Here is a 72,089-nt window from a genome sequence, read left to right on the forward strand (position 1 = left end):
TCCGGTTAATACAATTCTAGCATGAATAATAAACATTTATCATGATTATAAGGAAATAAATAATAACTTTATTATTGCCTCTAGGGCATATTTCCTTCATAAATATGTTTGCAATGACAATTAGAGATTATAGTTTCTCATGCCATGCATAAGTAGCTGGGAGTTGATAATGATTTATCTTGGATATCAACATTGCGTTTAAATTATTGTGATGTAGTATGATGATATGGTATCCTTCTCTCAATGTTCGAGTGGCTTGACTTGATACATGTTCATGCATATAGTTGAATCAAAACCAACATAGCCTCTATGATATTTATGTTCGTGGTGTTCATATCCTACTCATGCTAGTGTCCAATGTTACTTATGCATAATGCATGGTCATGATCGTTGTTGCTCTCTAGCTGGACGCTTCTCAATCTAATTGCTAGCCTTCGCCTGTACTAAGTGGGGATTCTGCTTGTACATCAAAAACCTTGAACCGAAAGTTATTCCAGATGAGTCCGCCATACCTACCTATATACGGTATTACCCTGTCGTCCTAAGTAAATTTGCTTGTGCCACATTTAAAAATTTCTAAAAAATTATCCATTTTGTGTGCCTGGATCGTTCATGGAATGACAGGAAGTGGTCACTATCTTCCATGCTAAGCGGGTTATTCTCAGGTCGAGTGTTTATTCACTCGCCATCGCACGAGAAAACAGCGGTAATAGGGATGCCCAGTTGTTGGAGATATGCCCTAGAGGCAATCATGTATGATGATATTTCCTATGTGTTTATGAATAAAGATAGTCCTTGGACATTATCAATGATGTGTATCAGCAAGTACGTGATTTGTTTGTGGGACTATGCATTGTATGATGACTGTCCTAAAAGGCCCCTAGTCGAAAGGGTTGTGTGGACGCGCGGCCAACTAGACTAGCATATGACACGGTCGATGGCTTGGTCTCACTAGCCATGGAGCATTGGATGCTAACCGGATAATATGGACTTGGAAAGATCTGGTCGGATTCGACGTAGTCGAATCCGAGTCAAGATAAGGTCCGAGTCGGACAGACCCAACTATGAGACACACGATATGTCATCTGTGAGTCTCTAGTACAACATATGTTCTATGTCCTAAGACCTGAGCTGACGCATGTACTCGGGATGGTGACAGACTTGCTTTGGGCCGACCAAACGCTACTCCGTAACTGGGTAGTTATAAAGGTAGGTTTTGGGTTTGTCCAGAACCATGCTGCCAGACGTGGTCGAGCAAGATGGGATTTGCCCCTCCGATCAGGAGAGATATACTCTGGGCCCCTCGTGTGATCCGACCAGGATAAGCATGGCCATGCGACAAGGATTATGAGATAATCCGGATAGTGGTCGGCATCACTGGAACGAGAAAGAGGTCGGGCTAGCACAAGAATGACAGACTCGCCTTGAGCTCGACAACATATATCGTGTGGCAAAAGGAATGGAAGTGTGATGTACAGGTTCGCTAACCAGCTTCATAGTCTGCTTGGTGTTCGGCATGCCTTGCTAGAGGCTGCTACCAACCGTGCAGTTCGGAGGTGATCCGAACTGCGACCAAGCCGACTTGAACCTAAGGGGTCGTGCGCTTAAGGGAAGGAACCTACAAGGTCGTATCCGAGGACACTGGTCGGATGTGATCCGAACTGTATTCGGATTGTGGCCGAGTAGACTTATGGGCTTTAGGGTCCGTGCGAAGCCCAAGTGTTGAGCCCGCGACAGACGCCTATATGTAGTGGAGGTGCCGCACACTCACGCAGCTGATCGCTTCGGTGCTGTCACTAGGGTTTGCATGTGTTGCGAATAGACACCTCCACTCGCCGCCGGTTGTGTGATCGGACCTAGCAGTCTGCCCAAGGTTGGAAAAAGCGGTAGGCGTAAGCGGGGCGGTTGGCCTTTGCCTAGTGCCTAGGCGGTGCCTAAGCACCCTAGGCGCGGCATAGGCGGTAATATAGTTTTTACTCGAAGTGTATTTGTGACTTTTATATGGGTGTTGATATTAATTTAGGGCATATGAATAAGGTAATTACTGGCTACTCCCACTGGAATATAACCTGCTTGGCATATATGTGCAGTATGTGGCATGATTTCTTGCTTGGGTAGGAAATTCCTTGCTTCCCATGCCTAGACCTCCATTTATGCCCTAGGCGAGGCGTTTGGCCATTGCCTAGCGCCTAGGCGTGCCTAAGCGCCTCCTAGGCACTGCCTTTTCCAACAGAGAGTCCGCCGCACGACGTTCCTCCTGCACGCGCGGATACCGTTAGAGGCGGTGCACTTGCGCCGCTCTGGCGAACCTGTACGTGGGAACCGACCACAGGTTGTACGAGGGAGATCGGACGAGGAGGAGATGATCCACGCAGACGCACTGCCCCAACTCTTCTTCCGCTGCACAACACTGCGCGTCTAGTGGTAACGAACTGTGATCCATCTCCCGTAGCATGTTCTTGGTTGTTCTGCGCGTAGGAAATTTTAATTTGCAGTCGACGCACCCTACCGTAGATCCCAACACCAGTCCCAAATTGCAAAATACAAAAATAGTTAATCGCTCGAATAATCAAACAAAAACTCTCAATGGAGTAAACCTTACTTTTATTGCTTGGAAACCGCCACTAGCCTGTTTAGCATGGGAGATGTTGATAACTAATATCGTGAAGTAAATGAGAAGGGTGCATGTCTCAAAATATCATTTACCTCTGCTTTAAAAATTGAGCTCTGGCACCTCTGCAAATCACTGCTTCCCTCTGTGAAGGGATTATCTATTTACTTTTATGTTGTGTCATCACCTTCTAAAACAAGCGCCAGAAACTAAGAAGAGCACAGTTGTCATGATTTATGCATTGTGTGTAGCTAATGTTGGGTGCATCACGACTGGATCTTTTCTACCATGAATTACAATGTTTGGTCACTGCTTGAACTTTGGAGGTGCTCTGCATTTATGTTTTGCAGTCTCAGAAAGGGCTAGCGAGATACCACTATTGCCATATTATATCATGGTTGTTTTGAAAACATGTTGCCGTTTGAGATATCTTATTATTGCTCGCTAGCTGGTTATGTCATTGATATGAGTTATTATAATCTTTAAGAGTTATTGTCGATATGGTTAGTTATAATGTTGGCTGAAAAACCGGGTGTTGTTTAAGCTTATTTATATAAACAAGAGCAAAAGAGTTCGTAAAAGTTTTTCTTTTTCACTTTCAGTTTATCAACTGAATTGCTTGAGGACAAGCAAAGGTTTAAGCTTGGGGGAGTTGATACGTCTCCAACGTATCTACTTTTTCTAACGCTTTTCCTCTTGTTTTGGACTCTAGTTTGCATGATTTGAATGAAACTAACCCCGGATTGCCGCTGTTTTCAGCAGAACTACCATAATGTTGTTTTTGTGCAGAAATAAAAGTTTTCGAAATGGAACAAAACTTTGCGAGGAATTTTTATATAATATATAAGAATTTCTGGAGCCAAGACCTACCGGAGAGGGGCCCCTGGGTGGGCACAACCAACCAGGGCGCGCCCCCCTCTCCTGGCACGCCCAGGTGGGTTGTCCCCACCTGGTGGCCCCGCAGACCCTGAAACCAACGCTATAAAATCCTATTTTTGGAGAAAAAAACAGGGAGAAAGAATTACCGCAATCTATGAGATGGAGCCGCCGCCAAGCCCTGTTCTTCCTCGGGAGGGCGGATCTGGAGTCCATTTGGGGCTCCGGAGAGGGGGATCTTCGTTCTTCGTCATCACCAACCCTTCTCCATCGCCAATTCCATGATTCTCCCCACCGGGAGTGAGTAATTCCTTCGTAGGCTCGCTGGTCGGTGAGGATTTGGATGAGATTCATCATGTAATCGAGTTAGTTTTGTTAGGACTTGATCCCTAGTATCCATTATGTTCTTAGATTGATGTTGCTATGACTTTGCCATGCTTAATGCTTGTCACTTTGGGTCCGGATGCCATGATTTCAGATCTGAAACGTTTATGTTATCATTATTATATCCATGTTTTAGATCCGATCTTGCAAGTTATAGTCACCTACTACGTGTTATGATCCGGTAACCCCGGAGTGACAATAACCGGGACTTCTTTCGATGATTACCGTAGTTTGAGGAGTTCATGTATTCACTATGTGTTAATGCTTTGTTCCAGTTCTCTATTAAAAGGAGACCTTAATATCCCATAGTTTCCAATATGGACCCCGCTGTCACGGGAGGGTAGGACAAAAGATGTCATGCAAGTTTTTTTAATAAAGCATGTATGACTATTTACGGAATACATGCCTACATTATATCGATGAACTGGAGCTAGTGCTGTGTTGCCCTAGATTATAACTGTCACATGATGAATATCATCCAACAAGTCACCGATCCAATGCCTACGAATTTATCTTATATTGTTTCTGCTAAGTTACTACTCATGTCATCGCTGTTACGCTTGCTACAAAACTACTGCTATCACTGTTACTGTTACTATTGCTGCTGTCACTATTATCAAAACTATCAAACTATTGTGCTACTGATTACTTGCTGCAGATAATTAATCTCCAGGTGTGGTTGAATTGACAACTCAGCTGGTAATACCTTCAAATATTCTTTGGCTCCCCTTGTGTCGAATCTATAAATTTGGGTTGAATACTCTATCCTCGAAAACTGTTGCGATCCCCTATACTTGTGGGTTATCAGCGGGCTGCAACATTACCTCCCAACAACGTTGGCGGTGACGCATGGTGCCATGTTGCGGGGATGGCGAGATATACAATCTCTGTTGAAAAAGGCAGTGCCTAGGAGGTGCTTAGGCACACCTAGGCGCTAGGCAATGGCCAAACGCCTCGCCTAGGGCATAAATGGAGGTCTAGACAGGGCAAGCAAAGAAATTTTCCATGCAACCCAGAAATCATGTCATACTCCACTGATATGCCAAATGTATCATATTCCAATGGCAGTAGTCCATAATTAACTAATTTATATGCCCTAAATTAATATCAAGACATATAATAATCACAAATACACCCGATAGTAAAAACTATATTACCTCCTAGGCCGCGCCTAGGGCACTTAATCACCGCCTAGGCACTAGGCGAAGGCCAACCGCCTCGCTTACGCCTACCGTCTTTTCCAACCTTGTATACAATGTCGCCCTTGTACATAAACGGGGATCTACCGAGAAAGATAAGGGGATAGAGATGACGGGTATGGGACGTGAATGCCCGAAATATTTCTGAAAGTGGTCCACGTGGTACGTGGTGCCCACGGAGGGTGCGACCAATGCGAGAGTATGATCAATCGATAAATTTGGATATTTTTTTGCGGGTGTGTCTAGGGCACATCTAGATATGCTCTAATTATTGCACATCTAAGTGAGTGAATCAAGCATAAAGAGAAAAAGAAAAAAGAAAAAGAAAATATTCACACGAATCTTAATGTAAGACCAATGACATATGACTTAGATATGCAATACTTATGACACATCTAGATGTGCTTTAACAAAACTGATTTTTTTTTCTTTCAAAACTAATCTTTTAAGTGTGTGGCTTGAACCAAATATCCACATAATTTAGTTAATTTTGTGTTTAGATGTGGCAATCTAAAGCAAAGGCTAAAATGAAAGTCATTATCTTCCATCATGAAAAAGAATGCAACACGCGAGCATTTTTTAGCGGGGAAACACGGGAGCATTACACTAGCATATACAACATTTTTGCACTAATAGATCCTCGAACAGTCGAACAGATTGTCACCCGGCATTGATTTCATTTAATTTTTACAGCGTTCCACCGGAGAAAACATTCTTTTTTTTTAGAAGTCCACTGGAAAAATCATTGGATGACGAGCAAACATCAAATTGATCTAGACTGGTGAGCGGCGAAAAATAGTTATCCGAAACGACCAAACAGCGTCGCTTCATTCGCAAGAAATCGACGCCCATCCAATTTCAACGACTGTGATTTCAAATCCGAAATCCACCAGACACGTGCGCAGGCCCACGTTTAAACTGTACCGCCCGCACTCGCGCTTTGCTCTGCCACCCTCCCTTCCCGTCTTCCACTTTACGCGCCTCTCTCTCCTTCCTCTCTCTCTCTGGCCAATTCCCCATTCCCACCACCCCACCCCACCCCACCGTCGCCACCCGCAAATCCCCTTCGGATCGCGAGGAGCCGGCGGCGAGCGGCGGGAAACACCCCCGATTCCCCTCCTGACTGCCTCCGCGCGCCCTGGTGAGCTCCCTCTGCCATCCCGCCGCCGCAGCCTCTTCTCGGCCCGTTCTCTTCGGTGCTCGGCCGTGGGAGCGAGGTTTTTTTTGGTAGCGCCTAGTGATTTCCTTTCGCCGATTTTGGTTGCTGTGTCGTGCATTGATGGAGGTTACGACTGAGATCGCGAGGTGTCGAGGTGCGATTTTTTCGTTGTTGCGTGCGATGCTCGCTCGGTGCGTTCGTGCTGTTTGGTGGCGGGTTGACGAGGCCAATGCGGTTGCTGTTTTTGGCGATCTCGCCGTGCGTGCGTGCGTACAGGTACAGCGTGCGTGCGTGCGACGCTAAGGCTGCTGCTAGTTGGTGGTTGGTTGGTCGGTCGTTCCTTCGCAGGAATTGGGTCTGTATCGAAGATTTACTGATTTAGTGTGTAAATTGTTCATAGCTAGTTCTAATTCAGTGCGATTTATAATGTTGCGAATTTAAGTTATCTCACAGTTTTCACCTAAAAAGTTATCCCACGTTGGAAACAGTGATCATGATTCATGTTATGTGCCTGTGGAAGTAGTTTTTTTGGAAATTTTGATCGTCATATGGAACTTTGTGGGGATTGTACAGTTTCTGCGAGCTTTTTTTGTGTGTAGATTATGAATAATCATCTCCCCTGACCCCAGATTATCTTTCCAATTCTTGTTACGTGAATCTCCAGTTTGAGTGCGCGCTGCTTGTTGGTGTCATGGTGTGGGTGTGGTGTGACTTGCTGAATTCTGTGTACTTGTTTTGGTGATGACTTCTGTGTGCTGTGTGCACATAAGATACTGTGTGTTCACCATATTTCTCTTCACTTTCAGTGATTAGTTTCATGTTACATTTACTTTGCCTTGTTTATTACGATCTGCAGTATGATGCATACATGTACAGGATATGACGATTTTCCATCTCGAGTGAGTGCACAGTTTGGTTTACAGATACTTAGATGCCCTCATTTCTATCAATACAATGCAACCAGCCATTGCATTTTCCTCTTATTATGTGATTGCATTTGCGCAAAGTATTAACTCCAGACTCCAATGTACTTACTGACCTGTTATCCTGTCAAAACTGTCTGACCCCCTATGTAAGTCCAGAACAAACGGCTAACTGGGTCGTTGAATTCTTTGTACTTTGAGAAAGGTACCATATGGCATCTAAGCTTTACTTGTTTATTGTTTTCAATGCAGATTGGCAGAAACTGCTATTGATCAGTACAAGATGCCTGTAAGCTTTAAATATTGGGATGACTGCTTGGATCCAGATGATATTCGATTAATGTGGGCAGATCCTCATGTAAGTAAAGAGTGGATTGATGCTGGGGAAGAACAGGGACAGAAAGTTCACCTATCACGGGATCCTGATGGCGAGGCATATCTGACACAAACTGAAATTATGGTGGGTGATCAGCCTAACTGTGTAAACCTTTGTTATCGTTAGCTGTTGGATACTTGTACTGTTTGCTAGATCACTATATATCTGTTTTTTGAAGCTGCATTTCTGCATGTCTAAGATAACCTCTTTGAAAAACAAAATGTCTGACATATCCAGTCTATCCATTGTTTGCTTTATTCATTTTGATAATCATTTCACATCTGAGATCTAGAATGTGGCACTAAAAGCAGGCTATCAGTAGTCGCTAGCGAATTTTTTGCTGAACTTTAACCAAGGTAAATGCTATCGCTGCTGTGAGATAAGTGGTCAAACATGGTGGTTTCTTGCTATATTCAAGGAAGTGGTTAAATGACTGTTTAGAAGTTTATTAATGCAGTGCTGAAGTTTGCCGAGCTATGAAAAATAATAACAAAGCTGGCGTCTATTGGTTTTGATAATTATTATGTTTGTTGTTTGTATAATGCTGGGTTTCAAGTGTTCTTACATACACTCGTGATTCTTTCAGGCAGTTGCTGCAATTACTGTTCAGAGGCATTTCAAATCACAGCTAGACCCGGTATTGATTCTATTTCTCTATGTTTTATCATCATTTGCACTTGTGACAGTAATCGGAAAAGTGAGTGGTGCAGTACAACTGTATGCTAACATATGTTTCATGACGCATTATCTTTTGTAGACGAGTAAAAATTATGTGGGTATGAGACATGACAATTGTAGTGATAGAGTTCAGCTATCTTGCTGTTGGTAACTATCCTGGTGGACTTTGCTAAGCATGCTACTTATTTTGTGCAGTATATGATAGGTGCCCTTGCAGAAATTGCGAGTGGAAGGAGGCTCTTTGTGGATGACTATGATCGCAAGACTAAGGAGACTAAGATGGGCATAATGCAGGTGACACCAGAAGTTGCTCAATGGCTTGGCAGGTACTCAACAGTCAACAGGCCTGGTCAACTTAATTTATGTATCTTCCATTCTCATCTACATTCTTTAACCGAACTTCTTGTTTTCATCACTTCTGATAAGGGAACTGGGTTACAAGAATTATGACATTGAACTTGAAGACAATATTGATTTGCTCTACTGGCCTTTTATAAATGTCTACTTTGGCGCTGCTTATGCAAAGTGGCTCTTCTCATGTGATGAAAAGTATGTATTTCTCCGGTAGATTATGTTTCACTTTTAAATTTAATATACTTTATCATCTTGTATCTTTCTACTCCTAAACGCAATTATTTGGCAAAATGCTGCAGAGAAAGAACTGAAGAATTTGTCGTTAGAGCTTACAAGGGAGGCAGAAAGAAAGCTACTCACAAGTCATCTGCCCCCATTTTCGAACGTTATCTTTATGTGAAAGAGACCTTGCTCTCTATGAGGTTTTATTCTTCAAAATCTCTCTTCGTATTCTACTTCCAACATTGTTATGTTGTTCAGTGCTCAGTGTATTGCCTTGGTTAAATTTGTTTCTCTTATAGTTTGTGGTCTATTAAGGTCTTTTCTTTAAGGTTTTGAGCTTAAATATGTAAGCCTAGTAAGACCTCAAGTTTGGGGAAAATTGTTGAGCTCCTCGAAATAACAGAACCATAAGCGACAACTTTACTTGTTTGACATGATACAAGTTTACAGTAGCTTTAATCTTAAGTTTCACCTCTATAAATTGGGACCGGAGAATTATGAGGGTGTAAGCGGGCACGGACACCCAGCTAAGCTGCTGGGCCGTGCCATGAAAAAGCTTACCAATTGCGATGCGGACTGACTACTTTGATTCCCATGGTTTCAAATTTGAACTAAAACCACGACGAGTAATTTGGAACGGAGGGAGTATCTTGCAAGAAACCGATGGTGCAGTCACCACCTCCAGCCTGCCTTGTCATTGCAGGCGGCGTCCCAGTCCTTCAGCATACTCCTCTCTGTACCCACTATAGCAGGATAATGCGGACTTCTGTAGCCGCTGCAGTAGTGCAGTGTTCCAGTTAAATTGGTACTACCTCCGTCCGGATTTATTTGCCCCCTTCATATTTTGTGCTCAATTTTGACTGTAGATTTGACTGAGAAAATATATGTTGTATGCCACAAAACTTATATTGTATCAAACTAATGAAATAACCAGTTTTTTTTGTTTCACAACAATCCAAAGGATGTTCCTTGATGATTGTATCATTAAGGCACATACAATGCAAGCGCGTGAAGAAGTGTTTAATGAAAGAAACAGTTTTCTTGCCACTTATGACTGATAAGGTGCTAATGTTGTAGTATGTGCTTGTATGTGAGAAGGTGACTCTTGCATGCGTGCTAAATGATGTGGTTTTTCATCTCTCTTTAAGCACCGATATAAAAGCACTTAGCAGTGCACTGTACATGCCCTAAGTAAACTATATGAACTGCATGGTCAACTCCTTGCAACCCATTGAATGTCCATTATTTTAGAAATGTAGAAACTGTTCAATGAATTAAAATTCAGAAGTTATGATTTTGCGCAAAAGCTATTTGTTTGTTTTACCTTACATCCAGGATCGAACTTGTTGATGAACTGTTTCTCACTTTTTTGTTAGCAGACAACCAGACAGTTTCAATGAGCTCGCTCCTGATCTCCTAGAAAATTCCTCAACTGCAGGTTACATTTTGCTCTGTTGATTTTGTTTTTTTCTTTAGTTTTTTATATTCAAGGAGTGTAAAATATAGGAAAGACTTAAAATAAAGCATGTACTCCAACAGCTGATCCCTATTTTGATTCCGGAGAAACTTCTTACTACATTCGACATGTCATCCGGTTATCATTTTTGTGTTAGGAACACAGCTGGTATATTGGGATTCCAAAGTGTCAGAGGAAGATATGGGTGGAATGTGGAGTCAGCCTGACGTGTTGAAGGAGTGGACAAATTCTGGCGAGCGGCGTGGAAATGTCAGATTTTCGCATGATGCCAAGAAGAGACCGTATCTTTCTCGAGTTGAGGTCAAGGTATGGCTGGTTCTTAATAATTGTGCAGTTACTTCACATTTCCTTTCACTAGTAGGGTGCCCTCTTTGCCGTGCTAAAACTTGACAAACATATGTTTGTACGTAAAGCTACAGTAAACATCACATCTGCATATTCTTCAGATAACCATTAGTTCACACCTTACTTGATACAACCGCCCCGACTCTATATCATATCATCAGTATAGTTTTTTTAATGGTTTTATGTCAGTTTCTAAACGTGATTCTGAATTTAATCTCAGGCTGTTGCTGAAATAATCATATCTCGCCATTTCAGCTCAAGAGGAGTAAAGCCGGTAAGTTTTGGGTTGATAGTCAGTGCATTCTATTCGAACTTGCTTAAACATGTTGCTCTTGTATCTGGTCATCAACTGAGACCTCTCTTATAGCAAATCTGTAATGCATTGAAATACCAATACCTGTGCATCCTGTAGAACCATTTAGCTCCTAAACCTCTGTTTTGTTGCATGCATTTGTATTGCATTTCGAAGGCCTACGTAAGTATGTATAGTACTGTAGCATGAGTGATCATCACATACTATGCTCATCATATTTTGGCTCTCAATTCATGCAACAGTATATTAGCCAATGCATTTCTTGTGCTGTTAGTTATCATAAACATTTCCCTTGTTTCTCTCTCTCTGTAAATATTTGAAAGTAATGTCTGCTAATCGCATTAGCATCCATTTCCTTGTAAAATTAGTGACTAGAGATATTTCCAATTGAAATTCCAGCGGTACTGACTATGTAGATGCCTGTAGGGCTATCCCAGTAACAACAAATATATTATCTGAATTTCTTATAGCTCCTGCATCCTAACATTTGTTGAACCGTCTATTCTGTTTCAAATCTGCATAGGAAGCCCTAGCTGCTCTTGCAGAGGTGAGCAGTATGCGCTTTGTCCATGGAGTACGTTCTCGGACAGGATTGATGGGAATAGATTACCCTACTGCTGCATGGCTTTCCAGGTGAGCGTGACATTGTGTCTAGCCATTTACCTGTACACTTTATCCAAACAATTATTGGTGAGGTGACTGTGGAGTCTGAGTAGGACCTCAACATTTTGAACGATATTGTTCGCCCTGACAATCCTGAAACTCTTTGCTTTACCAGTTATCCTTGCTTTACTTATTATTTTGTCCTTACACATGATAGCTGAACCTGAACTACAGATTTGGCGTATACTGTTTCATACATACTCCCTCGGTCCCAAAATTAGTGTCTCAAGTTTAGTACAACTTTGTACTAAAGTTAGTACAAAGTTGAGACACTTATTTTGGGACGGAGGGAGTACATATTTGGCGATCCAAGTACAAAATATAAGACTAAGAGCAAGTATTGACAATTAAAATGGATTGGAGGGAGTACATGAATTCTTTTGATCTGCTACTTTCGGTTACTTCAGAAGCCAGACAATCATACTTCAGAGCAAGTATTGATCTAATAAACTGGAATCTAACTGCATTGAGTTGGTTGCATACTCTATCAGAAAAGGCTGCATTGGCACTTCTCTTGTTCAACTTTTCTATTGCAGTTTCCATATAGTTGTCCTCACTTGCAGTTTGCATTTTGAGTATGTAGAGATTGTGGCTATACGGCATACACAGTGAGCTCGGTGGATGATCTCTACAATCCATTTGCATCCATGTACTTTGGAGCAGCTTACTTGGGATGGTTGTCACGATATGAAGGAAGGTCTGTCTAAAAGGATTAAGCACAATATATTTCATCTTACTGCATAATAAACGACAAACTGACACATTTTCCTCTGTTCAGGGAGAGGAGCCATGAATTCATTGTTCAAGCTTATCTTGGGGGACCAGACAAAGTTAACCTTCAGGAAACTGGACCATATTGGAAGAAATTTCTGGAGGCTTTAGTACACTATGAAGATCCGAAGAAGTATGTTCTCTTGCTGTATAACTTGGAATGAGATTCAGAATTATGAAGTGGGTTTCGTTTTCCTGTCAAAACTTGGCTATCCAAGTAATCACCACAGTCTGCTAACATTTTCAAACATGTACCCTCACAAACAAGAGATTCTAACATACTATGTAACATCTGTTTGTAAATGCAGGCAATACCAGGACTTCAAAATTGACGTTATCTTAAATGGATTTGGTTTATCATGACTTGCAGTCGCTAATTAAACCGTCTATCTACCTTTTCAGGGACCAGACGAGCTGCTGTATTTTGTAAAATCGTGATGTCTTCATACGGTTTTGTTTACTGAAGGTATTAGTCCTTTCCAAGTCTTTTTGTCTAATATAAACTTTGCCACTCCTTCAAATTTTTGTCAGCAAGAGATGTTCATGGTTCTATTTGCTGTCTACTCTTGCTCAAAGTTCAAACACTTGCTGTTAGTATGAACGATCTCTAAGTACTTCGATATTTTTTCTGGTATTGCGTGCAAATTCATTATTTAAACATGCAAAATGTCTGGCTTGCATATTTTTGCCTAGTCCCTGTTACCAGCAGTGTAGTTTTTCCCGAAAGAAAGACAGCAGGGCTGTTTCTCAGTGCTGTCAACTAAGTGTATTCACTTTACAGTTTATTATGTATGGTAGTGCGTTCAGAACGTCCACTTTTCTAGACAACAATCTGCTTCCTTGTTGGGTGGTTGTAGAACAAGTGTGCATCATGAGAGGCAGATGGTCCTACCCCATCCCCTACCAATTCAGGGTGCATGTACCAGCCAACCAGTACCCTGTAGCATACCCTTTACTCCTGAACTGTTAGCCCTGTGCCCCTTAACAGCTGCTGGGAACTGACAGATAAGCAGCAGTTGAATTGCATCATTGCACTTCATTTATGGGTCCTCATTTTCTACCAGGTTGATCGAAGAGTGTGAACCAATAGTGAATGAGACGACTAGCCATTTTTTCCTGTATATGCATAAGATTCCAGCAAGACTAGTACTACACTGTATCCAGGCATATAACTTCTCTTCTTTTTTTTGGCGTTTAATGCAGACCGCAGGCTGTAAGTAGCAAAGCTTCGTTTTCACCATCTTGTAACTGAAGGAAACTCGGATTTAAATAATCCACGTAGCAGTAAACACTTCATTTGTAATTTTTGCTGGCCTTTTGGTTGGTCTGGTTTTTTCAAACGAACTTTTGTGATTCTCTGTAGCCTGTACATTATATTTGAAAAGAAGTCACTGTTTAGTAAAGCTCTTGCTCGAGCATCATTTTTGTATGACGGGGTTATCAGTGATCTGCCGAATTTAAGATTTTCTCCCCGAGGATCCGACACTGACGAGCGATGCACTTGCATCTACTACTTGAGATACAGGGGATTGATAGAGCTTTACTAAATTGTTATAGGACATGTGTCAAGCTTGATTGATAGAGCCATGCCCGCCCTGCTTCTGCTCACATCCATTTTGCCTTCCATAGTGAAGTACGCACTGTTGCTATACAGAAATTGTTTTCTTTCTCCCAAAATGACAGGCGAAGTACGCATCTTTCCACCAGAAGGAATTGTTATAGGACATGAACTTCCTTTTGGTATCGTATATTAAAGCTTCACGGTATAGTGACCGCAAGGGGTGAGGGTGTCCACGATTAGGGCGTTTTCCGATCATAGACATGTTATCATGTTATTAGGGCTTTCCGATTTCCAAAGCGGAGTTGACAGTGTCAACTTGAACCATCGTAACTGGTACAATCTTGACTAGCTAGGGCCGGGCCGTGATGCGTTTAGCTCCATCGGACAACTCCTACCGGTTTATGACAAAAAGAGTACCTGCGAGCTTGCTGGACAAACTCATCGGATTCTTCCCGTAACAGGCCTTGCCGCCAATGCGAATCAATCTGGGTCGGTCCTAGCCGTTAGCCTGTATGCATGATTCGTTGGTTCTTGGTGCTTATCAACGATACTCTACAAATGTAGACTACGCAGTCACGTGACTAGCAACCCACAGCATTACCATTTACTACCAAGCACGAGCATCCAAAGCGAATCAGATGAGAATACTACGATTCTCGGGTGGCAGAAGAAGAATTTCAGATTGGTATCTACGATGCCCTTGGTATGTTTTGGTGACTCATCAGCGTACTACTGGTGATGATGGTCTCGGAGTCGGAGGACGGGCTAAGAGCAACTCCAATGCGATTACCCATTTCATCCGTGCGCGTTCGTTTGGGTCAGCGTAGACGGAAAAGTTGGTTCAATGAGCTGACCCAAACGGATGCGTATTCGCTTTTCGTTCACTGTCGGTCCATTCACGGCCTATTTTGAAGCTTTATTTGTGTCGGCGCGGACACGAGGCGGACGTGCGCGACGCGCGCCAACTACTCCCTCTGGCCTGCCAGTCGGTGGCAGCCTCCACCATTTCCCTTCACTTTTTCCAAGACCCTCTCGCCCGCGCGTGCTCCTGCCGCTCGCCATGGATGACGACCTCGATGCCGCCGCCTCGTCCGACATCACAACTGCCCCCTCTAGCAAAGGCAAGCCTCGCGCCCCCGCAAGACCGAGGCGCAATATGCCGCCCTCATGTCGCGTGGGGGGGGGGGGAGGGGGGGAGAGAAGGTCGTGGAGGAGGTTGGGGACGGCGAGAAGCCACGGCCGCGGGGGAAGAACAACTCCAAGAAGGAGGACAAGTGGGATGTGGCGTCGAACGCCTTGATCGCAACCATGAAGGACATGATGATCAAAAAGGACTCAAGGGAGGAGAAGCGCCGGCAAGACAAGAAAGAACAAACGAACGCCTTCATGAAGATCCAAATGAGGAGGCTTGAGGTGAAGGCGGAGAAGCAAACGAGGATGCTTGAGATGGAGGCGGAGAAGCAAGCCAGGATGCTAGAGATCGAGGCCGTCAATGCCAAGGCCAAGGAGAAAGAAGTGGCTCTCGCTAGCATGATGACGAGGGTGGAGATCATGAAGGTGGATCTCAACACCGTGTCGCCAAGGAAGCGGCCGTGGTTCAAGAAGATGCAGGCCGACATGATCAAGTTTGACGACGAGTGACCATGGCAGCGAGCGTCATCCTTTTTTACGCCGGCAAGTATGCTGACATGACCACAACCGCGATGGCATGATCGAACTCCCGCCCCTTTTTGTGTGCTGGCATTTGTGCCGGCCGCTGGCAAGTGCGCCAGCTGAGATGTGTGGTGTTTTTCTGAAGCTGATATTATATGTCGGCACTGACATGATGCCGACATGAACTTCGACGACATGGCCGCTGACATGATCTATGACCACGGATCTTTTTCCAAATTTACATGCGAACATGAAATGGGTGGCGGTCGTTAGACGCACTGCCGACCCAAATCTTAAAAAGGACGAACGTTGAGCGAACAGCCGACCTAAACGGACAAAAAAAACATCTATCAGCGTGTTGAAGTTGCTCTAAAGCGCTGGACCTTTTTGAAAGAAGGAAAGCCTAATCATGTAGCCGTTCGCTCCAAGCAATGCTTTCCTAGCTAGCTAGTACCTCAACCCGATCCAGTTCAGTTCAGTGCTCGATGGCAGACCAAGAGAATGTCGAGCGACCACTCTCGGCTGGATCTATTTTAATCTGACAAAAGTATATATATCTTATTAGTGGGATGCCACATGCCTGCGTCCTCCCTGCATCCGGCGACTTGTCGAGTACTACTAGTAATATTTTACCTTTTTTTTAGAATCTGTACTATCCTTTTTTTTAGAATCTGTAATATTTTACTGCCTGGCTAGCAGCACCGCGAGAAGGGAGAAATGCCCTCGGGAGTGTGCTCCTTGACCGCGAGCGAGCTGACGATGCCATGCCGACAGCCTCTCACACGCTTTAAAAAAGTGACTCGCGCAGCGCGCGCCGTGTTGTTGATGGGGAAGGGAAGGGAAATGGCTGGTGTGCGCTCGCTCTTGCTGCTGGAAATTTCAGTAGCAGCGGCGCGCGCTGCGGCGTACTGGCGTCGGCCAGGGTGCAGTGGATATGGGCGTACAACTGTGAAGTGTGGCCATGCCAATCGCCAAAGAGAGAGTAGCTAGCGACCGGACCGGACCGGATCGGGGCGGGGGTAGCGGTGGTGGTAGGGACGACGTGGCTGGCTGTCACGCTTTGCTCCACGACAAGGGAGGCCCATGACGACGTCCTTGCCGCCCCGCGTGGCTCCACTGCCAACCGTACTGCCCACCGTTTTGTTCCCTCCCACGCCCGATCGAGATCCATCAATCCATGCATTGCCAGCAGGATTTTTATTAGGAGTATATTTTTTTTTGAGAAAACAAGAGTAAAATTCATCTCCCGCATTCCATGGGAGAAGCGTGCAAAAAACAAAAGTCACCGAATTCACGAACTGCAATTTTCGGGTTGACGAAGTTGTTCCGGTCACCGGAGACGTTTTCATACGTGTGTCGCCCACACGGCGACATCTGCCTCGCCGTGTGTAGCCACGTCACCATAGGATGGACCACATGAGTGACACTCTGCATATACGGTCACGGTCACGGGACACGTTTCTCCCACTGGCGTTGTCTGCCTAGCCGTCTGTAGCCACGTCAGTGTAGGATGGACCGCGACGGTGATACTTTGCGTCTCCAAAGGGTTTTCCGCAAAGAGAGTCCAGTTGGTGGGCCTTCTTTAATGCAGGTGGATTGTTTCAGGGGCCGCATTTGCAAGAACGCCGCCACGTGTGCATGCCATTTTGCAAATAAAAAAGCCTTGCCCCTACCTCGGTTCCATCGACGATGCTTCAAAACCACCCGATGAGGAAAGAAAGGAAGAGAAAGAAAAGAAAGTAAAGAGGAGGAGGCGATTGTGACGGCGATCACCTAGGGTTTTCGCTTCGACACAAAGAGACCTCGATGACGGGGCCTATGCCGGAGATTTCGCCGTCGAGTTGAAGCATGGCACCACGGTTGCGACAAAAGGGCGAGACACCTCCTTTTATGGTGAGTTTTCGTTCCCTGACGCCCATGATATTCATTCTTATCCATGTTCCTGTCGCCCGCCGTTTAGATGTCATGATGTTCATTCTTATTCATGTTCCTGTCGCCCGTCGTTTAGATGTCGTGATGTTCATTCTTATTCATGTTCCTGTCGACCAAAGAGTAAAAATTCATCTCCCACATTCTACGGGAGAAGTGTGCATAAAAAGTCATTGAATTCACGAACTGCAATTTTCGGTTGACGAAGTTGTTCCGTGTGTGCGCATACGGTTACCAGAGACGTTTTCATATGTATGTCGCCCACACGGCGGCGGCTGCCTCCCTGTATGTAGCCACGTCAGCGTAGGATGGACGGCATGGGTGATATTGTGCACATACATTCACCGGAGACGTTTTCGTACTTCGGTTGGTGGGCCTTCTTTAATGCAGATGGATTGTTTTAGGGGCTGTATTGCAAAGACGCCGCCACGTGCGTACACCATTTTGCCAAAAAAACCTTGCCCCCACCTCGGTTCCATCGACAATGCTTCAAAACTACCCGATGAGGAAAGAAAGGAAGAGAAAGGAAAGAAAGGGAAGAAAGTAAAGAGGAGGAAGCTATTGCGATGATGATCACCTAGGGATTTGTTGCTTCGACACAAGGAGGCCTCAGTGGCGGCGCATATGCCATAGATTTCATCGTCGAGTCGAGGCATGGCACCCCCCCCCCCCCCCCGCCCTTGATGTTCATCGTTGTTCATGATTGCTCGTGTGGCTTAGATGTCGTCAATGCGATGCTCCATGCTCCGTTCATGTGGTTTGCTTGGGTTGTGGAAAGAAGGGTTTTTTTTGGGGGGGGGGGTCATGCTTGGGCTATGATTAAAGTAGAGGATTTTGGATGCTAGGATAGGTAAATAAGTGGTTCTAAGGTTATATGATATAGCTTAGATGTGAATCATATAAACTCAATTGCCCATCTTCAATTAACTGGATTTACGTGTGTCAAAGCTAGATCTGATAGATCCCATGGCAGGGCATCTTAGTCACGCGACTTGGCCCAATATGATGGTAATATGGCAAGGTTTTACCCAAGTTTAGGCTCTCACAGAGGAGATAATACCCTACTCTTGCTCTTGTATATTATGTTGGGGTGTATGGAAAGTACAGGTACAGTACAAAGCGATTATATTTGTCCTATAGAAGATCCCAACCCCCGGCTTATATAGTATACCAGGGGCCTAGGGTTATAAATCCTAGTCGGCTAAGTCGATGGAGGTAGAGTCCTCCACGACTTTGGCATCTGCGGATTGTGCTCCAAGTCTCGCGGAGTCTTCGTAGAATTTGCTAAGGCCCGCGCAATATGACCCAGGACAGAACCGACCTAGGGGTCCTCAACTCGGCCCACCAGGACCGGGAACCGCCATGGTGAGGGACCCCTTTTGATTGGGAAATGTCAATGTGCTAACTAAATGTGTGAAAAATATTGTTCTAACTAAACTTAACTTTGATGAACTGTCTTTGCACATGCTAACTTATCTTGTTAAGTGAACCTGACCATGCTAATTGATTTTTACAATTTTGCAATGCAAAACGATCTTTGAAAATAACTGAATTTTACACATTATCTGCCCGTCTGAATTTGCAATGTCCATGTAGGTGATGAAGAAAGGGATTTCTTTACTGTTGCTATGAATTATGGAGGTTTTTTCATTGGGAGTGGTTCTGAGGTTGTTCCGGAGATTTAGAGGAGGTAAGACATTTTGTTCTCTTTGGTCGGATGAGGATGATTGTCCAGGCCTCTTCATCATCCTCTCCTCTAGGACGGTGATCTTATCCTTATCTTCATTGTCGTTTGATTTCTTCTTGCTCTGACCGACAACTTCCCGCCTCATGCGCCAATACTGTTATCTGGCTCTGAGGATGTTTCGAAGATCTAGAGGATGTAAGGCATTTTAGTTCCGTCTGATCGGATCGTGGTGGTTGTCTAGGGCCCTTCATCGTCCTTTTCTATAGGACGATGATTTCAACCTTACTTCCTTGTCGTTGATTTCTCCTGGTTCCGTCTGACAACTTTCCGTCCCGTGCCTCAAGATTGTTATCTGTCTCCAAGGATGTTTCGGAGATCTAGACGCGGCATGGAGATTTGCTCATCACGTGCCACTGCCACCGATGAATACATGAGGAAGACATCATTGATATACAACATGGCATTTTATTTGCTGCCTTTTAGAAAATGGTCTCGTAAGGTTGGACATTTTTCTAGCCGAAGATTGGACATTTCTAATATATCGTCTTTGCCTTCTAGTTGCAGGAAGAGAAAATGCCTTTTTTTTACAGCAAATAGACTTTATTTCTTATATGATGGTCATGTCGTTTACAAGTAAAAGTTAGGTTTACATCATCTCAAGAACCTGAAAATCTAGCACTAAAAGAATGCTTAGCTAGCTCATCTGCTGCATGATTAGCTTTTCAGAAATAGTGTTTAAATGATACTTTCGGCAAAGTTCATTATCAACTGCTTGCATTCAGAGATCAATGTAATGTAGGGTTCTAGATAAGAGTCCATTTGCTGAATTGCCTCCACCGCAAACGAGCAATTAGATTCAATCTTCACATTGTTGCACCCCAAATTCGCCAACAAGTATATTCCATTTCTAATTGCCATGAGCTCCGTTGAATCAAACATCTCGGATATACGGAAGAAACCAAGTAACTTCTGCTAAAAAGCCACCCCGTTCATCACGCACAATAGTACCGCAACCTCCAGATCAGTCCATGAGACGGTTTTTTCCACATATGTTCTTTCTTCTGAGTCGGGAGCTTCGGAGACATCGATCTGATGTAATTTGTAGCTAGGAGTGAAAGACAGTGCTGTTTTCTCAGGGTTTTGAATCACGATTCCTTTCACAAGTTGTCGTCATTGCCACCAAAGGTACCATGCCGCCGCAACACCCAATTCGGCCACAGGTACTCCATCCGAAACAACACTAAGCTTTGATAAGATATTCAGAGCATGCTTTGTCCTCATCAGTTGCTCTTTGAACAAGGTATGTAAGAAAAAGAAAAGGGCCTTCTACTTCTAAGAAAAGAAAATATCTTCTTTCCTAAGGAAAGAAAAATAAAATATCTTCTTTGCTAAGAAAAGAAAAAGAAAAGATAAGACCTTCCCTGCCCGATGTGGTGCACGGGTCTCATCCTCCCCAGCTTGACACCAAAATACTCACGGAGAGTGCACTGGTCCGTGGCCGGACCGCCTCAGTTCGCCAACGGTTTGCGCGAATGGGCTGGCGGCCACAGCTGGACCTTTATAAATCACGGTCACGGACACGTCTACCTACCAACAACCCACACACGCGCCCGGCACAAGTCCCACAGCCACAGCCACACTGCGCCGCACTGCACTGGACACACGGCCGCGCACGCGCCGCCGCGGGGAGGCGAGGAGCGAGAGGGAGAGAGACGGGGGCAGCGGCCATGGTGGAAGGCGGCAGCGGCGCGGGGGCTACGTCGACCTGCCGGCGCGGCGGCGGCGGAGGCGGCATCGTCGGCCCCGCGGCACGGCGGTGCTGCGGCGGCGGGTGCGGGCTCGGGCGTCTCGTCCGGCGGCTGCGGCGGCAGGGGAGGCAGGCGCTGTGCGCGGCCAGGCCGGCGGCGGCGTCGTCGTCTTCGTCGGCGGCCGGGGCGCTCCGGGGGTGCCAGTACGACCCGCTGAGCTACGCGCGCAACTTCGACCAGAGCGGCTTCGGCGACCCCGACCCGGACGCGGACGCGGCCAGCCTCTACTACAGCTACACCTTCTCCTCCCGCTTCGTGCTCGCGCCAGGCAGCGCCGCCTCGTCGGCAGCCTCCGTCGCGGCCGTTGCCCCCGCGCCGAACGGCCTCGTCGTCGCCAGCCGGCCAACCGCCGCCAGCCATTAGCCGTCCCGGCGCCAGTAGCTTCCCTTTGTCTCTCCTCGGGTTCCTTTTCCTCAACCCCTGGAATGGAAAGGCAGCAGCTTGTTTTAATTGGATTAAAGAAGAGGTTTTCCGTAGGGGAAAGTTCGGTCGGGAGAACGACGATGCTTGTACATTAATACTGCAGTACTGTATGTATGCGAGAAGAACGCCATTGCTGGGTCGATCGAGCTGTGCCATGCCATGCCATGCCATGCTCGACCGGATTCTCAAGGACCGTGTTCAGATTTCTGATTCTGAGCTGCCGAGGATAGGGTCGAGAGTACTGTAATTGCAGTGGCAGGCAGATGCCGATGGGCAGGGGGGACGTACGGGGCCGAGAGGCGCCATGAATGCGGCGGTACTTGCCGGCGGTGACGCCATGGCAGTGGCACTGGGTGGGAGCGGAATGGGTGGTGGTCGGGGGTGGCGGTGGCGCAATAATTGGCCCTGGAAATGGAATTCACGGCTCCGCAGTCCCGTCCGTGATCTGTCGCTGTCACTCACCACCACCGCACCGGCTGCTTCGGGGGGGTGGGGGAGGAGAAGATGCCTGCCAATCTGCCATGGCCGGCGAGACCGACCATGACACCGACGCGTAACGGCATTATGGTGCGCCCCGTCACCGTCAGGATTCCTCGGATCTGATGCTTGCCCAGGCTGATGGGACGCGTTCCGGCCACTGGACCCAATGAATCCCGGTGCTGTTTTTACTTTCACTGGGATTTCCGACCAGGCGATATGGCTGTGTGTGTGTGTGTGTGTTTGTGTTGAGCAGATGCTCCTGCTTCGGTGCTTCCTACCCATGAATGCAGATGATTTGTCTTGGTAGTTTCTGCTTACATTTTCTGGGCAAAGAGAACTGCAGCTTAGTGATATGCTCTTTTCTTTTTTGGGAAATAGTGATATGTTCTCTTACTGACAATGTATACATGACACCGATTATATGAGAACAAGATAGTGTTTTTCCTTTTGTGACAACAATAGGGATGTTAGTGTTCATGAATCATGACCAATTTTTTGGACACGAAGAGTGTTTTTCTTCCAGAAATGAAAATTGCGCCCAGCCCATGCAGATACATGGGCTGGATAAATCTAGCTTAACTGTTACGCCATCAAGGGGCTGGCTAGATCTTTCCATACAGGCCCAGACGGCCCACAACCCATAAAAACCCCTGCCTGCAGTAGTCTCTCCCTTGACTCTTCTTCCCTTCGTCCTTGACCGAGGGCGACTCTCTGTCTCTCTCTCCGCCTCCGCCGAGGGCTTCCGAGAATCCACCAGCGGAGCAGCGAGACAGGGACCCCTCCGCCGCCTCCACCGCCTCCACCGCCGTCTCATCCGTCCTCCGGTCCCCGTACCGGAGATCCGGCGGTTCTCGGTAACGACCCCGTTCCTCCCCTCTCCCACTCCGCCCCCCCCCCCCCCCCCCCCCCTCCCCAATTTCGCGGGCCAGTCCGCGGCGCGTGATCCCGTCCAATCCCCGCACGCGCGCCTGCTTAGATTGATCCGGGACTTTCTTCTCCGTTTCGCGCATGTCGTGCTTGCGATCTGTTAGGTGGCTTCTCGTTTGCTGAATTCCTAGGGCAAGTGCGATTCGGAGATGGTTTCAGTTGTGAAATTGGCGGTGTTCGTACGAATTTTTCAGTGGAAGAGTGTGGTAACCATCGGCCCATGCCTTGGCACTGTTCCACTGCATGCGCCCGAGTGATCCGTAATTAACCTAGTTCAGTTATGTTTTCTCCTAGATTTCCTAGGCATGCGCAGCTTGTTGTACCTGCTTCGCTCGATCGTACTATGATATAGCCAAGTTTCCCCCCAGGTAATTAAGCTGTGTGGCGGAATTGGATGTATGCATCAAATTCAGTTGCCAGCGCCTAAGCAAAATGAGAGTTCAAAGATTTACAGTGCGCGCTTCCGCCGTTCTGTTTATCTTCAGCGCCAATCCAGTGAGATTGCGATAGAGAAAATTCCGCTGTGTAGTAGGCTTAGTTGGGATTGGCTCCACGAAAGCTCAACCTTCTATAAATTAGTATTGGTGTGGAGTCGACCCCTCCACGTGTCCAACGTATTGTCGATGTTTTTGGTTGCATACGTTTCTCAGTCTGATTTTTGGAAGGTATCGATATATGGCCTGCCGTGTCCATATGTCATGGTGACACGACAGACCCCAGGTCTCCTTTGCCCATGTCAAACGCGTGAATCGTCTGAAGCTGCCCAATTGCTATATGTTCTAAGAAATCCTATTAAGGCAGTTGTTATCTGCCTTTAGCATACTTGGGAGAACACGATAAATCATTTTCAACTGATGGTGAAAAGTGAGGATAAGAAGACAGCGTAAGTCATTTGGCGTCTTGGATATATGTGACAAACTTGGTGATGTAGTAGGTTTAATTAAATAAACTTTGTCCTTCACATCACCAAAGTTTGTAAAAGTAAGCCGTGCCATCAGGAAATAAAGAAGTCCTTCTTTTACACGCCACTCCACTTTTAACTTTAGCTGAACTTTACAAGGTGTGATATTGACTTGATTCAAAGCTCTTGGTTTATGCAAGTACATGATACTGCCTTACTAGTTTAGGAGGAATACATAGCTATACATACCATCCTTTCTGTAGACTCCCGAGTCCTAACTGAAGGTGTAGGTTTATGTGCCTTTTCTGTGTGATCTATGGAACCTGCTTGCACTGAAAATCTTCAGACATGGATGATCTGAAGCTCTGAACTTTCTCTATTATTAGTGCCGATCCATCTAATTTGCTTTTTTAAAGTAGTCAAATATTGGACTCTTCTGTGTTTGTTACTCCTTAACCAATATTAGCAGGGATTGATTGTTCATGCAAAAGTACACTTACAAATATATGGATTGTGGTAGTGCGAAGGAAACTTTTCCTTCCTATCACACATAATAGGGTCAAGGTTGATGGAAAGTTGTGATTTTGATTGACATTGTCTGTTTGATTTTATTTCTGTTGCTGTTTGTGTTCTGATGATACTGTTGCCTTTAATCCTTTTAATTTCAGTTGCTTTATGTGTAGCGATAATCTTTCTCTGTTCGGAATACTGCGATCAACCTTCAGTGTTATTGAGGTCAATTGATAGTTGCATTATGAAGGTTCTTATCGCACATATTAGGGATAAGGTTGATGGGAACTTGTGATTTTTATTTACATAGTCAGTTTGATTTCATTTCTGCTGCTGCTTGTGTTCTGATCATACTTTTCCGTTTAATCCCTTTAATTTCACCTTTTCATGTGTAACGAGAATCTTTTTGTGTTTGGAATGCTGCAATGGACCTTGAAGATTAAATGTTGAGTTCGATTGCTTTGATTCCTTCGTTCACATTATAAGATGGAATTCCCATTCATCTACGATACATTTATGAATTTCCAATCTTGTAAACTTAGTTCTGATCTTTCTAATTAATCTAGATGAAAATTAACTGTTCAATACCTTTAATTGTTTTGCGCAGTGCTCAGGAGGTATTTGGCTTTGCACGAACAAGATCTCACATGGAACCATCCTCGCAGCCTGAGCCTGTGGTGGGTGTGGCCACTGCTGGGTCACAAGCATATCCTCCTCCTGCTGCCTATCCAGCTCCAGCCATGCCTGCCGCCATTCCTCCTGGCTCGCAGCCTGCAGTGCCATTCCCTGCTAATCCAGCTCAACTCAGTGCTCAGCACCAACTGGTTTACCAACAAGCCCAGCAATTTCACCAACAACTGCAGCAACAGCAGCAGCAGCAACTTCGTGAGTTCTGGGCTACTCAAATGGAAGAGATTGAGCAGGCAACTGACTTCAAGAACCACACCTTACCACTGGCAAGGATAAAAAAGATAATGAAGGCTGACGAGGATGTCCGGATGATCTCCGCAGAAGCTCCTGTTGTCTTTGCAAAGGCATGCGAGGTGTTTATCTTAGAGTTGACACTCAGGTCATGGATGCACACTGAGGAGAACAAGCGCCGGACCTTGCAGAAGAATGACATTGCAGCTGCCATTACCAGGACTGACATCTACGACTTCTTGGTGGACATCATTCCCAGGGATGACATGAAGGAGGAAGGCCTTGGGCTTCCGAGGGTGGGCTTGCCACCTGCTGCTCTAGGGGCACCGGCTGATGCATATCCTCCTTATTACTATGTGCAAGCACAACAGGTACCGGGAGTAGGAATGATGTATGGTGGCCAGCAGGGTCACCCAGTGGCATATGCGTGGCAGCAGCCTCAAGGGCAACAGGCCGAGGAGGCCCCTGAAGAGCAGCAGCAGTCTCCCTCAAACTAGCCAAGAGATTGATACAATGAAGCCATGACATGATCCTGAACTTGATGCCTATAAACTCAGGCTTGTGTTAATTTATTTCCATCATCGTTGCCCGGAACAGTTACTCATGATTAGGTCTTAGGGGGGGTTCCTAATGGTAGCTTCGACGCTGGTATGGCACCAGCGGTAGGAAAAAAAGATTGTGATTTGTTAGGTGATTTGAGACTGATCTAGTAAACAGTACCTTCGTTTTCGCCCTAGTTTCTATCTAATCCAATATTCTAAATGCCCGCCTTGTGGAGAGCCTTGTAAGAATCGATTGGTGCAGGCTGATGTCACTCCTGTTTGTTTGCCTCATTTACCAGTCATGATGCTGCCTGCCTCGCAAGAATCCTGCCTTCTGATTTGGCAGTTCACCACACCAGGGCATGAAGGCCGCCTACACTTCGGAGCATGAAAAACAGGTTGGTTCCTTTCTTTGTGGTGGATCCAATGCATGTGTGTGGAAGATAGAACTGTCTGTCTCTGCTCCCTGTTTGAGGAATAACGGGGGACATGAATTATTGTGCTTTCCAGTGTAGCTGTTGAATCTGTGTGCTTAATTTGGAGTATATGCATTTCCACTTCGCTGCCTATTTAATTGGGTTCGAAAATGCATATATGGTCACCCTTCTTTTGAACAACAAATACACATTCTTGTTCATAGCAACTTCGCCTACTGTTGTTATATAGGAGTATTTGGTTGCCAGCAGGCCTGTAACAGCCTTTGAGATCCCAACAAGTAGAAAGAGAGAAATGGCAGGTTTTTTACTTGGTTTGGTTGGTTGGTTGCACCTTAACTACCAAGGTTAGGGCAAACGAGTCTGCGAGGTTCTCCTGTTTTGCTTTCCCTTTCCCAAAGGTAAGATATGGATCACACACTATCAATAGCACATAAGCAGCAGCCTAATAGTAATCTGAAACCTTAATTGAAGTCCATGTATCACTGTCCCTAACAACAACAACTTAGCAATACAAGATATGCTCTGAAGCAAATGGAATGGGAACGTGCGAGTTCGCATAATGGAGCGCACCTAACAGAGACAAGCTGACGATGTTCTTGAGCTTGTCTGTTCAACTGTTGGAGCTACTAGTTAGACTGAATTTATGAGAGCCAGCCATATCATATTTTGCACCCAAAATTAAGAAAACATGTCTACTGCTTGGTTTCATCACATTCTCTCGTATGCGAAAAAAAGAAGAAGATGATCCCATCTTTCTTATCACTTGTTGGCAGTTGGCACATCAATCGCTCTGTCATTGCTGTAAGGCAGTGGTGGTTGTTGCAACTGAGATGCTAATGCATTTTTATGGCATAAGCTTCCTTGCTAAACCATCTCACAACAAATCCAAAGCCTCACCCATTTCTCCCCACCCTTTGATTCCACGGAAACCTACACTAGCACTCCATCACATGATGCAACGAGGCGGTTTCTTATCTCCATCAGCGCATCATAAATGGAAACCCTAGCTACCCTCTCAATGATAGGCGTGAGATATGTGAATTGCTTTTGGATCTCATGCGTGGGTGAATGTTCCTACCAACATTTACTTACTTTTGGAGGTGTGACGATCTAAAAACTAACTAGCATGCTTACACAGTTTCTATCTAATCAAATATTCCAAATGCCTTCGTTTTCGCCCTAGTTTCTATCTAATCCAATATTCCAAATGCCTGCCTGGGGAGAGCCTTGTAAGAATCGATTGGTGGAGGCTGATGTCATTGCCTCTGTTTGTTTGCCTCATTTACCAGTCATCATGCCGCCTGCCTCGCAAGAATCCTGCCTTCCGTTTTGGCAGTCACCAGACCAGGTCATGGAGACCACCCACTCTCTGGAGCATGAAAAACAGGTTGGTTCCTTTCTTTGTGGTGGAATCCATGCATGTGTGTGAAGGAGAACTGCGTGTCCGCTCCCAGTTTGAGGAATACCCCTGGGACATGAATTATTGTGGCTGTTGAATCTATGTGCTTAATTTGGAGTATATGCATTTCCATGTTGCTGCTTATAAAATTACTCGTGTTCATGCATGGTCGCCCTTCTCTACAAAGACAAATTCAGATTCTTGTTCATAAGCATAGCAACTTCACCTACTGTTGTTATATATTCGGTTGGTTTTTTTTGCGGGGAGTTATATATTTGGTTGTCAGTAGGCCTATAACAGCCTTTGAGATCTCAACAAGTAGAAAGAGAGGGATGACAGGTTTTTTTACTTGGTTTGGTTTCTTGCACCTGAATTATCAAGGCTAGGGGATGACGACAAGCTAGTAACGAATGGCCTCGAGTGACTGTTTTAAAATTACGAGTAGTATATATGACAAAAATAAATAAATTGGAAAGTAGTTTTAGGCACCGTTTGGTTTCTCTTCACTCCGCTCAACTCCGTGGAGCTGCGGAGCTCGGTTTGAGCTGCTCCATAAAAAGCTGCAGCAGCTTGCTCCGCTTCGCGAGCTGAGTCGCTGGAGTGGAAAGAAACCGAACAGGCCCTTACTCTACTGGGAATAAAATCGGCAAGGTGTAAATGGGTCTGTTCGCCGGAAAACGCTACACACTCGGCTGTACTTGGGTCTGTTCGCCAGAAAACGCTACGCACCACTGACATCGCCAAACCAATTGTCTTCTCACAAAAAAAAACAGCTGGCTCATAGAGGAACAGTAGGCTTGGTAACAAAACTGCCACGTTGCGAAATAAAATAGACAAGTACAAAAAAGGAATTTAATCCCTCTAATTCGAATCTCACAAACTCACATCACGTACGTTTGACAACGCTATAAAATGTTAAACCGCGTGCCAAGGCGACCGTACCCTGCTACTTTTACTTCTATCTGGACAAGATAATTGCAAGTTGATCAAAAGCAAATTGTGTCTTGGTAGTTGGTTCTCGAAAATTTTGTCTAAATAAGACGAAAGGAACCAGCTTTGTCATCGTCTTCAGCCATGGCGTGGCGATGCATAGTTACTTTACTCGTGCTATCACAAAATCGACAAAAACTCGGAGTGGTTGGCTCCATAGGGCCGAAGACTGGCGCATGACCAAGAGGAGAACGGGTCATTTTGTGAAAGACCGTTGTTGTGAGCCGCAAGGTGTCGCTTGTATACGGAGAATAAGAACATCTTCAGCCGCGCCCTCAACAGGCCTCCTCAGGCTATTTTTTCGGCGCCGGCGTCAAAAAAAGTCTCAATCGTGCCCTCAGGACGCCGAAAAACGCCGGTTCGGCCCTTTTTTCCGCCTGGCGGTCACAGGCCGAACCCGGCGCACTGAGGGGCAGTTGGGGGCTCCGGCGCAAGGAAAAAGCGCGGCTGGCCCATGCCGTCAGGGGAAAAGTCAAGGTTTTCTTTCCCGACTCGCCTCCCACCCCCCGCGCCCTCGGCCGCCAGTAGCTATATCCCGGAGCCGCCCGCCGCCTTTCACCACTAGATAGCCATTCCACGCCGGAAAAATAGCAGAGCTTCGCCGTGGCAGCCCCTCCAAGAGCAGCTGGGCGTTTCCGGCCGCCGTTTCCGACCGCGGAGGGGCAGTTTAGCGGCGGGGACACGCCCACCGGGCGCAAGGTGTTCGGCGATTTTCCTGCCTCGGCGATGGACTCAGATGACGAGGAAGCGCTCGCCGCGCTGCTGGAGGAGGAAGCCGAGGCCGACGTCCAGGAAGAAGAACATCTCATGGTGCTCGCCGCCCTCGTCCAGCTGATGGCGAGCAATGAAAAGCCGCGGCGAGGTGGTTCGGCGCCGGGGCGGGTGAAAGCAAAGAACCGGCATCGTCTCAAAGGCTACTGCATGCTCTACTCCGACTACTCCACCGATGCTCCACTTCATGGCGAGAAAACATTTCGGCGCCATTATCGGATGAGCCGAAAGCTCTTCCTCAGGATTGTGAATTTCATTCGGGAGTTCGACAACTACTTCAAGTGCAAGATGGATTGCACCGGCGCCCTTGGATTCACCTCCATCCAGAAGTGCACGACAGCGATGAAGATGCTTGCATACGGAGCTCCCGGTGATTCACTCGACGACTATGAGCGCATGGCCGAGTCCACCACCATTGAGTGTTTCTACAAGTTATGCCGGGCAGTGGTGGCAGTGTTTGGACCGCAATACTTGAGAACACCCAATGCGGAAGACACTGCTCGGATCCTAACACAGAATGCAGCAAGAGGATTTCCTGGGATGCTTGGAAGCATCGACTGCATGCATTGGAAATGAAAGAATTGCCCATTTGCTTGGCAGGGGATGTACAAAGGCGCCAAAGGCGGTTGCAGTGTGGTACTTGAGGCGGTGGCCACACAGGACCTCTGGATTTGACACTCCTTCTTTGGTATGCCATGAACTCACAATAACATCAACGTGCTGCAGTGCTCTCCTGTCTTTGCCAAGCTTGTTGAAGGTCATTCTCCTCCGGTGAACTTCGAGATCAATGGGCGGCACCACAACAAGGGGTACTATCTAGCTGATGGCATCTATCCGAGATGGTCGACATTTGTGAAGATGATATCAAACCCTGTGCCAGGAGGCAAGAATGCCTGGTTTGCGAAGGTTCAGGAGGCTTGCAGGAAGGATGTCGAGCGGGCATTTGGTGTGCTCCAATCTCGATTTGCTGTTGTCCGGTACCCCGCTCAGACCTGGTCGAAAGATCAAATGTGGGAGATTATGACTTGCTGTGTCATCTTGCACAACATGATCATCGAGAGCGAGCAAGAAGACTCAGTGTTTGACACTGAACCATACTACAGGCAGGGTTCTCTAGCCGAAGTTGATCACCAGCTATCGGCAACCTGGACTGCCTATCTCAGTATGCGTCAGGAGATCCGATAGAGCATCATCAACTGCAGCAAGATCTGATAGAGCATCTATGGAGGCTCAAGGGCGACGCCGGGCACGACGTGTGATGAAATATGAGTTTTTATTTGTTAAACTATATAATTTGTATTGAACTATTTGTTGTTGTATTATTTTGTTGAAGTATTTGATATTTCTGTGATGAAATATGTGATAAAAAAATTATGTGCATAATTGAACGCCGAACAACGGCGAACCACGCCGAATATGGGCCTATTGTCGCCCATATGGGCCCTTTATTCGCCGAAATGGGGCTGAAAAGTGGGCCAATATCGGCGCCTGGGGGCGAGCTGGGGGCGACGATTGGGCGCGAAACCGCCCCCAGCGCCGATTGTATCGCCGGCTCGCCCCCAGGGGGCGATTTTTATGCGTCCTGGGGGGCGAACGGCTGGAGATGCTCTAACTGTGCAGGTTAGGTGCGTCCCATGGAGTGATATAGGTGTCGGCCTAGTGGGAAACTGGGTACCCAGGGCCGACGGACCAAGGGCTAGACGGTGTCACCCGGCAAGAAGCCCCGTGCTAGATGATGCATGGAAGCTCTGCTGCCCAACCATACATATGGGCTCCTTGAAAAATGTCGCCATGGGGTAGTAAAACCCGGCTAGGGCTTCCCGTGATCGATTCAAAAAGTTCTCTTGCCCCGCGTGACTCCGCCGAAGAAGGAGGTGAGAGACGGTTTGGCAGGGGCATTTAATGCAAGCCACGCCGCTGTAGTGGATGGTGTCAGCAACTGAGAGAGGATGCGACAGTGACGCCTTTTGACTTTGGGCACGGATGGGAGCACGCCATTCCGAAGGTCATCCATAGTGACCTTCGGAGATTCACCTACCCAGCGTGCTGCTATAGGAGTGTCATGTAGCAGCTCACGCGGGATGGATCAAAAGCCATCCCCCATCGTGTCCAACCGGCGTAGATGGTTTTCCATTCTCTCGTCTTGGTTGGAGCTGAACATGTGACAACCCCCCGTTGGAAGTGGGGAGGACTAGGTTCAATATAAATAGAGGACGGCCACGACCTGAGAGCGGGTCGACTCACATACCCAACTAAGAATACACATTGTAGCCACTCGGCCACAAAGACACATCAATATCTGAAAGTGCTAGTTATCGACTAGAGGGGGGGTGAATAGGCGGTTTTTATGAAAGTCTTCAAAACACGAGGTCTTTGAAGACAAACAGTAGAAATGAACCTATTGATATGCAACGGAAGGTAGAGTACACTAGACAAGCCATAGTCAAGTAAGCAATGTAGTGAAAGCACGAAGACTATCAGCAGCTAGGTAGTATGGATCATGATGGAAGACAGTATGAAGCCAAACAATAAATAGTCTTCACTCAGTGAAGTCAATCAGATCAGACAAGCAGACAATGACTTCACGAAGACAAACTGTAAAGTAAAGGGAAGTGGAGGTTAGAACGAGTTGCTTGGTGAAGATAAGGATTTGGTAGACCAGTTCCAGTTGCTGTGACAACTGTATGTCTGGTTAGGGAGGCTGAGATTTAACTCAGAAGACCGCGTCTTCACCTTATTCCCCCTGAGCTAAGGACACCCAGTCCTCGCCCAATCACTCTGGCAAGTCTTCAAGGTAGACTTCCAAACCTTCATAGACTTCGTTCACCAGCGATCCACAATGGCTCTTGGATGCTTAGAACTCGACGCCTAACCGGCTGGAGGATTCACAGTCCTCAAGTGTAACAAGTCTTCAGGTCACGTAGACAGAAAGACTTCAGTGATGCCTAACACTCTTTGGCTCAGGGTGTTTTGGGCTTTGTCCTCCAAGGATCTCTCTTTCAAATGCTTTGGAGGTGGGTTGCTCTCAAACGACAAAAGCCGTGTACTAACTCTGAGAAGCCACCAATTTATGGTGTAGGGGGTGGGCTATTTATAGCTAGGAGGCAACCTGACCTGATTTGTCTGAAATGACCCTGGGTCACTAAGGAACCGACACGTGTCCAATGGTCAGATTTCAAACACACATGGCAGCTTGACTTGGGCTACAAGTAAAGCTGACTCATCCAACTCTAGATAAGATTTGCTCTCATTGTCTTCGCTCGAAGACATAGGATTTTGGTTGAGCATCACTTCAGTCACTCTGACTTTGTTCACTTGGACCCCACTTAACAGTGCGGTGGTTCCTATGACTCAACAAAGAAGAAAATTAAACTACGAAACAACTATGTCTTTGCATTCCATAGTCTTCAAGTGAATGTCTTCACATGTCATAATCTTCACTGTGAATGTCTTCACGAACCACCATTGTCTTCAATGTCTTCACACATTTTAGGGGTCATCTTTGGTAGGTAAACCGAATCAATAAGGGACTACTACCTATGTTATCCTGTAATTCTCACAAACACATTAGTCCCTCCACCAAGTTTGTCATCAATACTCCAAAACCAACTAGGGGTGGAACTAGATGCACTTACAATCTCCCCCTTTTTGGTGATTGATGAAAAACTAGTTGAAGTTCTCAACGGGGATAAAAGTATGTGAGGGTTAAGGATAAGGGCATTGTCTTCATAAGTTGCAAAAGGCCCCCCTGAAGATGTGCATATAAGTAGTTTGCTTTTGAATGCGAATGCACATGACAGGTTTTACTTTGTGGAGATCCTCTTCAACTTACAAAGACAATTCATCATGCACATATAAGAATAACGAAGGTAATGGCATGCATAATGAGAAATGGGCGTCTGCAGAATGACTTCATGCGGAATTTATCATCGCGTCACAAAGTACCAGCAAAAGTAGTAGACGACCATCGAGTTTAAGTGTTACAACTCAAGAACTAGTTAGTTTCAAAAACGAGAGTTGTAAGAACTTAGCAAAAATAATGCAACCACACATATGGACCCGCTTGAAGACTATCAACCTCATATGCTTCTCCCCCTTTTGTCAGTAATGACCAAAAAGGTTTGAAGGCATAGAGGATCTACTCATTCCTAGTTGGAGTAGAAGATGGAGCAGGGTCGACGTTGGATTTTGGTGGTGCAGACGGGCCTGACGCAGAATCATGATGCAGTGCAGCCAAGGTTGGTGAAGTGGCGTCATCCTCTTCATCGATGACTCTCGCAACAACAGTTGCAGCCGAAGATGAATGTTCAGAATCTTCAATAGAGGGAGTGCGACGCTAGCTTGCATTTTGGGGAGGCCTGGAGTCAAACTTGAAGTGCTCTGTGAAGCCATCTACACGCAGATCATCTTCAAAACAGAGCAATGTGAGGCTCTTCCAGGACCGCCGACAGGCTTCATGTGCAACAAATGTGTTCTTGTTGGCCAAGTTGCGAATGCGATTGACATCCACCAAGAGACTTTGCATCTGACGCTTCAGCCAGTCATGATGCCTATCCTACTTTTGATGTAAAGCCACCAGAAGCTCATGGTCGTTGAGGACACGAGAACGCTTTTGAGGCCTTTGAGCTATTGTGCTAGCAGTGGCTTCCGTATTTGCATGGTGTGGCACTCGCAAGTTTCCAGCCAGAGGATAAGTAGGTGTTGTGGCATTTGGCACATGAATCCCTTCAATAGGCCGCGTGAAGCTCTGGAATTCTGCATTCTGAAGGTGGTTTGGCTTCTTTGCTGGCTCAGGGTAGATGGCTTCAACAGACATATCAACATCAGGCAAAAAGACAACATGGTTGCGCGCGGAGGGTTGATAGTCAATGGTTGAATGAAGCTTAATCAAGCGCATCACCCATGGAGCATAAAATTTTAGGCCAAACAGATCAACCCCAGAAGTAGCAAGCTGTCGGATAAAGAAATTATGGGTGTTGAATTTGATGCCATTGATGATATAGAATACCAAAGTCTTCATGGCGCCTTCAAGTTTAGCTTCAGAAGAATTTCCTTTGATAGGCCAGAGAGTACGCCTCATAATGTGGTACACTATGCGTGGAAAGTACTCAAGGTCCTTGACAAAGAACTCCTTTGGGTATTCGGCGTCTTGGGGCAATGGCTTCATCATGCTCAACATTTGGCTCATATTTGGCTCTGGCTTCTGAAAAATGCTCTGCAGCTCGTTCTGATGAAGCTGACAACCAGGTTCGTATAACTCACCTGGAGTGGGCAGGGAAATAAGCTCGATGATATCCTGAGCTTTGGCTTCATGATGAACCTCACTTGTCATCCACTCAAGGATCCAAGTCTTTGGATCCCTGTTGTAGCCTCGAATGTGGAGAGTAGCATAGAACTGCAGCAGAAGCTCTTCGTTCCAAAGGGCATAAGACCAACGTCCCGAAAGCAGTCAAGGGCCTCTTCAAGACATGGCAGCCCAGCCATAGCATCGCAATCCAGACCACTAGTAGAAAACAGGGCTTTGGTCCAGGCCGGGTCAGCCCATTAGTCCCGGTTCAGTCTAGAACCGGGACCAATGGGGGCATTGGTCCCGGTTCATGAGCCCAGGGGGCCGGCCGGGCCACGTGGGCCATTGGTCCCGGTTCATCTGGACCTTTTGGTCCCGGTTGGTGGGATGAACCGGGACCAATGGGCCTCTCTCCTGGCCCACAACCATTGGTCCCGGTTCGTGCCTCAAACCGGGACTAAAGATTAGACCTTTAGTCCCGGTTTGAGGCACGAACCAGGACTAATGGGGTTGAGACCTTTAGTCCCGGTTCGTGCCACGAACCGGTACTAAAGGTCCCATTTTCAAACTCTACCCCCCCCCCCCCCCCCGTGGATTGCCTTTTCAGTTTTTTAAAAAATAAAAGAAAATGATGGAAATATAAAAAAAATAAAAGAAAATAAGTTTCCCATGTGATATGTGGTCTAATTGTTGGGAAAATTTACAAATGTGAATTTTGACATTATTTGCAAAATCTCTCTGAAATTTGTAAAAATGGGCATAACTTTTGCATACTAACTCGGATGAAAAAGTTTTTTATATGAAAAATCATCTACTCGAAAAGATACATCCGAATTTAACGGGGGAACCCCGTTAAACATTTCAAAATCCTCAAAAACCTAATAGAAAAAAAGTTACGGGGCTTTTAAGATCTAGAGTGAAAAAAATCGAAAAAATTCAAACAGTGGGCAAACTATGGTCAAACAATGGTCAAACTAATTATTCTAGAATATTAGTGTTACTAAATAATTATTTCAGTTATTTCAATTTTGGTCAAATCTGGTCAAACTGTGGTCCAACTGTGGTCAAACAATGGTCAAACTAATTATTCAAGAAATATTAGTGTTACTAAATAATTATTGTTTTTTAAAACAATAGTTTCAAAATAAAACTATGAAATGTGTCACTTCATGCTCAAGCAAAATTCCTGAAGGTTAATAGGATTGACATCTTAGTATCGTCAGGAAAACAATAAGTGCAGACTTGGAGCGAGGGAGAATAGAACCCGGAAGTTAAGCGTGCTCAGGCTGGGGGAGTGGGAGGATGGGTGACCGTTCGGGAAGTTAGATGATTTGGAATGATGAGGGGTGATTAGAGGATAAATTGAGAAGTGAGGAGGGGTGGTGATTACAGACTAGAGGTTAAAATAATTCAGAAATTTGAAAATCAAAAAAAATTTCAAATTTTTTTTTCAAAAAAAATCATAAAATTTCCTTTAGTCCCGGTTCTGGATTGAACCGGGACTAAAGCGAGATGTATTAGTACCGACCCTTTAGTCCCGGTTCCAGAACCGGGACTAAAGGCCCTTATGAACCGGGACTGAAGGCCCTTTTTATACTAGTGGACGCTTATGCAGAAAAATATGGTCTTGGTTGTACATGATGCAAGAGTAATAGCTTCGCTGCAGATGGCTCCAAAATCTATCAGCGGTGATCTTGGGCTTCGTGTACGGGTTCTTGGCGCTGTCAAAGAAGGTATTATGCTCTCTGAAGCTGAGCATGCTGAATGAGCCCTGTGTTGTGACATCACTTGGAAGCCTTGGCAGTCTTTGCTTTGGCTTCTGAACTTGAGGCCTCTGCTCCACATGATAATCATATTGGACCGGGAGCAGTGGGTGGAACCATGATGGGCCATCTGACAGTCACCAACTCACCATGATTGAACGCACGTTCCATAGTATGAGGCCTTGGAGGGGGAACAATGCCATCAGAGATGATTGGCGTCATAGTGGTGTTAGTATTCATATTGGCTTCGGGCTCCACATTATCTTCAGCCATGACTGAGACATTGGCTTCAGTGGCGTTGTTGGCGGCAGCCTCAGTGTTTTCAACCTCCATCTGTTCAACGACTCGAGGGTCGGGCACGATCACATTCTCTTCAAGAATGACTGGATCACTGGCAGGGGGTGTGGCTTCTCTTTCTTCTTCTCGATCTTCTTCTTTTTCTTCCTCGACTGATGCAGTCGGAATGTCTTCAGCAGCTTTGGCTTCAGACTCAGAGGCAGACGCAGAAGGAGTGGCTTCAGGAAACACTTGACGTGCTATTGAGCTAGTGTGTTGCACTTCTTCTTCTGGAATGCTTGACATGGAGACCTGTGGCCCGAGGCCTTTGCGAAGCCTGTGAAACGCTGGCGACGCCTTTGGAGGAGTGGTCTCCATGTAGTTGTCATCATCAAGCACCGAAGAGGTGTGATACGTCTCCAATGTATCTATAATTTTTGATTGTTCCATGCTATTATATTATCCATCTAGGATGTTTTATATGCATTCATATGCTATTTTATATGATTTTTGGGACTAACCTATTAACCTAGAGCCCAGTGCCAGTTTCTATTTTTCCTTGTTTTTGAGTATCACAGAAAAGGAAACCAAACAGAGCCCAATTGACCTGAAACTTGACGGAGCTTATTTTTGGCCAGAAGAAGGCCATGGAGTAAAAGAGTTGGGCCAGAAGAGTCCCGGGCTGCCCACGAGGGTGGGGGGCGCGTCCACCCCCTGGGCGCGCCTCCCTGCCTCGTGGACAGCCCGGAGACCCCCCCTGACTTGTTCTCGACGCCAAAACCTCTCATATATACAGAAACTTCCAGAAAGAAACCTAGATCGGAAGTTTCGTCGTCAGAAGCCTCCATAGCCACCGAAAACCAATCTAGACCCGTTCCGGCACCCTGCTAGAGGGGGAATCCCTCTCCAGTGGCCATCTTCATCATCCCGTCGCTCTCCATGACAAGGAGGGAGTAGTTCACCCTCGGGGCTGAGGGTATGTACCAGTAGCTATGTGTTTGATCACTCTCTCTCTCTCTCTCTCTCTCTCTCTCGTGTTCTTGATATCGCACGATCTTGATGTATCCCGAGCTTTGCTATTATAGTTGGATCTTATGATGTTTCTCCCCCTCTACTCTCTTGTGATGGATTGAGTTTTCCCTTTGAAGTTATCTTATCGGATTGAGTCTTTAAGGATTTGAGAACACTTGATGTATGTCTTGCATGTGCTTATCTATGGTGACAATGGGATATCATGTGATCCACTTGATGTATGTTTTGGTGATCAACTTGCGAGTTCCGTGACCTCGTGAACTTATGCATAGGGGTTGGCACACGTTTTCGTCTTGACTCTCCAGTAGAAACTTTGGGGCACTCTTTGAAGTTCTTTGTGTTGGTTGAATAGATGAATCTGAGATTGTGTGATGCATATCATATAATCATACCCACGGATATCTTGAGGTGACATTGGAGTATATAGGTGACATTAGGGTTTTGGTTGATTTGTGTCTTAAGGTGTTATTATAGTACAAACTCTATGATAGATTGATTAGAAAGAATAACTTTGAGGTGGTTTCATACCCTACAATAATCTCTTCGTTTGTTCTCTGCTATTAGTGACTTTGGAGTGACTCTTTGTTGCATGTTGAGGGATAGTTATATGATCCAGTTATGTTATTATTGTTGAGAGAACTTGCACTAGTGAAAGTATGAACCCTAGGCCTTGTTTCAAAGAATTGCAATACCGCTTGTGCTCACTTTTATCATTAGTTACCTTGCTGTTTTTATATTTTCAGATTACAAAAACCTATTCTACCATCCATATTGCACTTGTATCACCATCTCTTGTGCACCTATACAATTTACCATTGTATTGGGTGTGTTGGGGACACAAGAGACTCTTTGTGATTTGGTTGCAGGGTTGTTTGAGAGAGACCATCTTCGTCCTACGCCTCCCATGGATTGATAACCTTAGGTCATCCACTTGAGGGAAATTTGCTACTGTCCTACAAACCTCTGCACTTGGAGGCCCAACAAAGTCTACAAGAAGAAGGTTGTGTAGTAGACATCAAGCTCTTTTCTGGCGCCGTTGTCGGTGAGGTGAGTGCTTGAAGGTATATGTTTAGATCTTGCAATCGAATCTTTTAGTTTCTTGTTTTATCATTAGTTTAGTTTATAAAAGAAAACTACAACAAAAATGGAATTGAGGGTACCTCATATGCTTCATCTTTTTAATATCTTTCATGAAAATCAGGATTCCGATAATTGTGCCAAAGTGTTAGAAGAATAATGCATGAGAATGTTTGGCACTAAATCTTTGAATCATGAGCATGTTTCAATGTTATTAGTATGAGCTCTTTGAATATCCATAGTACTAATGATGATTGCACTAGTCATGATGAAAATTTCTCTTATAAGCATGTCAACTTTTGTGGAATACCTAGAGCTTGCAAGCACACACCAAATAGGGAAGATAGATTTCGCAAGAGGCATAAGTATTTGGAAACTAAATGGTTGCAAGAAAGGCTAGATGATTGTGCTGAAAGATTCAATATTTATCGCCATCCTTGTGAACTTTGCAATGAACATGGTCATTTAAAGCTCCAATGCTATTTGTTTCATGATCAAATCGTGTCCAAAAATTGTGATAACTTGATTACCCTTGAGCATCATAAAGAGCTTAGTCTTCTTTTGGGGTATGAAGAAATGAAACGTATAACTGAGGGTATTCCAAAATTTAATCTTGATAGATTTCTTGATTTTGATCTAGAAGAAATTTATATGTATTGTGCGGTGAATTGCATTGAGAATCCTTATATTGCCAATTACATAAAGTCAAGAAAACAAATAGAAGATGAAGATAATACTAATGAAAGGGAAGAGATTTCCCCATATCCTCCTATTCTTTCTTATGATGAATCAGGTAACGAGGAGGAGCTTTCTATTCAACCAATCTCACTAATAAAGAGCTCCAAAAGAGGAATAAACCCACACATGATGTGAAGAAGAAAAGAAAAGACGGAGAAGTAAAGATAAAGAGGTATTCCTCCCAAATGATGTTGCTCCTATTACTCCTTGTGATGATGATAATTGCTATACTATTGGTGCTATCCATACTATTAATGATTAGAGTGATTATGATATGAAAAGGCCCAAGCTTGGGGATGCTATGTTTTATGAAGATGATATGTTTGAGAATGTATTTGCTGCAATTAATGTTTGTCCCAAGCTTGGGGATGCTATGTTTTATGAATATGATATGTTTAACCTCCCAAGTTTTGATATGCAAATTTATTATGATGATAGCATGCCTCCTATTTATGATGATTATATTGATGAAAGTGGGTTTGGAAGAGTGTCAACTTTAGGAAGTAATGATCCCACTATTTTCGAGGGTGTTGAATCTTATTGTGACAATTATGAAAGTGTATTTGGAGAGGTCATGACTTTATTTAGTAATGATTCCACTATCTTGCAAGAGGTTTCAATTGATTATGATAAGAACAAAGTTGCTACTTATGATGATTATTGTGATGACACATATGATATAAAAAGTAGTGATGATTATATTAAAACTTGTCATGATTATGATTACCCCTTTCCAGAACATTACTCTTTTAATGTGGAAACAATTTGTAGTATTCGAGTTTCTTATGATACTCCCACTATTCCGAATGAGAAGAATTTTGTTTATGTAGAGAGTAGTAAATATTCTATGCTTGTGGATCATGAAAAGAATGCTTTATGTGATAGTTATATTGTTGAATCCATTCATGATTCTACTGAAAATTATTATGAGGGAGGAATATATGCTTGTAGGAGTTGCAATAATATCAAGTTTCCTCTCTATGTGTTGAAAATCTTGAAGTTATGCTTGTTTTGCTTTCCAATGCAAGTTGATTCTTGTTCCCATAAGTTGTTTGCTCACAAAATCCCTATGCATAGGAAGTGGTTTAGACTTAAATTTTCTAGTCATATTCTTCATGATGTTCTCTTTATGTTTCAATTCTTATACTTTATGTGAGCATCATTGAAATCATCATGCCTAGCTAGGGGCGTTAAACGACATCGCTTGTTGGGAGGCAACCCAATTTTATTTTTGTTATTTGATTTTTGATCCTGTTTAGTAATAAATAATTCATATAGACCCTGTTTAGATGTGGTTTTATGTTTTAATTAGTGTTTGTGCCAAATAGAACCTTTGGTAAGACTTGGGGAAAGTCTTTGCGATCTTGCTGTAAAAAACAGAAACTTTAGCGCTCACGAGATTGGCTGCTATTTTTTACTGGAGAGTGCTATTTAGTTGATTCCTTTTGCAGATGATTAATAGATAATTTCCTCACGTACAGCAATTTATTTAAGAATTTTGGGGGTTCCAGAAGTATACGTTTGATACAGATTACTACAGACTGTTCTGTTTTTGACAGATTCTGTTTTCTATGTGTTGTTTGCTTATTTTGATGAATCTATGAGTAGTATCGGAGGGTATGAACCATAGAGAAGTTGGAATATAGTATATATTACACCAATGTAAATAAAGAATTAGTTCATTACAGTACCTTAAGTGGTGGTTTGTTTTCTTTTACTAACGGAGCTCATGAGATTTTCTGTTTAAGTTTTGTATTGTGAAGTTTTCAAGTTTTGGGTAAAGATTCGATGGACTATGGAATAAGGAGTGGTAAGAGCCTAAGATTGGGGATGCACAAGGCACTCCAAGGTAATATTCAAGGACAACCAAGATCCTAAGATTGGGGATGCCCCAGAAGGCATCCACTCTTTCGGCTTCGATTCATCGGTAACTTTACTTGGAGCTATATTTTTATTCACCACATGATATGTGTTTTGCTTGGAGCGTCAATTTATTTTATTTTGTTTTGCTTTCTGTTTGAATAAAATACCAAGATCTGAAATTCTTAAATGTTAGAGAGTCTTCACATAGTTGCATAATTATTCGACTACTCATTGATCTTCACTTACATCTTTCGGAGTAGTTTGTCGTTTGCTCTAGTGCTTCACTTATATCCTTTTAGAGCACGGCGGTGGTTTTATTTTGAAGAAATATATGAACTCTCATGCTTCAATTATATTATTTTGAGAGTCTTTAGAACAGCATGGTAATTTGCTTTGGTGATGAATTTAGTCCTAATATGATAGGCATCCAACAGGGACATAATAAAAACTTTCATATAGAGTGCATTGAAATACTATGATAAGGTTGATACTTGATGATTGTTTTGAGATATGAAGATGGTAATATTAGAGTCGTGCTAGCTATGTAGTTGTGAATTTGAGAAATACTTGTGTTGAGGTTTGCAAGTCCCGTAGCATGCACGTATGGTAACCGTTGTGTGACAAATTTGAAGCATGAGGATTGTCTTCCTTATGAGTGGCGGTCGGGGACAAGCGATGGTCTTTTCCTACCAATCTATCCCCCTAGGAGCATGCGCGTAATGCTTGGTTTTTGATGACTTGTAGATTTTTGCAATAAGTATGTGAGTTCATTATGACTAATGTTGAGTCCATGGATTATACGCACTCTCACCCTTCCATCATTGCTAGCCTCTTCGGTACCGTGCACTGCCCTTTCTCACCTCGAGAGTTGGTGCAAACTTCGCCGGTGCATCCAAACCCCATGATATGATACGCTCTATCACACTTAAAACTCCTTATATCTTCCTCAAAATAGCCACCATACCTACCTATTATGGCATTTCCATAGCCATTCTGAGATATATTGCCATGCAACTTTCCACTGTTCCCTTTATTATGACATGCTTCATCATTGCCATATTGCCTTGCATGATCATGTAGTTGACATCGTATTCGTGGCAAAGCCACCATTCATAATATTTTCATACATGTCACTCTTGATTCATTGCCCATCCCGGTACACCGTCGGAGGCATTCATATAGAGTCATACTTTGTTCTAGTATCGAGTTGTAATCATTGAGTTGTAAATAAATAAAAGTGTGATGATCATCATTAATAGAGCATTGTCCCAAATAAAAAACGAAAAAAAAAAGGCCAAAAAAGAAGGCCCGAAAAAAAGAAAAAAAGAAGAAATAAAAGGGGCAATGATACTATCCTTTTTCCACACTTGTGCTTCAAAGTAGCACCATGATCTTTATGATAGAGAGTCTCTTGTTTCGCCACTTTCATATACTAGTGGGAATTTTTTGTTATAGAACTTGGCTTGTATATTCCAATGATGGGCTTCCTCAAATGCCCTAGGTCTTCGTGAGCAAGCAAGTTGGATGCACACCCACTTAGTTTCTTTTGTTGAGCTTTCATACATTTATAGCTCTAGTGCATCCATTGCACGACAATCCCTACTCCTTGCATTGACATCAATTGATGGGCATCTCCCTAGCCCGTTGATTAGCCGCGTCAATGTGAGACTTTCTCCTTTTTTGTCTTCTCCACATAACCTCCATCATCATATTCTATTCCACCCATAGTGCTATATCCATGGCTCATGCTCATGTATTGCGTGAAAGTTGAAAAAAGCTTGAGATTACTAAAGTGTGAAACAATTTCTTGGCTTGTCATTGGGGTTGTGCATGATGAGAGAATTTTTGTGTGACGAAAATGAAGCATGACCAAACTATATGATTTTGTAGGGATGAACTTTCTTTGGCCATGCTATCTTGAGAAGACATGGTTGCTTTGTTAGTATGCTTGAAGTATTATTATTTTTATGTCAACATTAAACTTTTGTCTTGAATCTTATGGATCTGAATATTCTTGCCACAATAAAGAAGATCACATTGATAAATATGTTAGGTAGCATTCCACATCAAAAATTCTGTTTTTATCATTTACCTACTCGAGGACGAGCAGGAATTAAGCTTGAGGATGCTTGATACGTCTCCAACGTATATATAATTTTTGATTGTTCCATGCTATTATATATTCCATCTAGGATGTTTTATATGCATTCATATGCTATTTTATATGATTTTTGGGACTAACCTATTAACCTAGAGCCTAGTGCCAGTTTCTGTTTTTCCTAGTTTTTGAGTATCACGGAAAAGGAAAACCAAACGTAGTCCAATTGACCTGAAACTTGATGGAGCTTATTTTTGGACCAGAAGAAGGCCATGGAGTAATAGAGTTGGGCCAGAAGAGTCTCGGGCTTCCCACGAGGGTGGGGGCGCGCCTCCCTGCCTCGTGGACAGCCCGGAGACCCCCCTGACTTGTTCTCGACGCCAAAACCTCTTATATATACAGAAACTTCTAGAAAGAAACCTCGATCGGGAGTTCCGCCGCCAGAAGCCTCCGTAGCCACCGAAAACCAATCTAGACCCATTCCGGCACCCTGCCGGAGGGGGGAATCCCTCTCCGGTGGCCATCTTCATCATCCCGGTGCTCTCCATGACGAGGAGGGAATAGTTCACCGTCGGGGCTGAGGGTATGTACCAGTAGCTATGTGTTTGATCTCTCTCTCTCGTGTTCTTGATATCGCACGATCTTGATGTATCACGAGCTTTGCTATTATAGTTGGATCTTATGATGTTTCTCCCCCTCTACTCTCTTTTGATGGATTGAGTTTTCCCTTTGAAGTTATCTTATCGGATTGAGTCTTTAAGGATTTGAGAACACTTGATGTATGTATTGCATGTGCTTATCTCTGGTGACAATGGGATATCACGTGATCCACTTGATGTATGTTTTGGTGATCAACTTGCGAGTTCCGTGACCTCGTGAACTTATGCATAGGGGTTGGCACACGTTTTCGTCTTGACTCTCCGGTAGAAACTTTGGGGCACTCTTTGAAGTTCTTTGTGTTGGTTGAATAGATGAATCTGAGATTGTGTGATGCATATCATATAATCATACCCACGGATACTTGAGGTGACATTGGAGTATATAGGTGACATTAGGGTTTTGGTTGATTTGTGTCTTAAGGTGTTATTCTAGTACGAACTCTATGATAGATTGATCAGAAAGAATAACTTTGAGGTGGTTTCATACCCTACAATAATCTCTTCGTTTGTTCTCTGCTATTAGTGACTTTGGAGTGACTCTTTGTTGCATGTTGAGGGATAGTTATATGATCCAGTTATGTTATTATTGTTGAGAGAACTTGCACTAGTGAAAGTATGAACCCTAGGCCTTGTTTCAAAGCATTGCAATACCGTTTGTGCTCACTTTTATCAGTAGTTACCTTGCTGTTTTTATATTTTCAGATTACAAAAACCTATATCTACCATCCATATTGCACTTGTATCACCATCTCTTCGCCGAACTAGTGCACCTATACAATTTACCATTGTATTGGGTGTGTTGGGGACACAAGAGACTCTTTGTTATTTGGTTGCAGGGTTGTTTGAGAGAGACCATCTTCATCCTACGCCTCCCACAGATTGATAAACCTTAGGTCATCCACTTGAGGGAAATTTGCTACTGTCCTACAAACCTCTGCACCTGGTGGCCCAACAACTCTACAAGAAGAAGGTTGTGTAGTAGACATCAAGGTGACTTGAGCAGGTGGAGTACGCGGTGTTTCATCTTGCACCGGGGTGTCTTGTTGTCGGCGCTCAGCCCATGAGTCATCTTGAGCAATTGGCGTCAATGTACGACCATTGCTGATAGGTTCACTGCTCGTGGGAGCAGGCAATGATACCTACTAGGGCTCGAGCTGAGGAAGGACTTCATCATCATGCACACTGTCTTCATGACCAATGTCTTCAGCGCTGTTGGGGTAAATAGCTGGAATTTCTTCACTTTCTGGAGCCTCTGTGGAAGCAGGCTCATGAATCACCAGGTGACGTTCTTGGTTGGTTGAAGCAGGGAGAGCAACTAAGATGGGTTTAACTATGAGGGGCTCTGGGGCAGCAGCACGCTCTTTTGAAGACTTTGAAGCCTTAGTCTTCAATTTCTTCTTGGAGGGAGCATCATCAGATGTATCTTTGAGCTCCCTCTTTATAGCTTAGGCTTCGGCTTACCGTGTGCTGGGCATATGATTACTAGAGGTAAACCGGCTAGGAGTGGCCGGGTTAGCTCCATGAAGATAGAAGCCCATGAAGACATGAGGATGGTGGTGCTTTACGAAGGCCCAAGGCCCACAGGTGGGTTAAGGCCTGTAGATGTAAACCGACTCTTTTATGTAACTTGCATTGTAAGTTAAAGGAATAGAGACCGAGCCGGACACGTTTATGATCCGGCCTCGGGACTCTGTAAACCGGCGGGCATCAACCTATGTATATAAAGGGACGACGACCCAGCCGCGGTTTAGGGACGACAGACAACAACTCGAGAGCCAGGCAAAGCGGATTCGCTCCCTGGTCATCGAAGCCCTAGCAATACCAACCACAACTAGACGTAGGCTTTTACCTTCATCGAAGGGGCCGAACTAGTATAAAACCCCTTGTGTCCCCTTGTCCGGTTCAACCCCTTTAAGCTAACCCGTAGCGATGGCTCCGTGACTAAGTCCTTTCACGAGGACATCTGCCGTGACAAACCCACGACAGTTGGCGCCCACCGTGGGGCTATCACACGATGGTTTCGAGTTCTTGAAGGGCAGCTTTGATGGACTCAAGGGATACGCTGTGGGCCGGATGATGAAGAGTCGTCGCGGCAAGCTCTACATCGACGACGCAGGATGGGGTCCCGAGGCCGGTTCAATCGAATACGGGTACCGGGTCCCCTTTGGTGGGATTCACGTCTTCATCGGAAAGATCGGCGAACCGGGCCCTGAGCCGGACACCTGCACCGAAATCATCGAGACGGCTCAGCGTGCAAGCCCTTCCCCGGTTCAGCCCATAGCAAGGCATGTTTTCATAGGTGTCATCCATGGAGCGGAATATGAGGATGGACCGGCATCTGATGGAACCGTTGTCTGCTCTGACGACGAGTCTTCAACTGGAGAGACCGAATCGCTGTATCAGTTGCAGGACGGCCGGATTAGCGGAGGTTCCGATGGCAACAGTATTCCGGACTCCCTCGATCTGCCAAACCGGGTCGCTATCTTCATGGCCGGTACACAATCAGCACACCACTCATCAACCTCCGCGGCAATGCTCTCCGGTTCAGTGACAGCAACGCCGGCAGGAGCAGGGGGCTCTGCGCCGCCTCCGGCTCAAGTTCTGTCTGATTTGTTCGACACTTTGGCAACATTGATGGCCGCGGAGGTGGACGCAACAGCCCGGGACCAGCACAATGTGGAGATTGCAAAGGTGAAAGATCAGATAACTCAGGCTAAAGAGGACCTAGCAGCAGAGAACGCTAGGATGGCTACGGAACGGGCCGAGTTGGAAGCTCAGGCCTACCGGCTTAGGCTGGATCAGAATGCCCCAGAGGAAGTCATGAGAAGAAGATACCGGTCGCATCCCCCACCGGGTTATGAGCCAAGAAATCTCCTCAACACGCCAGGAGCAGGAACTAGTAACCAGCCAGTGTTAAACCGAACGGAGGAACCGGGAACAGGAGCGCCGGTTCAGCCACGCACAATGGACCCGCCTCGTCAAAACAACATTGTGCCGCAGTATGTTCCGACGTCACCGGGGCATTACTACAACCCGTTGGACAACATTGTGGCCGCCACTTCACGATTGGCAGCCCTCCCAACCGACGGCGAGTCACCAGTTGCGATTGAGGCACGACGGGCTAGAGAGCTCCTTCAAACAGCTTTAAACCAGCAGCAGGCTTATTCGCATAGTCGCGAGAGGATTCATTCCACCCCCGCCTGAGCCGGAGCTACAGCAGGCACATTGAGGATGAATCGGCCGTGTCAAGCAGTGCACGTCGCCGTAACTCGCCGCAATGGCACAACCCGGCAGGTGGAGGTGCTAATGTGCAGGATGTGGTGGATCATGGTCGTGCACGTAGAGAGGCGGAGTTAGCAGCTCTGCATGGAGCTCATCAACCTACTCTGGTTCACCCTGCCTCTTCAGTGGAGCCAGGTGTGGTCTTCAGTTCCTTAGGGGTGCCGTGTCTCACCCCCGCTTTACGTAATGTGCGACAGCCCAAGGATTTTAGAGGCCCTCGTAAGGTGCCCAATTACACCACCGATTTGCAACCAGAGTCGTGGGTTGAAAGTTATGAGATGACAATGGAGATGTTGGATGTGGATGAAGCGGTGTGTGCTAAATACTGCACCATGATGTTGGAGGGGACACCTCGTACTTGGTTAAAGAGCTTGCCAGTTAACTCCGTCGGATCATGGGCCGAGTTAAAACACCGGTTTATCCAGAATTTTAGGGATACTTGTAAGCAGCCTATGTCGATTGTGGACCTGGCCGCTTGTATCCAAGAGGATGGGGAGTCTACAACCCATTGGGTGAAGCGGGTCTGAGCTATTCTGCATTCGTCGGATCGCATCAATGCGGACACAGCGGTGTTAACGTTGGAGGGCAATTGCCGGTTTCTACCATTAAAACAAAAGTTAGGAAGGCTCAAACGTCACTGCAATGATATGGCAAAGCTTATGGCCGCTTTGGCTAAATATGCCGATTCAGATAATACCAAAGACCCTGAGTCAGAGGAGGACAAATTGGGGAAAGGGAAGAAGAACGACAACACCAAGGGACAGCAGCATAACCCGGCAGGTCATGGGAACAATGGTAAGCGCAAGGCAGACAATAGTTTGGACTTTGTGGCTAACACCAACGCTCATGATAACGGTCAGCGTCGTAAGGGTAAACAGCCCCAGAGGGGCGGAGGTTCTGGCCCCAATCTGGAGTGCCTGTTAAATCAACCTTATCCAAAGCATGGATCAAAGGAGAGGCCAGCTTCACATCTTTGGAAGGATTGTTATATCATGCGAGAATTCAAGAACTCCAATATGTTTCAGTATGACAATGGCTCGCCCGACGGTTCATGAGGTGGTTTTCATGGGCCGGGTTATGGAGGCGGCAGCTCCGGTTCAGGATTTCAGGGCAATCAAACCGGACATAGCAATCAAGGGAACCAGGGCAACCAGGGAGGTTATAACCATCAGGGGAATCAACAGCAGCAGTCAGGTTATCAGAGCAATCCGAAGTAGTTAAATAGTGGGCAGTATCATGTCTTCACCACTAGCTTGTGCAAGCATGATCAGAAGCTTCACAAGAGGGCCGTGAACTATGTTGAACCGGCTGTGCCTCAGTATTTGCGCTGGTTTGAGCACCCCATTTTATGGAGTAGAGAGGATTACCCACCTCGGGTTGACAATCCGGGTCATCTGGCCTTAGTGGTGGCACCTCAAGTTGGGGGGGGTATAAGTTCACCAAGGTGCTCATGGATGGGGGAAGCAATATCAATATTCTATACTATGATACCTTCCGCTGTATGGGGTTGATCTGCATATCCAGTGGGCAGGATACCCTAGAGGTGGCCTTTGGGGATGATCATGATTCAAGGTCAGAAACATTGACTTTTGAGGTGGTGAAAATCAAGAGTCCGTATCACGCTCTGTTTGGGCGACTGGCTTATGCCAAGTTCATGGCGAGGCCGTGTTATGTTTATCTACAGCTTAAGATGCCAGGTCATAAGGGGACCATCACAGTACATGGGAGTAGGAAGATTGCTTTGGAATGCGAGGAAGGTGATGCGGCTTATGCTGAGTCGATTTGTGCCACGGAAGAGCTGAAGTTTTACAAAGACAAGGTTGATCTGGCAGATATGACTTCTTTGAAAATGCCAACTACGGAGCACGATCCGGCGTTGAAGTTTAAATCGGCCACAGACAATAAGATGGTTGATTTTGTTCCTGGCGATTCATCCAAGCAGTTCAGCATCAGCGCTAACCTGGATCCCAAATAGGAAAGCACGCTCATCGAGTTCATTCGTGAGAACCGGGACATCTTTGCATGGAAGCCTTCTGACATGCCAGGTGTACCGAGGGAACTCGCTGAGCACACACTTAATATTGATCCTAAGTTTAAACCGGTCAGACAGTTTCTCTGCCACTTCAACGAAGAAAGGCGCAAGGCTATTGGTGAAGAGGTAGCTCGGTTGTTGGCTGCAGGGTTTATCGTGGAGGTCTTTCACCCGGAGTGGTTGGCTAATCCGGTGCTGGTTCTCAAGAAAAACGACACTTGGCATATGTGTGTCAACTACACAGACTTGAACAAGGCTTGCCCAGCAGATCCCTTTGCCCTTCCTCGTATTGATCAGATTATTGATGCTACGGCGGGTTGTGACCGCTTGTGTTTTTTGGATGCTTATTCTGGTTATCATCAGATCAAAATGGCAGTTAAGGACTAGGAGAAGACAACTTTTATAACTCCCTTTGGAGCCTTCTGCTATGTCTCCATGCCCTTTGGCCTCAAGAGTGCCCAGGCGACTTATCAACACTGTGTTCAGAATTGTCTTCATAAGCAGATTGGACGCAATGTTCCTGCATATGTGGATGATATTGTGATAAAGTCCAGGAAAGAGGAAACATTGATAGATGACCTGAGAGAAACCTTTGACAACCTCCGGGTTTACAAGATGATGCTCAATCCGGACAAATGTGTCTTTGGTTTCCCGGCAGGAAAACTCTTGGGCTTTCTGGTATCAAACAGGGGCATTGAGGCTAATCCGGAAAAAAATTCAGCAATCACGTCTTTGGCTAAACCGACGTGTATCAATGACGTTCAACGTTTAGCCAGCCGGATTGCGGCTTTGAGCCGGTTTATCAGTCGTCTCAGGGAAAAAGCTATCCCTTTATACCTGATGTTAAAGAAAACGGATGACTTTGTCTGGAGTGATGTGGCTGATAAAGCGTTTGAGGATCTGAAGAGGCAGTTAGCTGAACCGCCTATGCTTGCAGCTTCGATCGATAAAGAGCCTTTACTGCTGTATGTGGCTGCTAATGCCAGGGCTGTTAGTGTGGCTATTGTTGTGGAGCACAAGGAGGCTGGAAAGGAATATCCGGTTCAACGGCCGGTTTATTATTATCAGTGAGGTGCTTATCGAATTAAAGCAGAGGTATCGACATTGGCAGAAGCTGGTGTATGGGGTGTTTATGGCAAGCTAGAAGCTCAAACATTATTTTCAGGGTCATCCTATCACAGTGGTCAGTTCCGCCCCTCTGGGAGATATCATTCAAAACAGAGAAGCAACTGGCCGGATTGCCAAGTGGGCTATTGAGCTTGGACCTCACGGGCTCAAGTATACACCTCACACAACAATCAAATCTCAAGCACTTGTGGACTTCATCAATGATTGGACAAAGTTGCACGCACTAGAGGAAAAGCCAGATAACACGTATTGGACTATTCACTTTGATGGGTCCAGGCAATTGGAGGGCTCGGGGGCTGGAGTTATATTAACTTCCCCGCAAGGTGACAAGTTTTGTTATGTTCTCCGCTTAATATTCCCTTGTACTAACAATGCAACTGAGTATGAGGCCCTACTCCACGGTCTTCGGATGGCTAAGGAGATGAACTTAAGCCGGGTTAAGTGCTTCGGTGACTCGGACCTGGTGGCTCAACAGGTATCTGGCACTTGGGATTCTAAGGACCCACTCATGGCTGCGTATCGACGAGAGGTGGACATAGTGGCTGGTCATTTCAAGGGTTATCAAGTTGACCATATAGACTGGCGAAATGGCTGCGGTGGTGGCCGGAAACAGATCTAGGGTTTCGGGCACGGACTTCGAGGATCACCGGAAATGGCTACGGCGGTGGCCGGACTTGCTCATCATCGCCGGAGTAGGAGGGAGAGGCGGTGAGGAGGCGAGGAGGAGGGCGGCCGGAACGGAGGACGCGAAGGGCGGCGCGGCGAGGTTGCCGGCGCTGGGCGGCGGTGGAGCGGCGCCGTGGAGGTCGCCGGTGACCTCGGGCGACGAGGTATGGTAGGAGGTGGCGAGGTGCGGCGGAGCACGGGCGGAGTGGCGCCTGCCGGGTGCGGTGGCGCGGGGCGGCGCTGGTTCGGGCCCTGCGGGCCGGATTTGGGCCATGCGGGCCCGCGGCGGCAGAGGAGAGAGAGGAGCCTGCCGCGCGCGGAGGTGGCGGCGCCTGGTTGGCTGCGGCGGCGGGGAAGGCGACGTGGTAGCCTCCGATTGGCCGGAGCGAGGTGGCCGGCGGCGGTGGACATGTCCGGCGCAGTGGAGAAGTGTCCGGCGACGCGGAGAGGACGAAGTTAGGGTTTCATCCGCGATTTTCGGGAGGGGAGCACATATATATAGGTAGAGGGAGCTAGGAGAGTCCAAATGAGGTGCGGTTTTCGGCCACGCGATCGTGATCGAACGCTCTAGATGATGGAGAGGGTTTAGGTGGGTTTTGGGCCAAATTGGAGGGGTGTTGGGCTGCAACACACATGAGGTATTTTTGGTCCCTCGGTTAACCGTTGGAGCATCAAACGAAGTTCAAATGGTACGAAACTTGACAGGCGGTCTACCGGTAGTAAACCAAGGCCGCTTGGCAAGTCTCGGTCCAATCCGGAAATGTTTAACCTCCACACACGAACGAAAGGTTGAAATGACCACCGGAGGAGATAGGAGCGCCGGAATGCAAAACGGACAACGGGGAAAATGCTCGGATGCATGAGACGAACACGTATGCAAATGAAATGCACATGATGACATGATATGCAATGCATGACATGCAAGCAATGACAAGGCAACAACAGCGAATAACTGGACGACACCTGGCACATCGGTCTTGGGGCATTACAACAGCTCATGCTGATGATGAGGATTTAGTCAAAAGGTGTGACGGTTGTCAAAAATTTGCACGTCACGCTCATGTTCCGGCTCAGGAGTTGAGAATGATTCCAATCACTTGGCCATTTGCAACTTGGGGGTTTGATATGGTTGGACCCTTTAAGAGATCCAAGGACAAAAAGACTCACCTGTTAGTGGCAGTTGACAAGTTTACCAAATGGGTAGAAGCAGAGCCAGTCAGTAAGTGTGATGCGGCCACGGCGGTTCAGTTCATCAAAAAGGTGATATTCTGGTTTGGATTTCCACACATTATTGTAACTGATAATGGTACTAATCTGTCAAAGGGTGAGATGGAGTAATTTTGCCAACGTGAGCACATCCGGCTTGATGTAGCATCAGTGGCTCACCCCCAATCTAATGGTCAAGCGGAGAGGGAAAATCAAGAAAATTTGAGAGGTATTAAACCCTAGCTTATGGTTCCTTTAGAGCGGACGCCGGGTTGTTGGGTGGAGGAGTTACCTTCTGTGTTATGGAGCATCAACACCACACCTAACAGATCTACGGGTTACACACCTTTCTTCATGGTTTATGGAGCAGAGGCGGTTCTTCCTAGTGACATCCGTCACGACTCGCCCTGTGTGGCAGCTTATGTTGAAGCTGGCAATGAGAAGGCACGTCAGGACTTACTGGACATGTTAGACGAGGAACGTGATCTTGCAGCGGCACGTTCGGCGATTTATCAACAAGATCTCCGACGTTATCACAGCCGCCGGGTTAAGACCATAACTTTTCAAGAGGGCGATCTGGTGCTCCGGCTCATCTAGGATCAGACTGATATGCACAAGTTATCTCCACCTTGGGAAGGACCTTTTGTGGTCAGCAAAAATCTGCACAATAGGTCATACTACCTCATTGATGTTCGAGAGCACAAAGACTCACGTAACTCGGAGGAGGAGACCAAGCGGTCGTGGAATATAGCTCTTCTTCGGCCTTACTATACTTGAGCCACAGGCTCTTCTTGTGTACATACTTATGCCAATGTATATCTTATATAATAAACCGGAGCCTCGAATACAGCGGGGTCTCTGTTCTTTTTACATCATGTGTGAGCCTACAAGAGCTTCTACTGACAAAGCGGCGTTTTATTAACCCGACCTATGCGGCCGCACAGATATAAAGAAAATCACTAGGGGGCTTGGTCATATCCGAACCATCGCTGCACCTCTTGATCGGTTTAAAACCAAAAAGGGATATCACTAGGGGGCTTGGTTGTCTTCTCACCATAGCTACACCTCTTGATAGTCTTCAAGCCAAAAGGAAATTATGTGGAACCAAAGAGAGTCTGTTGCATTAAGCACAACTCAAACATAGGTAACCATAGAGCATAGCTCAAATATTACCTGGGGGCTCCTTGCTTCTCAAAGAACAACGAGCTTGCACCCTTGTAATAGGCTATCAAGCCAGGCTTGGAAGCCAGGTGTATTCACCTAAAACCCTGGGTTATCCTGCCTCTTTAAGTAAGCCACTCCGTCCAGGTAAACCTGGTATGACCCATCGAACATTTGACAAGTCAATCCCATGGACCCTGAACTTGTCAAAGTTAAAACGATGATTGGTTAAAGATTGAGGTCCATCTTAAAAAGCTTTGCAAAATGCTTTAACTCAGCGGCCTGGCAGCCCATGAAAAGCCTCGATTTAGGGCCTGGCAGCCCATGAAAAGCCTTGCATATTTCTTGTCTTTGCTGTTTTTTATGATAAGGGATTTATGAATATTTTTTGATAAACCAGGTGTTCTTTACAACCCGGCATGACTTTCAACACTTAGTTGTCAGTACATGATCAGTGTTAAATCGGTAGTATATTCTTCCGGTCCGGTTTTTGACTAGATGTCACCAGCATTATGCGGCTATTATAGCCCAATATGGTTTCTATATGAACCGGCAAGAGGGCAAGGAGTTGACAACACTCTGGATTGGTGTTTTTTCACCTTTACCATACAAGCAGTTGGTCAGCCAATGAGGTATGTCACATATATTATTTATTTTTTCTGGTTAATATAAATCTTGGTTATCCATCCAAGTTATGTATATCTTTTGGGCATCATGACCCGTCTAGTGGTAAACCACCTGGACGCTTTCAAGTTCTTATATGTAGGAACACAAAGTATAATGGACTATGCATAAATAGATCCCAAAAGTGGAACAAGTTTTCAAAATATCAAGCAACAAAAGCATGCTCAATGGCATGGCAGATAAAGGTGTTTCTGCTATCCTATTACAAGGAGCTTCAAAACAGCCCAAATTGAATAATTGTTTCAAGCAGTGGCAGACTGTAGCTGATAAACCGGTCGCTGGTTTAGGATGCTTCATCGGGACAGCTTGACGATTGAGGGTCATCTTGTGCAGTCACCTCCTCTTCATCCCTCCCCAGATGCTGGAAATCAACCTTTGACCAATCGATTCCGGTTAAAGCTTGAAACACGGCCTCTTCATGGATAAGGCTAGAGGGGTCAATGTCAGGAGCGTAAGTATGCTTACGGATTGGAGGCACAAGCTCTTCAACATCATGGATCACAGCAGGCTGTCTCTTTCCATCAGCATCGTAAACCGGTTGGAAGTGAGATAAATCGGTGTCCTCCGCCAGTTTGCTTGCTATTGGCCGCATCTCCTTTGTCAGCTTTCGCAGATCGTCATTATTGAAGTCTGAGACATCCTCTTCCACGCCATGATATCCTTTGATGATATCTGCCGGTTCAAGATCCGGAATCCATGCCTTGGCCCGGATTAGCGCGGTCAGCGCTCCTGATCTTGCGGCTGATCTCTTTAGTTCGGTGATCCGGGCAGGTAGCATGGCCAGCTTCTCAAGTGTTTCCTTTATCAACGATGGCGCCGGCTTGTTATACGCTGCAGTGCAAATAGCACGCTGGGAGCCAGAGTATAGCTGTTCCATCAAGCTATACGCCGCTTTAAGCTTCATCCGCATGTCAGAGCCCAGATGAGCAATGCGGGTCCCTGTTATGGTTCAGCATCAGTAAACCGGCCATTGATAAAATCTTATGATTAGACAAACTGCACGAGAGAGCACTTACCAAATACAACGGATGTCATGGCGTCAATCTTCCGCTTTAAGCCGGACAATTCTTCCACTACCGGTTTCAGGGCTGCATCTGCGTCCTCGGCCTTTTTTATCAAGCCGGCCTTTTCTGTTTCCCAGTCAGCACGCTCCTTGTTGAAGGTCTCTTTCAACTTCTCCATAGTTGCCAAGGCATTGCTCAGCTCCTCTTTGGCTTTGGAAGCCTCTGCTTGTTGAGACTTTACGTTCTCTTGAAGATCAGCGGTTTGAGTATCCTTTTTACTCAGCTTGGCCTGCAAAGGCGAAGATACATCAACAATGAGATGTGTATTTTCTAAGTACCAAGCATATAACAAGTTATGCACTTTGTACTTGGGGGCTAATGCCTATTTGCTTTCTCATCAACATATTTTTCACAAGTCTCAAGTACAATGCAAGCATTATCCTTAACACTTGGGGGCTAATGTACATCTGTTCAAATCTGACGCGTTGATTAAAGACCCGGTTTACCTTGCAAAGCTAAACCGGCCCTTGGGGGATCCACCGATGAACACTACATGAGTACAATGCTAAAGTACCGGTTTACCTCACAAAAGCTAAACTGGCCCTTGGGGGCTACTTGGGCTGATGTTTACATTTTTAAATCAAGAAAGGAAAGGTAATGAAAATACCTCATAGCGTTCTTTCACCAGGTTCACCAAACCGGCTTCATAATCACGGTTTGAGTGCAGACGGTTTAGAAAACCGGAGTGGAGTTCTTGAGCGCTGAGATGAGCGTAGCTTGACAAGTCAGTGCTCCATTTGCCTTTTTCCATGGTAGCACGCTCTTCCTTGGCACTATGTTGGGCCAAGATTACAGGATGGCCAGGAGAGGTGTGACCAATACCAGTAATGGTAACCTCGCCTTCTTTATCTCCAACAGCTTTGTCTGGAGTTGATGGAGTCTCAGTAGCTTGCATCGGACTAGTCCGAATTGGATCTGCCGGTTCAGTATCAGGCACAGCAGTATCAGCTTCTGGTTGTTCATCGATATTGTGATCTTGAGGGGGTGGCTCATCAAAGGTGACTTCAGGACTGGGACCCTACGGTTAACCAGTTTGGTCCGGTTCACCTGTTTGCTCCTGTTCAAGAACCACCTGGTCTTCAGACAAATTGTTCACCCAAGCTTTTTTGCTGGGTCTGGCTTTGGCTCTACAAACAAAAAAAGATGTGAAAATTAAGCATAGTATACAAGGTATGAAAACATTCAAAGAAGGGGTTTAAGTATTTACCCAGCTACAGTTTTGAGAGGAGGGAGTTGGGTTGCTGTTGACTCGCCAGATGATGAGGGAGGTGTCACCTGATAATTTGAATCGGACGGATTAAGAGGTTGTCGAAAATAACCTGCCTTGGGGTAAGAATTGTCAGAAGGAGGTGAGACCTCAGATCGGCGCTTTCAAACCGGGGTGTCAGGTAAACTGGTCGAAGTGACCTTCTGACCGTTGTGCCGGGTTGTACGACGAGCCTCATGCTGCTGCTTCTTCAAAATAAATGTTGGATCCAAGTGAGCAAGAGGATGTGGAAAGCTTACTTTCCGGATTGCTTGACGGATTTTTTGTGTTGGCAGAGAGTCTGAACCGGAGGAAAGGACAATTACCTCTACATCGTCGGCTTGGATGCCTTCCGCGCCCTCCTGATAAATATGATTGTTAATGAGATGCATAAATAGGGAACCAAGTGAATCAAGTTCTACCTCAACTTCCGGTTCATCCATGTCATCATCCAGTTCCATGCTGATACGTTCAGTTGCCTTCCGCTTTGAGGTTTTCTTGACGGTTTTTGTTTTGGGGCGGGATGGCTTTGTCGCTTTCTCTACAGGTTTCTTCTTCTAGAATGGATCATCGCCCTGTTTATAAACAAGCAGAAGGATATTCACAAGTTGAACAGTTTAGAAAGATGTCGAAGATAAAAAGGAAGGACAATACTTACAGCAGGCGGTTTGTTTTTGTGTGTAAAAGGGGTTTAAGCCGGTTTGGCGGCAGATAGATTCCGATTCGTTCAAAATCTTCTTGACACCCTCAGTAACTTCTTCATCAGTTAATTGAATGTTGATGTGGCATTGGGAGTCTTCTACTTCACCAGTGTACTCACACATTAAACCGGAGCGGCGACTTAATGGCAAGATGCTCCAGGATATCCAACAAGGCACAAAGTCGATGCTTGATAAACCGTTGGCCATAAAGGCTCGGAGCTTGGCGAGTTAAGGGGCATATGAGGCCCGTTCCATAGCACTTAAACATTGCGGCAGTGGATGAGTGGTGGAGAGCCAGTGGGCACGGTAGCCCGGCAGAGGGTTCTCATCTTCAGGGGAGGTATCTTTACAGTAGAACCAAGTTTGGTTCCAATCTTTGGGGTGGCTGTGCAGCTTGGCATGAGGACATTCGACCTCTTTTCTTTTTTGAATTGAGACACCCCCAAGTTCAGTGTTGGGTCCGTCTACAAATTCAGTGCACCGGTTCAGATGGAAAAAATCCCGGAACAACTCAGTAGTTGGTTCTTCCTGTAGATACACTTCACAGAAGACTTGGAAGTTGCATATATTGGAAACTGAGTTAGGTCCAATATCTTGAGGGTGGAGCTGGAAACTGGAAAGCACATCCCGGAGAAACTTTGACCCGGGCGGTTTGAAACCACGTCCTATGTGCTCAACAAATACCACTACCTCACCCTGCTTAGGAGTAGGAGGATTCTCCGATCCAGGAACTCGCCACCGGATTTCATTCTTTTTTGGCAAAGTACCAATCTTGACCATTCCGTTAAGCTGTTCTTCGGTGACTCGGGAAGGAGCCCAGTTACAAGCATAGAACTATTTGGCCATTGCAAGCAAAAAGCTGAAAGGAAATACCGGTTTACAAATCATTCATGGTGATATATAAGATGCGACGGCAGACATACAGGTATCTAAGTTGCGTAAACCGGAGGCTGATACAATAATGAATGACAAGGCAATATCAGAACAAGGGTATGCACATGCTGTTAAACCAGAGTATAACAACGGAGGTAAAAGGCTTGTCCGATTCACCAGGGTGCTAATGGTATATGATAGGTTGCTCTTACAAAGGTAAACCGCCTATGTGATAAAGAGGATACAGATCTAAGGCAAAAATGACTAAGTAAGGTAAAAACAGATTTCATAAGGTTGCAGGGAAATTTTGGATCTACCATAAGACAGGAAAATAAAAGGATTTAGACCTAAAGGGTTGATCCCGAAGCAGTTCACAAAGGACCAGATCAGTGTTTTATGCGCGTAAAGGTTTGTTTTGGTAACAGAAGATAGGCCATTACATGGAACACATCAAATTTGAAGTTTTTATCCGTGGACTAAGGAGAAACGGGGAAGAACAGCGCCGGAGAAACATGGATGAACTTCAACAAACGAGGAAACCCTAGGTAGATCTACAACGGAGAAAGGAAGGGACTTACAGTGGCTATTGAAGTAGCGGAGGTACGCCGCGGCTCTCTGGTGCAACCAGGTTGATGCAGCAGCCGGTGGAGAGACGGAGGCGAAGCTCGGTGACGGCGGCGTCGCTCAGGTGCAGAGGCATCGCAAGGAGGAAGAAGAAGTGAAGGAGGCGAAGGGGGAAAAAGAGAATGACCTTTGGGCCTATTTATAAGGTGAACAGATAAGTGACCGGTGCGTAAATCGAGGAGCTTAAAATGAATAGTTAATAAGGATGTCGCCTCGAGGGTTGGATATTCATTAATGAAGGGTATCTTCGGCTTCAACGGGTAGATGACATCATAACAAATTGCTACGGATCTAAAGGATGACGTCACAGCGGTTTACCAGACTTATACGAAGTTGCCAGGGCAAGAATTTTTCTAAGTATTGAAGATTGACATGAACAAGTTCAAATCAATCTGGGGCCTAATGTTGGGGATTTCATTACTGGAGGTAAATCGGCTAGGAGTGGCCGGGTTAGCTCCATGAAGATAGAAGCCCATGAAGACATGAGGATGGTGGCGCTTTACGAAGGCCCAAGGCCCATAGGCAGGTTAAGGCCTGTAGATGTAAACCGACTCTTTTATGTAACTTGTATTGTAAGATAAAGGAATAGAGACTGAGCCGGACACGTTTATGATCCGGCCTCGGGACTCTGTAAACCAGCGGGTGTCAACCTATGTATATAAAGGGACGACCCGGCCGCGGTTTAGGGACGACAGACAACAACTCGAGAGCCAGGCAAAGCGGATTCGCTCCCTGGTCATCGAAGCCCTAGCAATACCAATCACAACTAGACGTAGGCTTTTACCTTCATCGAAGGGGCCGAACTAGTATAAAACCCCCCGTGTCCCCTTGTCCGGTTCAACCCCTTTAAGCGAACCCATAGCGATGGCTCCGCGACTAAGTCCTTTCACGAGGACATCTGCCATGACAAACCCACGACACCGTGTCTTCTTCATTTCAGAAGCCGCTGAGGGAATTTTTGGCTTCGAGCCAGTTAAGCTGGCAGGGAAGACAATGCTTGGTCGTTCCTGCCATTGAGCTTCGAGTATGGCATCAATAGACTTCTTCTTTTGTTTGGCAGCCATCCCGGGGTCGATGCTAGGACGCCCAAGAGCCTTTCTCTTCTCAACTTCATTGTGCACTTGAACACATTTCTGCGCATAGTACTTCATGCGCCCGCATGAGCCTTTGGCTTCTTCACGCTTCTTGGTGAACTCGGCCTTGAGGTCATTCATCATCTTCTTGAAGATTTGCACATCAGCCACACTGAGATTGGCCGTCTGCTTCTTGAAGTGTGCCTTCTCATAATCAATCTTGTTCTTGATCTCGATGATTTTCTAAGCCAAGGCCGGTTCATTGGCAATAGCTCCGTGAAACATGACGCTTATGTCCACTGGCAGCTGCAGATCATCAATGTTGATGCTTTGGTCCTTAAACCATTCGTCAATGAAGTTTTTTAGAATATCAACATCAAAGAGTGGCAGATCTTGAAAGATCTTAGCCTCTTGCTTGCTCTTGATCAGCTTCTCTAGAGCTTCATCACCGAGATCTTCATCACTAGACAGATCAATGGTGTCTTCCTCATTGCACAGAATGGCAGCAGGAGTCAGGTCATGCCCTAAAGTCTTCTTGGGCTTCTTTTTCTTCCTGGTCCTCTTGGAGACATGAGACAAGTCTTCAGGCTGCACACTGGGTTCAGGAGGTGCAGCCTTCAATGGCTTCACAGTCGAAGCTGTTGGTGCTGCAGAGGGCTTCAAAGCTTTTGTCTTTTTCTTCTTCTGCTTCGGTGGTGCAGGTGCATCTTCAGAGTCTACATCATTAGCAGATTGATCCATCGTGGCCCTCTGAGCAGCAATGTGGGAGAGGAGACCATTGAAGCTATTGAAGGGGACGATGACATTAGGACTGGCTTCACGTGTGCCATCCTGTCTTGTAGCAAACGGACCCGGGTTGAAGTTGAGTCCGAAAGCCATCCTGTTCTTTGCAGCCGACTCATTTGCGAACTGAAAGTTGCGCTTGAAGAGATTGTCGTCACGACACCATAACAAGGATGACGGGTCGGCATTCTCAGGATGAGGTCCTCGGACCATGCAAGGATAGAAGCCTTGGGTAATGGCTTCAGGCTTCGACTTGGGTTGCAGATTCTTGTACAAAATATCGCACCATGGACGCTTGATGGCATTCTTCTCAGCATATTTAGCAGTGACGAAGTTGTACATGAACCACTGTTCAGCCCAATATCTTTCGATCCATTGGATCCTGGTCTTGCGTTGATTATAGTTATCCTCAGGATCAGTCTTGTATAGTTCATGCAGATCCGGAGGTAGATCTAGAGTGGTATTTCCACGGTGCTGCCTACCACCTTTCCCTGCAGATTTCTCAGAAGTCATAATGTTTAGACAGATAGGCTTCAAGACAGTGAAAGGCTTCCGTCTACTTGTCAAGCAAGAACTGGCTTCAGGGGAGTGAATATGATGATGTAAGAATTCTGCAAACGAATGCAGACTATGAGAACCAAGGGATTCTCCCATGGACATGTACCCGTGACAGTATTAGAGATGCGAGGGAAGGGGAAGAGGTCATATGCATTCTCAGAAGATTTTTAAGATAAATCAGTTCGAAGACATTGACCTCATAGTGCGAAGCCATTGACTTATTTGAAGTGAGTTGGTTCCAGATTTGTACGAATCCATGAATAAGTACAAGTGAGGAATCTAACTAGTTATGAAGCATAAGTGAATATACTTTGCAATATATGAGATTCAGAAAGAGACAGATCCAGATTTGGAAGTGTAGAAACCACTTTTGGTTGAAGTGGATGGATTTGACAGATCAAAAAGACTGTAAAAAGTGAGATTTACTTACCACAGACGAACTACTAGACGAGGCAGAAAGGGAGGCCGAGCAGTCCAATCTCCTGCACCCTAACTTGGCGGTGGAAGACACCTACGATGGCAGTGGAGAAGACGAGGTCCGCAACCGGCATGAGGACGGCGTCAAAGAGGTCGCGGCAGCTAAGCGCTTCGTCTCCGGCGTCGACACGAGCTAGCGGTGGTGCTAGGGTTTGAGCGAGATGGCGAGGTGGAAGAAGAGATAATAACCATGCGGGATGTGTATTTATAAGGTAAAGGGCTGCACAATGCAATTATGCAGGTGCCCCTGGCGGTTCACATATGATGGACACATGGTATGCATGCAACTCATTGAAAGTTGTTCCATGTTCCCACGCACGCCTGGTTTGTCGGATGGTCGTTCCGGCTTCTCCGGTATTCAGGCACAAGAGGTATATCATTAAAAGCAGTTTTAAATGTGTGTCTCTATATCTTCAGCTGACAAGGACGCAATGAAGACATTCAACACATTTCAACAGAATGCATATGACTAGATAGACAGAATTTGAGGAAGAAGCACAGAAGGGGTTAGGGTCCGATCACATTCACTTATTTACGAAAGATGCAAGTTTGAAGACATAGCTATAAGTGAATGCTGTAGAGGACAGAACACTATATATATATATGTATAGAGAGAGAGAGAGAAACCAAATGTGAAGATAATGCAATCATGACGCCAAATGAAAATCTTTGAGAAAGTTTGGTGGTGGCGTTACCCACCGTATAGGAAGTATTAAACCCAGACACGACGCACAATTATTGTGGCGCTCCGAAGACAAATTCCGCGTTAATGTATTTACACTTAGAGGGTAAGTCTTCATTGATTGAAGATATACTTTACTTCGTGTGTTGCACATCTAAGTCATCAACATGCATAAGCGTTAGGATATGTGTCCAATCACATGACATTTGAGGATTGTAAGATGTTTATGAAGGAAATATGCCCTAAAGGCAATAATAAAGTTGTTATTTATATTTCCTTATATCATGATAAATGTTTGTTATTCATGCTAGAATTGTATTAACCGGAAACTTAGTACATGTGTGAATACATAGACAAATAGAGTGTCCCTAGTATGCCTCTACTTGCCTAGCTCATTAATCAAAGATGGTTAAGTTTCCTAGCCATGGTCATATGTTGTCATTTGATGAACGGGATCACATCATTAGAGAATGATGTGATGGACAAGACCCATCCTTTAGCTTAGCATAATGATCGTTTAGTTTCTTGCTATTGCTTTCTTCATGACTTATACATGTTCCTATGCCTATGAGATTATGCAACTCCCGAATACTGGAGGAACACTTAGTGTTCTATCAAACGTCACAACGTAACTGGGTGATTATAAAGATGCTCTACAGGTGTCTCTGATGGTGTTTGTTGGGTTGGCATAGATCGAGATTAGGATTTATCACTCCGTGTATCGGAGAGGTATCTCTGGGCCCTCTCGGTAATGCACATCACTATAAGCCTTGCAAGCAATGTGACTAATGAGTTAGTTACGGGATGTTGCATTGTGGAACGAGTAAAGAGACTTCCCGGAAACGAGATTGAACTAGGTATTGAGATACCGGCGATCGAATCTTGGGCAAGTAACATACTGATGACAAAGGGAACAACATATGTTGTTATGCGGTTTACCGATAAATATCTTCGTAGAATATGTAGGAACCAATATGAGCATCTAGGTTACACTATTGGTTATTGATCGGAGATGAGTCTCGTTCATGTCTACATAGTTCTCGAACCCTAGGGTCCGCACGCTTAACATTCGGTGACGATCGGTATTATGAGTTTATGGTTTTTGATGTACCGAAGGTAGTTCGGAGTCCCGGATATGATCACGGACATGACGAGGAGCCTCGAAATGGATGAGACATAAAGATCAATATATTGGAAGGCTATGTTTGGACATCAGAATGGTTCCAGGTGAGTTCGGGCATTTACTGGAGTACCGGGGGGTTACCGGAACCCCCCGGGGAGTATATGGGCCTTAATGGGCCTTAGTGGGAGAGAAGAGAAGGCAGCCTAGGAGGGGGCATGCCCCCACTATCCCAATATAAATTGGGTGAGGGGGCCGACCCCCCTTTCCTTTCTCCTTCTCACTCTTCCTTCTATTCCTAGTGGGACTAGGAAAAGGGGGAGTCCTACTCCTACTAGGAGGAGGACTCCTCTGTTGGGGAACATAGCATAAATTCAAAATTTTCCTACGTGTCACCAAGATCTATCTATGGAGTCATCTAGCAACGAGGGAGGAGTGGATCTACATACCCTTGTAGATCGCGCGTGGAAGCGTTCAAGAGAACGGGGTTGATGGAGTCGTACTCGTCGTGATTCAAATCACCGATGATCCTAGCGCCGAACGGACGGCACCTCCGCGTTCAACACACGTACGGAGTGGAGACGTCTCCCACGCCTTGATCCAGCAAGGAGGAGGGAGAGGTTGATGGAGATCCAGCAGCACGACGGCGTGGTGGAAGTAGCGGGATTCCAACAGGGCTTCGCTAAGCGCTGCGGGAGGAGGGAGATGTGTCACGGGAGGGAGAGGGAGGCGCCAGGCCTTAGATTGGTTTGCTCCTCCTTTTCCCCACTATATATAGGGCCAAGGGAGAGGGGGAGGCGCAGCCCTTTCCCCTTCCTCCAAGGAAGGGTGCGGCCAATGGGGGGGAGGAGTCCATCCTCCCCAAGGCACCTCGGAGGTGCCTTCCCCCTTTAGGACTCTCCCCTTTTTCTCTTCTCTTGGCGCATGGGCCTCTTGGGGCTGGTGCCCTTGGCCCATATAGGCCAAGGCACAACCCCTACAGCCCATGTGGCCCCCCGGGGCAGGTGGCCCCACCCGGTGGACCCCCGGGACCCTTCCGGTGGTCCCGGTACAATACCGGTGACCCCGAAACTTGTCCCGATGGCCGAAATAGCACTTCCTATATATAATTCTTTACCTCCGGACCATTCCGGAACTCCTCGTGATGTCCGGGATCTCATCCGGGACTCCGAACAACATTCGGGTTACCGCATACTAATATCTCTACAACCCTAGCGTCACCGAACCTTAAGTGTGTAGACCCTACGGGTTCGGGAGACATGCAGACATGACCGAGACGTTCTCCGGTCAATAACCAACAGCGGGATCTGGATACCCATGATGGCTCCCACATGTTCCACGATGATCTCATCGGATGAACCACGATGTCAAGGACTCAATCAATCCCGTATACAATTCCCTTTGTCTATCGGTATGTTACTTGCCCGAGATTCGATCGTCGGAATCCAATACCTAGTTCAATCTCGTTACCGGCAAGTCTCTTTACTCGTTCCGTAACACATCATCCCGTGATCAACTCTTTGGTCACATTGCGCATATGATGATTTCCTACCGAGTGGGCCCAGAGATACCTCTCCGTTTACACGGAGTGACAAATCCCAGTCTCGATTCGTGCCAACCCAACAGACACTTTCGGAGATACCTGTAATGCACCTTTATAGTCACCCAGTTACGTTGTGACGTTTGATACACCCAAAGCATTCCTACGGTATCCGGGAGTTACACAATCTCATGGTCTAAGGAAATGATACTTGACATTAGAAAAGCTATAGCATATGAACTACACGATCTAGTGCTATGCTTAGGATTGGGTCGTGTCCATCACATCATTCTCCTAATGATGTGATCCCGTTATCAATGACATCCAATGTCCATGGTCAGGAAACCGTAACCATCTATTGATCAACGAGCTAGTCAACTAGAGGCTTACTAGGGATATGGTGTTGTCTATGTATCCACACATGTATCTGAGTTTCCTATCAATACAATTATAGCATGGATAATAAACGATTATCATGAACAAGGAAATATAATAATAACCAATTTATTATTGCCTCTAGGGCATATTTCCAACAGTCTCCCACTTGCACTAGAGTCAATAATCTAGTTCACATCGCCATGTGATTAACATTCACAGGTCACATCACCATGTGACTAACACCCAAGAGTTTACTAGAGTCACTAGTCTAGCTCACATCACTATGTGATTAACACTCAATGAGTTCTAGGTTTGATCATGTTGCTTGTGAGAGAGGTTTTAGTCAACGGGTCTGAACCTTTCAGATCCGTGTGTGCTTTACAAATCTCTATGTCATCTCCTAGATGTAGCTACCACGCTGTATTTGGAGCTATTCCAAATAACTGTTCTACTTGGAGCTATTCTAAATTGTTGCTCCATTATATGCATCCGGTATCTCTACTCAGAGCTATCCGGATAGGTGTTAAGCTTGCATCGACGTAACCCTTTACGACGAACTCTTTTACCACCTCCATAATCGAGAAAATTCCTTAGTCCACTAGTTACTAAGGATAACTTTGACCGCTGTCCTGTGACCCATTCTTGGATCACACTTGTACCCCTTGACTGACTCATGGCAAGGCACACTTCAGGTGCGGTACACAGCATAGCATACTGTAGAGCCTATGTCTTAAGCATAGGGGACGACCTTCGTCCTTTCTCTCTATTCTGCCGTGGTCGAGCTTTAAGTCTTAACTTCATACATTACAACTCAGGCAAGAACTCCTTCTTTGACTGATCCATCTTGAACACCTTCAAGATCATGTCATGGTATGTGCTCATTTTGAAAGTACCATTAAGCGTTTTGATCTATCCTTATAGATCTTGATGCTCAATGCTCAAGTAGCTTAATCCAGGTTTTCCATTGAAAACACTTTCCAAATAACCCTATATGCTTTCCAGAAATTCTACGTCATTTCCGATCAACAACATATATTCATTAGAAATTCTATAGTGCTCCCACTCACTTCTTTGGAAATACCAGTTTCTCATAAACTTTGTATACACCCAAAATCTTTGATCATCTCATCAAAGCATACATTCCAACTCCGAGATGCTTACTCCAGTCCTCAGAAGGATTGCTGGAGCTTTGCATACTTATTAGCATCTTTCAGGATTGACAAAACCTTCCGGTTGTATCACATACAACCTTTCCTCAGAAAATCGTCGAGGAAACAATGTTTTGACATCCTATCTGCAAGATTTCATAAATAATGCAGTAATCGCTAATATAATTCCAACAGACTCTTAGCATCGCTACGAGTGAGAAAGTCTCACCGTAGTCAACTCCTTGAACTTGTCGGAAAACATCTTAACGACAAGTCGAGCTTTCTTAACGGTGATATTTACCATCATTGTCCGTCTTCCTTTTAAAATCCATCTGTACTCAACAGCCTTACGACCATCAAGTAGTTCTTCCAAAGTCTACACTTTGTTTTCATACATGGATCCTCTCTCGGATTTTATGGCCTCGAGCCATTTATCGGAATCTGGGCCCACCATCGCTTCTCCATAGCTCGTAGGTTCATTGTTGTCTAGCAACATGACTTCCAAGACAGGATTACGTACTACTCTGAAGTAGTATGCATCCTTGTCATCCCACGAGGTTTTGGAGTGACTTGATCTGAAGTCTCATGATCAATATCATAAGCTTCCACTTCAATTGGTGTAGGTGCCACAGGAACAACTCTTTGTGCCCTGCTATACACTAGTTGAAGTAACGGTTCAATGACCTCATCAAGTCTCCACCATCCTCCCACTCAATTCTTTCGAGAGAAACTTTTCCTCGAGAAAGGACCCGATTCTAGAAACAATCCCTTATTGCTTTTGGATCTGAGACAGGAGGTATACCCAACTGTTTTGGGTGTCCTATGAAGATGCATTTATCTGCTTTGGGTTCGAGCTTATCGGCCTGAAACTTTTCCACATAAGCGTCGCAGTCCCAAACTTTTAAGAAATGACAGCTTAGGTTTCTCTAAACCATAGTTCATACGGTGTCATCTCATCGGAATTACGTGGTGCCCTATTTAAAGTGAATGTGGTTGTCTCTAATGCCTAACCCATAAACTATTGTGGTAATTTGATAAGAGACATCATGGTATGCATCATATCCAATAGGGTGCAGTTATGATGTTCGGACACACCATCACACTATGGTGTTCCAGGCTGTATCAGTTGTGAAACAATTTCCACAATGTCTTAATTCTGTGCCAAACTCGTAATTCAGATATTCATCTCTATGATCATATCATAGATATTTTTATCCTCTTATCACGACGATCTTCCAACTTCACACTGAAATTACTTGAACCTTTCAATAATTCAGACTCGTGATTCATCAAGTAAATATACTCAACATCTACTCAAATCATCTGTGAAGAACATAATGATATCCACTACATGCCTCAGCACTCATTGGACCGCACACATCAAAATGTATTACTTCCAGCAAGTTGCTTTCTAGTTCCATTTTACTGAAAACGAGGCTTTCAGTCATCTTGCCCATGTGGTATGATTTGCATGTCTCAAGTGATTTAAAATCAAGTGAGTTCAAATGGTCCATTTGCATGGAGTTTCTTCATGCATATACACCAATAGACATGGTTCGCATGTCTCAAACTTTTCAAAAATGAGTGAGTCCAAAGATCCATCAACATGGAGCTTCCTCATGCGTTTTATACCGATATGACTTACATGGCAGTGCCACAAGTAGGTGGTACTATCATTACTATCTTTTGGCATGAACATGTGTATCACTACGATCGAGATTCAATAAACCATTCATTTTAGGTGTAAGACCATTGAAGGTATTATTCAAATAAACAGAGTAACCATTATTCTCCTTAAATGAATAACCGTATTGCGATAGACATAATCCAATCATGTCTATGCTCAACGCAAACACCAATCTCGATGGTAGAGGGAGCGTACGATATTTGATCATATCAACATTGGAAACACTTCCAACACATATCGTCAGCTCACCTTTAGCTAGTCTCCATTTATTCCGTAGCTTTTATTTCGAGTTACTAACACTTAGCAACCGAACCGGTATCTAATACCCTGGTGCTACTAGGAGTACTAGTAAAGTACACATCAACACAATGTATATCCAATATACTTCTATCGACCTTGCCAGCCTTCTAATCTACCAAGTATCTAGGGTAATTCTGCTCCAGTGGCTGTTCCCTTTATTACAGAAGCACTTAGTCTCGGGTTTGGGTTCAACCTTGGGTTTCTTCACTAGAGCAGCAGCTGAATTGCCGTTTTATGAAGTATCCCTTCGTGCCCTTGCCCTTCTTGAAACTAGTGGTTTCATCAACCATCAACAATTGATGCTCCTGCTTGATTTCTACTTTCGTGGTGTCAAACATCGCGAATATCTCAAGGATCATGATATATGTCCCTGATATATTATAGTTCATCACGAAGCTCTAGCAGCTTGGTGGTAATGACTTCGGAGAAACATCACTATCTCATCTGGAAGATCAACTCCCACTCGATTCAAATGATTGTTGTACTCAGACAATCTGAGCACAAGCTCAACAATTGAGCTTTTCTCCCTTAGTTTGCAGGCTAAGAAATCGTCGGAGGTCTTATACCTCTTGACGTGGGCACGAGCCTGAAATCCCAATTTCAGCCCTCGAAACATCTCATATGTTTCGCGACGTTTCAAAACCGTCTTCGGTGCCTCAACTCTAAGCCGTTTAACTGAACTATCACGTAGTTATCAAAATGTGTATGTCAGATGTTCGCAACATCCATAGACAACGTTCGAGGTTCAGCACACTGTGCGGTGCATTAAGGACATAAGCCTTCTATGAAGCAATGAGGACAATCCTCAGTTTATGGACCTAGTCCGCATAATTGCTACTATCAACTTTCAACTAAATTTTCTCTAGGAACATATCTAAACAGTAGAACTGAAGCGCGAGCTACGACATAATTTGCGAAGACCTTTTGACTATGTTCAGGATAATTAAGTTCATCTTATGAACTCCCACTCAGATAGACATCCCTCTAGTCATCTAAGTGATTACATGATCCGAGTCAACTAGGCCGTGTCCGATCATCACGTGAGACGGACTAGTCAACGTCGGTGAACATCTTCATGTTGATCGTATCTTCTATACGACTCATGCTCGACCTTTCGGTCTTCTGTGTTCCGAGGCCATGTCTGTACATGCTAGGCTCGTCAAGTTAACCCTAAGTGTTTTTGCATGTGTAAAACTGTCTTACACCCGTTGTATGTGAACGTAAGGATCTATCACACCCGATCATCACGGCGTGCTTCGAAACGACGAACTGTAGCAACGGTGCACAGTTAGGGGAGAACACTTCTTGAAATTTTAATGAGGGATCATCTTATTTACTACCGTCGTTCTAAGTAAACAAGATGCATAAACATAATAAACATCATATGCAATCAAATAATAGTGACATGATATGGCCAATATCATATAGCTCCTTTGATCTCCATCTTGGGGCTCCATGATCATCTTGTCACCGGTATGACACCATGATCTCCATCATCATGATCTCCATCATCGTGTCTTCTTGAAGTTGTCTCGTCATCGACATGCAAGTCGTGATTCCCTTGACAAGAACATGATCAATCTCATACATCACATATATCATTCATCACATCCTTTTGGCCATATCACATCACATAGCATACCCTGCAAAAACAAGTTAGACGTCCTCTAATTGTTGTTTGCATGTTTTACGTGGCTGCTATGGGTTTCTAGCAAGAACGTTTCTTACCTACGCAAAACCACAACGTGATATGCCAATTGCTATTTACCCTTCATAAGGACCCTTTTCATCGAATCCGATCCGACTAAAGTAGGAGAGACAGACACCCGCTAGCCACCTTATGCAACTAGTGCATGTCAGTCGGTGGAACCTGTCTCACGTAAGAGTACGTGTAAGGTCGGTCCGGGCCGTTTCATCCCACGATGCCGCCGAATCAAGATAAGACTAGTAACGGCAAGCATATTGAACAAAATCAACGCCCACAACTACTTTGTGTTCTACTCGTGCATAGAATCTACGCAATAGACCTAGCTCATGATGCCACTGTTGGGGAACATAGCATAAATTCAAAATTTTCCTACGTGTCACCAAGATCTATCTATGGAGTCATCTAGCAACGAGGGAGGAGTGGATCTACATACCCTTGTAGATCGCGCGCGGAAGCGTTCAAGAGAACGGGGTTGATGGAGTCGTACTCGTCGTGATTCAAATCACCGATGATCCTAGCGCCGAACGGACGGCACCTCCGCGTTCAACACACGTACGGAGTGGAGACGTCTCCCACGCCTTGATCCAGCAAGGAGGAGGGAGAGGTTGATGGAGATCCAGCAGCACGACGGCGTGGTGGAAGTAGCGGGATTCCAACAGGGCTTCGCTAAGCGCTGCGGGAGGAGGGAGATGTGTCACGGGAGGGAGAGGGAGGCGCCAGGCCTTAGATTGGTTTGCTCCTCCTTTTCCCCACTATATATAGGGCCAAGGGAGAGGGGGAGGCGCAGCCCTTTCCCCTTCCTCCAAGGAAGGGTGTGGCCAATGGGGGGGAGGAGTCCATCCTCCCCAAGGCACCTCGGAGGTGCCTTCCCCCTTTAGGACTCTCCCCTTTTTCTCTTCTCTTGGCACATGGACCTCTTGGGGCTGGTGCCCTTGGCCCATATAGGCCAAGGCACAACCCCTACAGCCCATGTGGCCCCCCGGGGCAGGTGGCCCCACCCGGTGGACCCCCGGGACCCTTCCGGTGGTCCCGGTACAATACCGGTGACCCCGAAACTTGTCCCGATGGCCGAAATAGCACTTCCTATATATAATTCTTTACCTCCGGACCATTCCAGAACTCCTCGTGATGTCCGGGATCTCATCCGGGACTCCGAACAACATTCGGGTTACCGCATACTAATATCTCTACAACCCTAGCGTCACCGAACCTTAAGTGTGTAGACCCTACGGGTTCGGGAGACATGCAGACATGACCGAGACGTTCTCGGGTCAATAACCAACAGCGGGATCTGGATACCCATGATGGCTCCCACATGTTCCACGATGATCTCATCGGATGAACCACGATGTCAAGGACTCAATCAATCCCGTATACAATTCCCTTTGTCTATCGGTATGTTACTTGCCCGAGATTCGATCGTCGGAATCCAATACCTAGTTCAATCTCGTTACCGGCAAGTCTCTTTACTCGTTCCGTAACACATCATCCCGTGATCAACTCTTTGGTCACATTGCGCATATGATGATGTCCTACCGAGTGGGCCCAGAGATACCTCTCCGTTTACACGGAGTGACAAATCCCAGTCTCGATTCGTGCCAACCCAACAGACACTTTCGGAGATACCTGTAATGCACCTTTATAGTCACCCAGTTACGTTTTGACGTTTGATACACCCAAAGCATTCCTACGGTATCCGGGAGTTACACAATCTCATGGCCTAAGGAAATGATACTTGACATTAGAAAAGCTATAGCATATGAACTACACGATCTAGTGCTATGCTTAGGATTGGGTCTTGTCCATCACATCATTCTCCTAATGATGTGATCCCGTTATCAATGACATCCAATGTCCATGGTCAGGAAACCGTAACCATCTATTG

General features: G+C 45.6%; 3 protein-coding genes and 1 pseudogene across 4 annotated transcripts; 3 read left to right on the top strand and 1 right to left on the bottom strand.

The window, feature by feature from the left end:
- The first annotated feature begins 6,039 nt into the window (after window positions 1–6,039).
- LOC125517339 (transglycosylase) lies at window positions 6,040–13,754 on the top strand. 2 transcript variants are annotated; one of them, XM_048682535.2, is made up of 14 exons: window positions 6,040–6,211; window positions 7,405–7,612; window positions 8,115–8,165; window positions 8,402–8,532; window positions 8,633–8,755; window positions 8,860–8,982; window positions 10,162–10,220; window positions 10,396–10,565; window positions 10,825–10,878; window positions 11,441–11,550; window positions 12,164–12,277; window positions 12,359–12,484; window positions 12,754–12,817; window positions 13,555–13,754. In XM_048682535.2, exons 2-13 carry the CDS (start codon window positions 7,436–7,438, stop codon window positions 12,779–12,781), a joined length of 1,266 nt encoding a protein of 421 aa, XP_048538492.2. In that variant the 5' UTR covers window positions 6,040–6,211; window positions 7,405–7,435; the 3' UTR covers window positions 12,782–12,817; window positions 13,555–13,754. The 2 variants fall into 2 exon arrangements, with proteins under 2 accessions (XP_048538492.2, XP_048538493.2); XM_048682536.2 differs by having other exon boundaries at window positions 13,416–13,556.
- Window positions 13,755–20,425: 6,671 nt separating this feature from the next.
- Window positions 20,426–22,337, top strand: LOC125517341 (uncharacterized). Its single transcript, XM_048682539.2, has one exon. The coding sequence runs from the start codon at window positions 20,714–20,716 to the stop codon at window positions 21,350–21,352; it is 639 nt and encodes a 212-aa protein (XP_048538496.1). The 5' UTR covers window positions 20,426–20,713; the 3' UTR covers window positions 21,353–22,337.
- A 215-nt stretch (window positions 22,338–22,552) lies between these two features.
- Window positions 22,553–25,913, top strand: LOC125517340 (nuclear transcription factor Y subunit C-4). The gene is made up of 2 exons (XM_048682538.2): window positions 22,553–22,746; window positions 24,838–25,913. Exon 2 carries the CDS (start codon window positions 24,878–24,880, stop codon window positions 25,646–25,648), a length of 771 nt encoding a protein of 256 aa, XP_048538495.1. The 5' UTR covers window positions 22,553–22,746; window positions 24,838–24,877; the 3' UTR covers window positions 25,649–25,913.
- Window positions 25,914–28,807: 2,894 nt separating this feature from the next.
- Window positions 28,808–29,479, bottom strand: LOC147964542 (uncharacterized; annotated as a pseudogene).
- Between the last annotated feature and the right edge of the window lie 42,610 nt (window positions 29,480–72,089).

Source organism: Triticum urartu, chromosome 6A, assembly GCF_056163025.1.
Source record: "Triticum urartu cultivar PI428250 chromosome 6A, HENAU_Tu73, whole genome shotgun sequence".
In the NCBI taxonomy this organism is placed as follows: Eukaryota; Viridiplantae; Streptophyta; class Magnoliopsida; order Poales; family Poaceae; genus Triticum; species Triticum urartu.

Excerpts from the sequence above, each read along its gene's own strand:
- LOC125517340 (XM_048682538.2), top strand. The coding sequence starts at position 24,878 with ATGGAACCATCCTCGCAGCCTGAGCCTGTGGTGGGTGTGGCCACTGCT.
- LOC125517339 (XM_048682535.2), top strand. The coding sequence starts at position 7,436 with ATGCCTGTAAGCTTTAAATATTGGGATGACTGCTTGGATCCAGATGAT. Across the intron at positions 7,613-8,114 it reads TGACACAAACTGAAATTATG|GCAGTTGCTGCAATTACTGT; the intron begins GTGGGTGATCAG and ends TGATTCTTTCAG. Across the intron at positions 10,879-11,440 it reads GCTCAAGAGGAGTAAAGCCG|GAAGCCCTAGCTGCTCTTGC; the intron begins GTAAGTTTTGGG and ends AAATCTGCATAG.
- LOC125517341 (XM_048682539.2), top strand. The coding sequence starts at position 20,714 with ATGGGCTGGCGGCCACAGCTGGACCTTTATAAATCACGGTCACGGACA.